Source organism: Microplitis demolitor, chromosome 1, assembly GCF_026212275.2.
Source record: "Microplitis demolitor isolate Queensland-Clemson2020A chromosome 1, iyMicDemo2.1a, whole genome shotgun sequence".
In the NCBI taxonomy this organism is placed as follows: Eukaryota; Metazoa; Arthropoda; class Insecta; order Hymenoptera; family Braconidae; genus Microplitis; species Microplitis demolitor.
The window spans coordinates 14,721,119-14,782,066 of record NC_068545.1 but is presented as its reverse complement, the minus strand read 5'-3'; the positions used below and the strand labels follow the sequence as shown (position 1 = coordinate 14,782,066).

At 32.3% G+C, this 60,948-nt stretch overlaps 2 protein-coding genes across 3 annotated transcripts; both read right to left on the bottom strand.

Moving 5' to 3' along the window:
* Positions 1–1,585: 1,585 nt before the first annotated feature.
* LOC103577712 (uncharacterized) lies at positions 1,586–55,601 on the bottom strand. 2 transcript variants are annotated; one of them, XM_053739749.1, is made up of 2 exons: positions 54,439–55,601; positions 1,586–1,637 (listed from the first exon to the last, which is right to left on the bottom strand). In XM_053739749.1, the coding sequence occupies exon 1, from the start codon at positions 55,577–55,579 to the stop codon at positions 54,485–54,487; it is 1,095 nt and encodes a 364-aa protein (XP_053595724.1). In that variant the 5' UTR covers positions 55,580–55,601; the 3' UTR covers positions 1,586–1,637; positions 54,439–54,484. The 2 variants fall into 2 exon arrangements, with proteins under 2 accessions (XP_053595724.1, XP_008556708.3); XM_008558486.3 differs by lacking the exon at positions 1,586–1,637 and having other exon boundaries at positions 54,391–54,811; positions 54,882–55,601.
* On the bottom strand, positions 17,216–17,596 carry LOC106694117 (uncharacterized). Its single transcript, XM_014444324.1, has one exon. The coding sequence runs from the start codon at positions 17,594–17,596 to the stop codon at positions 17,216–17,218; it is 381 nt and encodes a 126-aa protein (XP_014299810.1).
* Positions 55,602–60,948: the final 5,347 nt, after the last annotated feature.

Here is a 60,948-nt window from a genome sequence, read left to right as displayed (position 1 = left end):
TTGAATGAGATCGTAATAATTAACACTGAAGTGAATGTATTTATTGAACACTTGGTAGCATGATTGCAGAGGCTACTGAGCGAGAATTAACTTTCAGTTTCATAAAAATATTGAGCATATTGATAATTAATTAATTATAATATTGAGTCTTTTATTTTTGTGAGCACTTGTTATAATTATTTATTGAATAAAAAGGCACCTGTAATGTCTCCCGTTTGAACTGTAATCTTTAAGTTTATGTATGCCAAAATATAGAAACATTTCCAACACACGGAAATATTATAAAAGAACGTATTGTATTCAAAATTCTGTAGTCCTCTCTAGTATTTGAAATCCTATAGCAAACCCAGGTCCTCATTCAAATTTAAAGTGCTATAAACTAACAATATAATCATTCGATGATATTACAGTGCAATATTCGTAACGTTAACACTCCTGTCTAGGACCAATTCGTAATATTAATAAATTCTGTCGTCCCTACCATACCAGTACTCGTAACTTATGTGCTCAGGTGTGCGCGATAAAATGCGTAATGTATGAAAAAAAAAAAAAAAATGAAACACATTTTTAAGTTAGAATTTAATCTATATAATGATATTGGTGTACATGGGAAGATTTAAATTGCCCGTCACTAAGCTTTTTTTAATTAGTTGCGCGAAAAAACGTAGTGAGAGGTAGGATTGTTAACATTACGGAGAAAATCTCGTTTAATTTAGAAAGAGAGAGTCACACTACGAAGAGTCACATTATAGAGATTATACTGCACTACTACAGACTTACTTAAGGTATCCTACGAAAGTACCATAAGTTACTTACCTCGGTTGTGGCCAAGACTGATGATGCAGGCTTGGTAAAGACTGAAGATACAGATTCACGTAAAACTTATTTATGAATTCTACTAGGGTAGCTAACGACTTACTAGAAATTTTAGGTCATCAGTAATTTGACTATTAAATTTGAAAGCTAACTCATTTCATAAGTCTTCCACTAGTGATAAAACAATCGATATATCTGAATTTTTTATTAAGATTTTTTTTTTACATACAAACAAGATCTGTCTGGACCTCCAAAACTTTTAATTTTTTAATTTCTAAGCAATAAAATTTTTTAGTATAATTGATTTTAGAAATTTAATTCAAATAAAAATTGTAACTGATTCTCAATAAATATTCAGGTTTGAGGTTGTTTAAATAAGTATATAATGCGACCATTTGTTTTTTGCGTCGGCCGAAAATTATGGTAATCTTTGTGATTAAAATTTAAACATCTGAATGTTTTCATCTAAAAATGCATGAAAAATAAATTACATTAAGTAATTATAATTCATGTTATGATTATGTTAGAAAACATCTCTATGCCATACTAATGATTGAAAAATAATTTTTTAAAACTAAAGTTACTAAATATACCTGATAAGCAGTAATATCCAAAACAGTGACTGGAAATATCCAGGTGACAGTTTCACTACAAGGTGGAGTAGTAAGGGAACCATAATAACTAGCATATTTGGGCGCAGAAGTAATTCCATCAAAAGTTGAAAGAGCAAATGGTTCCAAATTCACATGACTATTTGGACGTAAAAGACTGGACGCATTTTTGAGAACATTGGCTATGCCCTCTGAGCCCTCTTCTTGTATCTATCAAAAAATCAAAATAGTTTTAACTTCTTGCTGTAAAAATCGAAAATAGATTTCAATCTGATGGTGAAAAAAGGTTTATAACAAGTGTCTACATTCAAAAATAGAAAAAATCTTTCTAGTCACTTTACAGTCAAGGTCAGTCAATATATAAATATAGATTTGATCCTACAATATTATTAATAAAGAAAATATATTATTGAGCTCTAGAAACTCCGAAATTTTAACTTAACAGTCTCTACAAAAATATCGAACTCGTAGACGACAACGAATTATCGGACTAGTCCATAGACTTTGTTGATAGTGGTAATATTATGACATATAGTAATATCAATCTGAAAATTTTTATACATCAAAAAATACTGCTACAACTGAAATTCCATCGGTGTGATTCAATGCATCTTTGAAAGAGTCATAATCTTTTTTATAATGGACTAAATGCATTTCCAGTGGAAAACTGTAATTAATTCAAATTTTTATATCCTGCTAAATTATAAATTTTAAGAATGTAATAATAAATCTGAAGAAGACTTATGACTAACCTTTTACCATTAATTGTGTGCTCACTTCCTACATTATTATTAACACCCCAATGAAAGTGTAATTGTTTAAATACATAATCACTTTGAAGTGGCCCTCCAGATATATAAGGATGTTTATTATATGACCAATGACCTTCTAATTCCACTACAATTATGAATTATAGCTGACATCAGCAAATATTTTAAATAAAGTACACGGATAAAAATTTATGGTAACAATTGCAATAGATTATGGTAATTATTCCCCCAATTCATGGGAAAAATAATATAATTTTATGGTAACAATTACTATAATAGTACGGCAACAATTATCATAACATTTAGAATTCCCTGATATTATGGGAATTATTACTATATTACTATGGTAATATAATCTGGTTACTATAACCTTATGGTTACTATAATCTTATGGTAACAATTATTATGATAGTATGGTAACCATTTTCACAATATTATGTAATGATTCCCATCATATAAAGAATTTCTAAATGTTATGGTAATATTTACCATAGTCATATAAGAACAAAAAATCGTTTATAAAGCACTCTCAAGGCTTTCGCGCCTGAGGTATGAAATTAACATAAAATTATGGGAACATTTTATATATATTATGAGATTGGCTACCGTGATATATGGGGTTTATTCCTATACGCACCTAGGAACCGTTCCAAGATGAATATAGGATTTATTATTACGTGACCCTGGTAGAAAGTGCCCGGCAACCACCCGACTGCCGACCAGCACCCGATCGGGGAGTAAAAGTAAGGCTCGATGACATGTACCCGAGAAGGTGCCAGACCAGGGACGATTTCGTTGCTCGAACTATCGAAAACCCGGTTAGGTAACTAGTCAGGGAGAATTTTATTAGCCTCATTTCTTTTACCTTGTCGGGAGCCTGTTAAGTTTTAAAATATATATCCCGAAAACCATTAACCCGATCGGGCAACTAATCGGGCAAAGCGTTATATAACTCTTATATGTAAGTCTAATAAATAGAATTTTTTAATTTTTATTTTTTATATATTATAAATATGGTATCTACTTGAATTATAAAAAACAAGTGAATAACTATATTAACAGAACAAAAAAACTTTTCCTCAAATTACCTATAGATTATGTAGTACAGCTAAGCTCGGTTCTTATTGTCGGTTGCGTAGTCAAGTCGTTAAAGCGTCGGTCTTTCGTACGTAGGGTCCCGGTTTCGAATCCCACTAACGTGTGTCCGGTCGTTCATAAGTTTAATGTTTTTTCTCCGAATTAAAATTCCCCCATTCGATTAGAAATTATCCGCAAACCTGATAGTACCCGCATCGCAAAAACGATTGGACGAAAAAAAAAAAAAAAAAAAAAAAAAGTTTTTTTTTTTAATTTAGTTAGAATTTCTATACATCCTTTCAAAGCGCACTGCATTTTAACCAGGTAAATAATCGGGACAATTAAAAGAAACCCAATCAGGTTTCTGAATTCTTTCCTGATCATGCAGCAGAACGTATGCCCAATCGGTTGATTAACTGTCTACCCGATTATTAACTCGATCGGGCTTTTTTACCGGGGCCATCTTAAAACGCATTACATTCTAACCGGGCTATTAACTGGGACGATTTCTCGAGCCCTTATTTGAAATCGGGCAAATTATATGGAGCCTGGTCAGGTACCCGGAAACATTTCTACCAGAGGACTGCGAAAATTATTTCTATAAAAATATCATAATTATAACCATACGTTATAGGATCTATTAACATAATTATAGGAATCATTGCAATAGTTATGGAAACTTTTTCCAGAAATTATGGGCGTATATTCCATTTCTCCAAGTAATTGTTACCATAACGATATGAATCGATATTTCATAAATGTTTTAAGAACGGTTGCCATAATTTTCTCTCTATGCATAAATATACTTCAAGTATTAAGTTTGTCTTTACATGTGTGTCCATTGTTCACTATGGAAATTTTTTTTGGTATATTGTTGTAGCCATGAAATTCAAGTTTTCGAGGATCAACAACTTCTCGAAATTTTCCAAAGTCCAAGTTAATGGGTGATTGATTATTCCCACCACATGATGGATACTCATCTTTCCACGCATCACAGTTTTGGTAATCAAACCCTCCTGCTTGACGCTTTGAGTCCAGTCCTCCAATGGTACCAACAATGACGAAGTACAAACCAATAAGATTGATAGTGTTATAATTACAAAAAAATGGGTACAGAAATATAGGAATTATAAATTTAAAAATGTACCTTTTGCACTTATAAGTGATTGAGTGAGTATTAACGCATAAATGTTTATTAAAAGAAACATTATCACTTGAATTGATAATAAATAAAATTACTTTCTAATCATTATTTAAGAATAATAATTAACGCATTTCAATATTTTCAAACTTCTCAGTCTATTTACAGCTTTAGTCGACTTATCACCTCGTATTATTTTGCTACAACTGCAATCAACAAAAATCATAAAGATATAAATCTAATATCAATTTACAATTAAAGCGGTAGTAAATTGACCTGTCAGTCGTAAAAAAATTTTTATTTCTCACAAGCATATTTTTTTAACTCGTTATGCTGTAAATACTCTTTTAAATTAATTGATTTTGTTTTTATTTGAAACTTATCTTTCTTATAACAATTATATTTAAGCTGTGTTACTGAGTCGATATAAAAAAAAAAAGGGGGAAAATAAATTATTGAAAAACCTCCGACTGTCGTGAATATTTAAAAAGTAAAAAATAATTAATGTTCAACAATAATTTAAAATGAACACGTAAAATATATCCAAGTCAGGAGATGTGGTAAAATAAAGTTTTGACGTTTCTAAAATTGTGTAATTAATATATCAATCATGTCTCTCAACTTGAATAAATTTAATGTAGTGATCTTAAACTATCGATGAAAAACATTGTTTTCTTTATACCTCGGCCGAAAATACGTATACGGAAAGAAGATTCCATTAAAATTTACGATACCAACATCGTAATTGTGGACTATACTTTCAGTAGCGTCAATTTTCAAATTTCTTATTTTAAAATTTACTATGTAGGTTACATTTTTTACTATTTAACATCGTAATTTTAACAAATACTTATAGGATTAAAAATTATTTAAAAAATGACAATGTCAACATCGCAAAAAGAATGAAATAATAATCACTATTCAAAAACTATATTACTACAAGGAGAAAAAAATATAGTGAAAATTACAATATAGTAGTAAAATTTACTAACAGATAAGAATAAATACATTCTTTATTTTAATTATTACAAAACATTTAGTAAAATTTACTGGTTCGCAATTATTACGTAAAAAGATATTAACAATTATTACGTGTAATGTAATTTTTCCTAACACGATAACATTTTTTACTATCTGTATAGTCAACTCCACTATGGATAGATAAAATTAAAAGTGAGTGGGGATAGCGTATACAAATATGTATTACAAGTTCAAGAACCTTTGCTCAAAGGAGACATCAGGCCGTCAGATATAGGAAAGGACTCGCGTGCGGGAGATCAGAGTTCGAATCTCAGTTAAAACAAGTGATTTTTTTAAAATAAAAATTGACACCAGCACCAATACAGATGACATAAATAACAATAATAATCGAAATAATAGCAATACCCGATGAAAAAAGATTTTATATACCTGTATACAGTTATATATAAATTATATACAATTGGATAGAGGTGATGCATAATTATATAAAATTCCTATATAATTATATGCAATCGTATATAATCCTATATAAAAATGCAAAAAAGAATAGTAAAAATATATACAAATGTATATATTTGCATACAAATTATATAGAATTGTATATAATTATACACTGAGAAAAAAATTTTCTTCTGACAACTAAATTTTAGTTATGACAACAAAATAATTTGATTGTCTATTACCAATCATATATTTGGTTGTTTTAACTAAATATTTTATAATCCATCAGCAAAACAAATTATTAGAATCTACAAAATATTTAGTAAAGATAATTACGCGTTAAGTAGCAAGCATAAAATAAAATTGGTTACCTGTAGATCTTATAAAGTAGTCATAATGAAATATATTAATGGGCTTTAGAGAATGAGTTATTAAAAATAATTAAATATTGTTTTAAAATGACAAAATATTTATTTGACGATCGAATAAATGCTTATTTAAAATAATAATTTATTTCTTTGACACGTACTTTTGTTTTTGTGCTATGACAATAATTGTTCAAGGAAACATTAATGTCATAATGTAATGCAGGACACCCCTGTATTACTATCAAAAAAGGGTTATCATTACTCTGCTAATTTACAGCGGGTAACCCGTACCATACATGCTTCAAGTTGGAAATGTAATAATCCTGAAATAAGTGTGTTACCAGGGACACCTCAAGTGGTGGGCACGATCTAGTGGGGAGCACTGAACTATTCCCGCTGCTGCTGCCTAGCACCATAACTTTTTAAATCAACAATGATTAGGTTTAAATATATATTTATTAATCTCGAACAAATATACACATTTATTCTAAATGAATATATTTTTTCGTGTCTAAGTAATATTTATTAGAGTTAATATAATAATATTTTGCTTTGATATTTGGATTTGTTGGCACTGTAAAATAGTTTAGTTGTCCATTAAATAAATATTTTCTCAACTTTACCAAATGATTTTATTATCTTAAAGAGAGAAATATTAATGTCAACCAAATCGAGTCTATTAAGTCATTTGTTAAAAATAAGAAAATAGGTTATGTTGACGTAATAAAATTTAATTGTCCCAAATAAATTTGAGTTTAACAGAATTTAACGAAACTAATTTAATTGTCCGAAAAGAAATTTTTTTATTCAGTGTATATAATCTATACGAATACGGTATGTGATTATATACAATTAGCCGTAAAAAAAATTTTCTGATATGGCCTGATATGGAAATTGGCCATATCAGATAATATATGTACAGATAAGATTTGATATGTTCTGATATGAACATATCAGATTACATATAGTGAGATTAACATTGTTATCTCGGGAACTAAATTTATAGATTTTTTTAATAAAATTGTATATAACTTTGTAAAGTTGTATATGCAATAATTGTCATGAAAAAAAATAAAATCCAGCCGGGTCATGGGCTCGAACCCGAGTACTTCTGATTCAAAGTCAGATCTATTAACCACTCTGCCAAATCACAAACTTAAAATGTAAGGTTGATTATATTTATTTGGATAAAATTGAAGCTAAGAAAATTAAAGACATCAGATAAATGATTGATTTGGTTATTTGTATTATATTCAATTATGTTATTGTTTATAGAGTAACGGGACTATTAACGGTATATCCACCAGTAATGGGGTAAGAAATATTTCTTTTGGTAAAAACAAAAAAAAAGAAGTTAAAGATTTTTAAACTTAATTAAACTTTTTTCAATTTATAATCTCAGTTTTTTAACTTTCCGCTAAGAAAATTGCAAATTTTCAAAAATTCGGGAAGTTATTGGTTTCAGTCCGATTTTCAAAAATCAAATTTCTAAGAGATCTTGACGTTTTAAGATTCTAGGAAGCTATCCTGACTAATTTCACGATGATATACGAGTGTATGTATGTATGTATGTATGTAAATATCTATTTCACGATGATATCGGAGTGTATGTATGTATGTATGTAAATATCTACAACTTTTGAGCGGATGAACCGATTTTGATCGTCAAGATGTCATTCGACGCGGCTTGTCAATATCTAAAAGCTGTAAAAAAATTGAGCTTAATCGGTAAGCCTCGTTTAGAGACATTCCAAAAATAAACTTTTTTCAAAAAATTTTTTTTTTGGATTACTTGTAATGTGCTTGATGGATTAATTCCAAAATCAACTGGGCTCTGAAGCTTCATAAGCCGCGTCGAATGCCACCTCAACCATCAAAATCGGTTAATTCGTTCAAGAGAAACTGTCCTCGAAAGAACTAAAAAAAAAATTTTTTTAGTATTTTCGAAATTTCTCAAAAACGACTCGATAAATCAATTTTAAAATCTGACCAGTTGTAGAACTCGATAAAACTCGTTGATTGCCACCTTAACTGTCTCAATCGGTTTATTCGTTCAAGAGATATCGTTTGAGAAAAAATTGTAAAAAACATTTTTTTTTCGAAAACAAAGGCATACAAAAGTATTTTTGAGCTCGAGGAGCTTGAAAATGTATCCTAACAATTTTTTGAGATGACGGAGCTTGAAAACGACGGGAAGTTTTGGGGTTAGCCCGTAGGGTCTACTGACAGATCAATTTTTTTTTTTAATTTTTATACTCTTTTATGTTATTTATTAATATATACTTTTTTATTTATTATTTTAATTTTTAGATATTCTGGATACATTAATAATATTGAACGGATACTTATTGATGTTATATCATAATTCAGTAAAGTTTTCATTTATGATGATATTCCTCAATACTTGAAGAAAAAAAAAAAAAAACCCGCGTGATTATTTGTTCTGCGCGGCCTTTTTTTTATGCCAATATGATAAGATATGAAAAAAAAAAAAAATAGTCGTATTACGTTTCATCGCTGGATTTTTGACTAATCAATTTTTCAATCGACTATATTTTTAAGATTATAATTTTATCAATAAAAAATTTGCAGACTATAACCATCAGCACTGGGTTTTGATTATTTTTAAAAATCAACCAACTTTTTAGGAAAAATAGAGTACAAGAAAAATGAAGTATAGCCATAAAAGTTACCAAGGCTCTATACTTGCATCAAAAACTCCGATTGAATCTAATCAAAACATTCTAATCGGATTCAATCGAGAATTTCTGATTGACATCCAATCAGATTTCATTGGATTCAATCGGAAAACAATCGAAAAAATAAATTTTTTTTTGCCAATTGAAATCCAACCACTTAATCAGACTGCTCTCAAGTGCATTCCGATTATGTGATTAAATCCAATAAAAATTTCATTGATTTTCAATCGGTTTTTAATCAGGGAAAACCACTGCATACATTCCTTAATTTTCTTTACATGTAGTCACGGGTAACAAAACCAAAATGTTCATGATCAACTTTTCAATCAAGATATTATTTTTGAAGAATGATAAACGAGAAATATTAGTCACTGATAATTATAATACTATGCTAATTCAGTGTCGGCGTGTTATGAAGCATATGATAAAGTTAAAGAAATCATTATTTCATTGAGTCGCAGGTTATAGCCATTATGGAAGAATTTTGCAGACGAGGTCGGTGCCACGATAAAACCCTTGCCGATGTCTTATTACAGTAAACTTACAGTGGTTATTAACCTTGACACCACAGCCAAGTAAATATAAAAAGCTATCGTGGCGGATGTTATTAATAAGCGGTTAGACAGACTACCTTAATGATTATCCCTTGAGTCGCGACGTTTATCTCATCTCCACGCTATTTCCATTACTTGTATTCCTCGTAACGATGAATTGTCATATGTTAGATTAAGTTACGTCAAGTTATATGATATTTTCTCTGATGAAACTGCCAATTTGCCTGGTTATTTAATTAAAAAAATTTAACCAATTAATATAATTTTTGTTGTAAGTATAATATATAAGAATACAAATATAAAATAAATATTTTTTTTTTTTTTTTTCAGGAATACAATCGTTGAATCGATTATTTACGTATTTCGAATTATTACTCCGTCAAAATCTAAAATGTTATCAAGTAAGTAAGCAAACGATAAAAATAAATAAATAAATAAATGAATATAGTAACAACTTCAGAATCAAAACTTTATTAATTTCAACTATTTGAACATAGTTGAATTAAGTTAAATATAAATATACTACAGAACTAAAAACATCCAACTTACAATACTTCGCTAAATCAAATTATACAAATATTCGTAACTAAACCAATTTGTGAACAATTTTGACGTACATTTTTTATTTCATTTTTCTAATTCTTCTAATTATTTAATGGTTTTCCGGAACATATGGTTCTAAGACGCCAATTGAAAGAATAAATGATTTCAAATATTCATAATTATTTAATCATTTATTTATTAAAGTAATTGGTTTTATTTTTATCCGCGTTGACTTGATTACAACTTAAAAATTGTCATTTATTGTCAAACATTTACTGCTACCATTATAGAATAAATAAACAGTAGAGACTTATAAAAATCTGATAAATTGATAGCGTAATTTATCACAGTTCATATCCAAGACAACAACGTACTAATTAAACTGTCTACGATGAACTATCATATTTTAAAGTTTTATTATACTGACACACCCATGCAAAATTCACTAATCTTTCTTCGATCTTTTCAGTATGATTTATTGATCTGCTTGAAACATACTTATAAATACACTTCTGACGCTATCTAAAATTAACTTGTTTGAAAATATTTACCGTAAATTATAATATTAAAAGAGATAATAACTATCTCAATTTAAAATGAAAGAATGGCAAACATAAGCATATATATTAGGATGGTCCAAAAAAACCGACTATTTTTTGTTTTCGAGTCTTATGAAAATATGTTGGCTTATGATGTTTTAAGAAGCCTCTCCAAAAATCAGCTTGATAAAAAATATTTAAGAGACCGCTCATGAATTTTGAAAATATAACAAGTGATTGAAATTTCGATTTTTTACTTCTAAATTTTTTCTTTCTCGTCGCAGCAATAGCTTATATTTGTAAAATCATGTTTATGCTGAAAATTTTAGCACAAAATTTAAATATACAAACGGCGCACAAGAATTTCCAATATTAACTGATAATATGAAACTAATACTTTGAATTAGTTTTTGTATTTTTTTATAACTCAATTACTGTCATTTCACTAAAATATAAATTTTTCATAACAAAAAATACACAGGACAGTCTTAAACAATAAAATTTGGTAAGTTTTGAATAAGCGAAAAAACTTAAAAATTGAATTAAAAAATAAAAAAGTATGTAAATAACTTATTATTTCGATTTCTCGGGTTATATTTTTATTCGTTTCGATGCAATTTGATGGTGAAAAAATGGAGAAGCTTTATTATTAATATTCAAGGGTTGCTCGAAAACGTTCAAAAGACAGCACTCGGAAACATTCAAAATTCTTAAGCGCCGTTTAAATATTTAAATTTTGGGCTGAAATTTTCAGCATAGTCATGATTTTACAAATATAAACTATTGCTGCCACGAGAAAAAAAAAAATAGTCGGTTTTTTTGGGCCACCCTAATATATATGTACATTAAACTGCGCTAAAAAAATCGACTCTTTTTTTTTTTGAAAATTGTACGGAAAATATGATTTGAGATGACAAAAAAAAAAAAAAATTCTCTTAAAGTTTGGGCTCTTAATATATGAACATTAACCACCACCTCATCACAATTTTTAATTTCTCATTTAAATAAGATGGGAAATTTTTTTTTTAATTTAAAATTTCTTAACCCATTAGCGAATCAGTGCGTCGGAACAATGAATAGATATTTTTGTTGGAAATGGAACACTCTAAAAAAAATCGGTCTTAATTATTCAAAAATTATTCAAGGTCAAAGTTGAATTTATAGTATGTAATTTTTAAAAACGAATTAGTGAAAATCACTATTCGGCAGTGAATAGTCACTTTCCTTGTAGGAAAAAAAATATTAACAACGGGGCCGGTCTTGGCACAATACTGGGCTACTAAGGCTCGGTCTCCAAAGGTTGGCCCGACATCTGACCATCGCTTAAGTGACAAGCCCTGGTTTGCCAAGCTTGAGACAAGATTCAGCCAATAGTCAAGTGACTAGCCCTGGTTTGCTAGCCTTGGGACAAGGCTCAGCCAATACTCAAGTGACAAGCCTTGGCTTGCCAGTCTTCGGACAAGGTTTAGCCAATACTCAACTAACAAGCGTTGGCTTGCAAGTCTTGGGACAAGGTTCAGCCAATACTCAACTGACAAGCCTTAGTTTACTAGTCTAAATAACAAATGGTACCAAAAAAGCCCTGGCTTCTATGTATAGCGTAACAGGCTAGTGGATAAGACCGTTGCCTAACAGCCATTAAGGACCAGGCTTGAGAACCAGTCAATGCAAAAAAAAATTAGTTTCGCGGATCTACCCGATTTCTCCATTGTACAAATTTAAGTCAATATGTTACCATTGCCCATACAGAAGCTGCCAGAGTTGAACAAAGGGGCCCTCCTTGACTCAGCACTGAGTAACCTAGCCTTGGCCGACCCAATGATTACCCGAGTTTAAGCCAAGACTATGTTCCTCAGCTTTGATCATTCAATGGCAACCCAGACTCGGGCCAAGGTAGGATTATCCAAGTTCGGGTATACCTATAGTTTCCCATCCTTGGGCCAGAATTTGCTAATCTAGGTTTTTCTATTAATTATCCATTCATCTTATGATTATGGTTTTTTAAATTAATAATTATTTTTTTTTGAAATAAAATAAATTTTAATGAATAAATATTTTTACATTCTGATTAAAATTATTTACAATTAATAATTAATACATTTTTTAGTTCGTTGTTATTTGCAATCAACAACCGTAATTTTATAATTTTACTTATAAAAATTCATTTAATTAAGAAATAACTCATGAATTTTTATAATAAATGTTATTTTTAATAATGGTGGTAGCTTAATCGAAAATATTAATTAAATTACTCTTTATATTTTAAGTAAAAAATGCCGTAAAATTTCAGTGTATTTAACAATTAAAATTGAACGTAGATATTCTATTTGAATAAGGAATTTATGAAAACATAAATTACTTGAGTTCGTATCTATACAAAAAAAATGTTCAAAGATAACATGATGGTAATTGTACATTAAATAAGTTTAATTCAGTTATACTCCAACATACGCACGAATTTTCGAGTGTATTTGGCGCGAGAAATAATAAGATTTTATGTTACACAAGGATCAAGAAAAAACTAAAAAAAGTAGTTATCGTTATTTTATCACGAGAAGATTCTCCCATTAGAATGCTTGCAGTGCATAATTTCCAAAAAATATTAATTTTTTTTTTTTTTTTATAAAAAGACCACATACTAAAAACAAAATGGTTTCAATCATTAGTTGTTTTTATTTAATACACACTGCCGTCAGGAAGTTTGGAAAAGCATCTCTCCAAATCAAAGATTAGTTATATTGATGACAATAAATTATACAGTCAAAGTCCATTTAGACGGATTCCATTAACTTGGAACTTCCCCTCAATTTTGAACCCTACTACGAGCTGCGCTATCTTTCACCCGATCGTATGCATTTATATGTATCTATTTATTTTTATATGTATCATGCATGGAGATTATAACGTAAACCGTTTTTCTTTTCACGACGGAGACGTGAAATAAACCCGGAGTCGTATGTGGTCACCCAAGTGTATTAAAAAAAATTATAAATAACAATAATAATTATTACTAAAAATAATAAATAATTATAAACAAACTAAAGATGTGCCTGGACCAGCTCCTCAGGCTGGGTTAGTGCACAAGGGCGCCAATCCGTTTTTACAAAACGGACAAAACTAATAACGATCAGGGGAGAGATCACGGGACAAAATCTTGAGCGAGAATGTATACACCAAGCGGAATGACAACCAAACAAATATATAATGAATAAAAAATAATAATAAGGAATAATTATTACTAAATATATCCAGGAAACAAACAAATAAATATGGGCTATCACTGGGTTCCTTTTACTAAATTATTCAATTCAAAATATATTTAAATAGACTCAATAAATGGTTACAATAATAATCAATTCAATTCAAATAATATTATTAAATTATCCGCTGGAGAAACCAAATTACAAATTACAAACTTTTACCCAATATAATTAGTATGCTTAATTCTTTATAATAAAATTGTATTAAATAATAATACTAATCTTTTCTTATTACCATTAAATTAGAAAATAAATTTTAACCAGAGACATAATATTAAATACTCAACTATACTTTTAAAATAACATGTGAACTACTAGGGTAAGACAAGGAGACACGCTTGCTATCCTTGTCTAATCCTTCAAGGAATTCGCTCGACGCGTCTACGTACATGGAACGTGCGCCGAACGAATTCAACTTATTATAACAATATAACTCAGTGTCAATTTTCTATGAAATAAATACCGCGATCAACTCTACTGAAGGACCAGCGATAGCCGATGCAACAAATGATAACACAATTGACTTACCGGCGTTGACAAAAACTACTTCTGGATCCATTCAACCATACGATATTCAAACTATACTTTTGACTCAATATAATAAAAAAACTAATTATTCAAATTAAACAAACTTTAACTATGTAATTATTTTATTAAGGCAACTGGGCCAGAACAATCTACTCAGAAATAATCACGGACAACAACACGTCCTATCTTCACAAAATTCCGGTCCTCTCTGACTATATCTTTCCTTGATTTTTCCGAGGGAGGGTAATCACTCACGTGTTATCCCCTCTCATGACCTCGGACCCGAAATTATCAATTAAAATAAAATATATAAAATTGTCACACTACCTGAGTTATATCATAATAATAAATCGAATAATATTTCCTATCAATAAACATAAACATAATCATTACTATCTCTTTCAAATAATAAAAGAATAATTAATTTAGTGCACCACATGGCTGGATAAAATATTGATTTTTATCCCCACTATATCGACTTACTCTCCCTTCGGTCGATATTTTTATCTACAACATACGCGCACGTGTGCTACTAACTGAAATGAAAATATCGATTAATTACATAAATTCAGAATAATTATCAAAACATATATAAACATAATAAACAATAATATCAATAAATCCATAATTAAATCATACTAAAATAATCTATTAAAATAATATAAATATTTGAACAATAATGAATTTTAATAAATAAATGCGCCTGATTTGAGCTAGGAGGTGTTGTCAAATTCACGGCGAGATAGAAAAGTGCGCGCAGCGATTCACGTTTGAATCGCTACGTGACAAGATGTAAGAACACATGCGTGTAGTTTACTCTTTTAAAGAGAAGGAGCATTCAATTAATCGAAAATTCCAGGAAATTTTCACTCCTTCGTAGATTAGCTGTCCGAGGTAATAAAATTCGACTGTGAATGGATAATTTGTTTTAATAAATGATAATTTCGTTTACTATTAGTAATTTACATATTATCTTTTTGGGTGCAACCTGCGACTTCCACTCTGGTTATCTCATTGACTGTATAGTATTTGATGTTTTCTTACTTTTTGCTTAAAATTATTCCCTAACATTCAACAAGTATTGAACTTTTTAATTAAGTATGAAACTCCTAAAACGAATGAAATTAAACACTATCATTCTATGAAATCTGATTACCACACTGCAAATCCAAGTGTTTAATTTAAAACGTTTTGAACGTTTAAATGCTTGTAGTCACCAACTAAACACTAATATAGTGTTTAATGTGAAGTAAATGTTTTAAACGTTTGGGTTTAAAACACATAGAGTGTTTCAAATATCAATTCAATATTAAAATGCCATCTGACAGCCAGAATGGAAGGTAGATTTTTCGAAAATTTTCAGCAAACCCCCGACTTTTCGGTAGCTCAAGCTTAGTTTAAAACGAAGGCGGCCCTTGTACCTTTTACTAAGGTTAAATCCAATTTTTGGCGTCAATTTTTCAATACGAAATTTTTAATCTGCGCTTCAATTATTGTGAGAGCTCTTATGTATTTATATATAAATTTACGAGCAATACTAATTTGATCGCGTACACTCTAAAACCAAGTGTGTAGTCAAAATTAACACACTTCTCAAATAACATTGAAACGCCATTGAAACTTGTTTTAAATGACTACAAATAACTATAGTTTCGCTGATGGCCGTAAACATAGAACACATTTAATATGTGTTAAAATAACACACTTATAACACACTTGGTTTTAGAGTGTATTACTAAAATCTCACATTGACAAACTAGTTTTGAGTAAACAGTGTTAGAAACGAAAATATACATGTCACAAAATATGTGATAAAAACTTACATAATTCACCAGAAATTCAAGATTTATAAGTTCGTTAAAATTATTAAAAACAGCACTAACCAATATTTAGATATTCAGGAATTAAAATTTAAATATTAAGCTGAAAGATTTTTCAAGGATTTGGAGATTCTATTCATGATAGATTAACAAACAAATAGGTAAATACCAGTTATAATTGATACTTATCTCTTATTAATAAGATTAAATGCGAGAGAGGTTAAAAAGGTATATGACACTGATATATCTATATACACTACCGTCCAAAAGTTTGGAAGCAGCAAGGTAAAATCGAATAAAACCAAACTAAGTCATTTAAATTTAAATGTATTGATAAAAAAATAAAGATCAAACAGAAACTAACTCAAACAAAATAAAAAAATAACATACAATGGTAAATTAGATTAAATTTTAGCTTCATCAAAGTGTCCACCTTTCTCCTTTATAATCTTCTCACATATTCTGGGCATTCTATTAATCAATTTTTTTAAATAATCTTTATCTAATTTGTTCCATTCGTTCTCTAATAGCTGCCACAAATGTTCTGAGCTCGTAGGACAACGACTTTTCACCCTCCTGTCAAGTTCATCCCAAACAAGTTCAATGGGAGAAAGATCAGGGGATTGAGATGGCCATTGCATGATGTTTAAAATGTTTTCAGCTTTTTTCTTGTTTAAAAAGTTCTGGCACAATTTAGACGAATGCTTAGGATCATTATCCTGTTGAAAAATGAATCCAGAACCAATGAGACTTAGTCCACTGGGTATGGCAGAATCTTGGAGAATTTTTAAATAGCTTTCCTTGTTTAATTTTCCGGTTATCCTCACAAGATTGCCGGGTTTACTGTTGCCAAAACACCCCCAAACCATGACATTACCACCACCATGTTTGATGGTAGGCACTGTACATGCCTCTGAAGCCCTCTCTTCTTTTGACCGGCGTACAAAGACACGTCTATTGGATCCGAAAATCTGAAATTTTGATTCGTCACTCCAAAGGACATTTTCCCATTGTTCTATAGTCCAGTTTTTATGCGCTTTTGCCCATTCTAGTCTATTTTTCTTATGTCAATTTGTTAGTTTGGGTTTTTTAGCAGCAACACATCCTCTTAATCCCGCAGACAGTAAGCGTCTTTTAACAGTAGTTGTTGAAATGGGTGTTTCTCGCGTATCATTCAGAGCTGCAGTGATCTGTGGTGCAGTTAAGCGTCGATTCCGTTTAGAAAGAACTCTAATGAAGTTGTCCTCTTGATTTGTTGTAGATTTGGGCCTACCAGATCTCTTTCTATCTTCATTTTTCCCCGTTTCTTGTTTTCTAGCAAGGGTATAGTGGACACCTTTACAAGAAATTCCGAGCCTTTCTGCGATTTGACGTTCACTGTATCCTTCCTCGCGTAGAGTGCAAATAGCGCTTCGCTGTTCAAGCGTGATTTGCTTGCGTTTTGCCATTTTCAGAAGAAAAATACGGTCAAAGTAGTAGCCGATATCTTTCGAATACAGACAATGTTAATATCACAACTTTCACGTGCCAATGCTCAAGTGCGACTGAATAAGGTCTAAAAAAGTTAAAACCAGCAAACATTGTCAATAAAACTACACCATTGCATAGGATAAAGTAGCCGACGGATTAAGTCATAAAACACGTGTTTCGTCAATATTAAGGAATTCCTTAAAACTTGATGAATGTAGGATAATAATCCTTTTGTGTTTGTGTAGACAGTCGTAAAAGGTTGTAAAACTTAAGATTATTGCTAATTTTTACCGCTATTAGTCGGCATTTATTTGTTTTGTTTGAAAACAGGTGTGCTTCCAAACTTTTGGACGGTAGTGTATGTATATATATAGTGTTACATTCTGGCTTATCTATTAATTAGACAGAATAATTTTAAATTGACCAGGTTGACGTCGTTAGGGTGTCAATAGACCCCAGGTGCGTCAGCTGTTGACCTTCCTTTATTTTATGCGAAAATGTTTTGATGACTTATCATGGTGGAGATTATGGGCCCCATAAGTTGGCCCAAATAATCCCTTTCTTACGTAGTTTCTTCTCCTCCGCCGGTGCGTACTCGTCCTTGCCGGTGGCCTTGAAATAGGCCTCAGAATAATACCCGTAACGAGGGTCGTGGAAAGGGATACTCCCACTAGGCGGACGGACGGATGGAACGTCCACTGGAATCAACTGCCAACCCTCACTGATACCAGTCCAGAAGACTGTGTTCTCCCTTGATGCTTCCTCTGGACAAGACGAGCCTGGAGGGCCCGGTTCCTCCTTAAGAGCGAGTGACACCAGCTGCTGAATAATACCACCAGAACCCGACGGGTCACGAACTTCACTCGACGCGATACCAGAACTTGGTAACTTATTAACCGGGTTTGGAATGACCAACGTTACCGGATCGAGGAGGAGTTCCTCGGCAACGATCTCTAGGCGGGAACGTTGGTGAACTGAACGACCGAGATCCTCGTGGATCGTTCGAATGATCCGGCGGAACTGGGCCTTTTTGCCTGACCTTCGGCTTCTCGGCATGAATTTTTGGGATGCGAAAGGGAAGTGCTTAGGCTGCCGGTATCAGCGCCCAAAACAGATGAGAGTATTAGGCTGCCGGTAGCAGCGCCCAATATGAGGTATGAGATTATTAGGCTGCCGGTGACAGCGCCCAAAGTTTAAAATAAGGAGTGCGTATTTGGTAAAGTACGGATATATATTTTTGCCTTAAAGTCCGAGTGACAGGATCAAGCCAGCAGTTTTATTTAGAGTTCTTAGCTCTTCTAGATCTTGTGATCGACTGCCTTGATTCTGTCTCTCCTTGGTATTATACATTATCAAAAGTGCTAACGTTGCATCTCAGGTTTCCTATGAGAGAATCGTCGTGGCCCGGGTCTCATGCGTCGTCATCTGTTTAGACTATCCGCGAGCCACGGCGACTTTCTTATCGCAAGAGATTTCCGTTACATTGTTGGTGATGAATAAAATAATATCGTCAACAAAGTAACGATTTATTAATTTATTATTTAATTATAATTCTAAGAAGTGTCGAACCGTTTATTCGCCCACCGTGGCGAATAAATAATTCGAGACTTCAAAAAAAAAATTTCCAAAAAAAATTTTATTTAAATTTAATTAGAGCCAGAACGTAACACCTTCCGACTTAAGTAAGTCGCGGCGCTTTAATAAAATCGGTGCGACTTCTATTATAAATAAAGTGGCTCGATATAAATTTAAATTGATCATGTGACTGACTCTATATAAACCAAAAGTTAAAATCAATTTTGAATACTGTAAAGAAGAGTTCTTGGCTGTAGAATTTAAACCTATACCTGAGACACAACGTTTATAAAGTTACTTAAACTTAGTAGTATGAAACTAAACGTTAGTATCTAGGAATTTAATTGCCTCCCGACTCGATCGTTTGGTATTATTGAAATGATTAATCTAAATTCGTATTGATATACGTCCGCCTTGCGGTAATTTCTAAGTTACTCAAGAAGTAACTGCTTAAGTCGTAATTCATACTGAATAATGAGGTAGCTACCTCCCGACTTAAGTCAGTTAGCAACTCCTATATTTATCTGTACTTATAATAAACAAAGTAATTAAACCTAAATTCATGTTTGTAAACATTTTTAGTTATCTGGTACTAATATACTGCGTATAGTTATTGACAAATATAAAATTTTCCTGATAATAACAGGTAATTAATACAGGTCCTTAAAAATTAATTTATTGCATTCAAGACAGTTCCCTTAAATTTCTAAAATGTTTATATGAAATTGGCACAATCTGGCTCTCGCGTTCACTTGCGATTTTCACTCACAATGTTCACTCGCGGTTTTCCGCACGGTTTCTCAAACGAGCTAACATCTCACTGTTTGTACACTCATGGATATTGGACCTCAGTGGTTGATCTTCGAGTTGTCGATTCAGCTCTGCATATGATATTTCTTGAGTTGGCGCAGACTTATGAGGTTCAGGTTCTTCATCGATAATTGATATACTTGACCTCGGGTGAGGTATGGGAGCCTTGCTTCTTTGACTCTCTACATCCAAGTCGTACCTTCTGCGGTGATGGTGGTGCAGTATGAGATTCGCCAATGTGTCCCATATTGCTGTTACTAAGACTAAGCTGCAGCCCCATATGCCATACAATGCGTATGCATGAAATATCGTGTCCAAAATGAACTTCAGAAGTCGCAATACCAACATAATTGGCAATATGCCAGCGGTAACGGATCCGAAGTCAATTAAACTTCGCCAGATTCTCTGCCCTGTGGTGAGCGCTAATTTTTCTAGCGCTTCTTCGTCGAATAATCCCAGCACGTTGATGCTTCCTGCAGGTATGTCTCTTCCAGCTGCTCCCATGGCTATGGAATTGAGCAGTGCTGGTCTCTCAGCCGGAAACATTATCCGGTTTCGTAACTTCTCCAAATATTTTGGAGAGTAGATTCCTGATGTTGCCAGATGCTCTGGGTTTTCATAGTTCCAAGTCGGGACCGTCAGTGGTTGTAGTTGTTGTGGTGTCGGTGCCCGAATACCTTGAGGCGTCAAATGGTACCACGCTCCATCAATGAAGTACTCTGTGGGTAAAATAGCGTTGCACTCGATGATAGTCCCTCTTTTCAGGAGTATCCTTGACTTTGGAGCTAGGAAATAACTTTGATCATTGTACGTTACCGGAAGTTCTTGATAACAATGTTCGTCCTGACGTACGTGCACGGGCACAGGTAGGCACTTTGTAATGTGCACTAGTTCACCCGCAACGGTGGTGTAGTACCCTGGGCTTTTCATAAGTGCATAACCGAACTCGTCTGGGGCCAGTGATGACAAGGCCAATGCATTCATCAATATCGAACGCTCTAACTCACAACGTCTAACGAGGACGTCATGGTAGAGGTTTTGTATTTGCTGCCTTATAAATTTCTCGACGTATATAAACTTGCTATTTACATACGCGAAAATATCCGTATCCTCGGTCTTAATCGCTTCTATTTGCATGGTGTAGTCCGTGGTTTTAAGGACCACTATGAAAAGCTTCGGGTGCTCCGTTTTGATAACGTTATGCCCGCACACTTCTACCTCACCTCGCTGAGCCAGCGCGAAGGTGATATCTTCTGTGGTGAGTGAGTAGACATCTGGATGTCCCTCTTCCCCGATGATTCTTGTAGCCGATCCGTGGTAGAGCAACGCGTATTTCATAAGGCACGAGTCTTTTGGAGTTTCGCTCCAGAACGCTGTCATACCTTCACTGGTAACGCAAGAAAGTTTCTGCGCGTCACATCGCGTTCCCGATCTTAAAATCACTTGATTAGTTTTAGTGTTCAGCGTTGTTTCATAATCGGAAAGAGATATTTCAAATAACCCATCGGCTACGACTTTTTCCCAAGTACCCCACGAATCACTAAAGACACCTTCCGCACACGTACCGTCCATATGATGATCGCCGGCTAATATCGCCTGTCTAAAGTTTGTAGTGTTCATTTTCAAGTCGATCATGTAGACTCGATCGTAAAGCCAGATTGCACCTGTTTCGTGCATTTTCTTACATCTAGTATAATCCATATCTAAATAGTATTCCCTACGTCCGTTTAACACGGAGGATGTATGGGAGTGCATTCCGCAACGCTGCACTACTCTATTTATCAATATCTTACACTCGATCACGTGAACGTGAATTATTTCAGCCGGTTGTAATAGGCTTACGATTACCTTTTCAGTTTCAGCTTTCCTTGCGGGGAAATTGCACTCCCCTACATCTAACAGTGATAGCGTAGTCATATTCATTGACGACCCGCTGCAGTCATATCCAACCAGGCCCAAGGAAAAGGGAAGGAGTCCCAGCAGTATTACCAATCCGGTCATCTGAAAATTATATTCGAGATATTCTTAGATTGTTGAGGTGAACCATTTTCACCACCCCATCTATATCTACTTTGGCCGTCTCGTTTCGACTGATCGCGATTACATCATGAGGACCGGTGTACTGCGGGTCTCCTTTACTTTTCCTTGGTTCCCGTAGTATGAATACCCTAGTTCCAGGTTTAAACTGGTGTGGGTTTATCTTCCTATCATAATAAAATTTTGATCTAGCTTTAGCCTGATGTACGTTCTCATTGGCAATCACTTCAGCTTGTCTTATCCGTCTAAACAATTGCTCTAAATAACCTGCATATGTCTCATTAGGTTCTTCAATAGTTTGTATGCGAGAAGGAAGACGGGGTAATTTCCCGAATACCAGTTGATATGGAGTGAATCCCGTACCCTCATGTTCACTTACATTATATGAAAATGAGGCTATGTCTAGGCATTCATCCCAGTCTCCATTCTCGCCTATATAATTTTTCAAGTATTCTTGTAATACGTGGTGAGATCGTTCCACCGACCCATTACTCTGAGGTCTATATGCAGATGTATGATACTGTTTGATTTTATATTTTTTTACAATATTTTTAAGTAGACTCGAAAGGAAGTTTGTTCCTTGATCAGTAAGTATGGCCTTAGGAGGCCCAAAGTAGCAAAACCAACGATTTACTAAGGCTTGTGCTACGTCTACGGCTGTTGCTTGCTCTAAAGCGATTGCCATCGATAACTTAGTCAGGAGATCCTGTATAGTTAATATGTACTTATTTCCAGACGCAGAAGTATGCGTTGGGTACATAATGTCTAAGCCGATTTTGTCGAACCCAGCATCAGGGGTATCCGTGAGGACCATTGGCTGCTTTGTCTTAACTCTAATTAACTTTTTCAGTTGACAATCCAAGCATTTTTGAATATAATTGATAACATCTTGTTTAATTTTAGGCCAGAAAAAATTTTGTCGTATTCTTATACGTTTTGGTCATTCCCTTGTGACCTCCCACGGCTGAACCGTGGTATTCCTCCAAAATTTCTAATTTTTCATCCTAATTTGGGATACGCACGAGGTTAAGACAAATAGTTATTTTAACCTCGGTGTCCGTGAATGCATCAATTAATTCCTCTTGGATTGTCAGCCAATTTATATCATCTATTTTACTAGTTTTTGCCACACTAAATGACTCTAGATCTAGTTCCATTACTATATTATATACAGAAGCCAATGTCTCTCGGATATCCTCGACCGATACGATGTCAGTATCTCTGTATTTAGGTGCTGCTACTATACAGCGTTTATTTCCCCTGTAGGGTATTACAGTAGCTCGACAGAAAGTTAGTTGTGCGGGAATTTCTAAGACGTCAGCAAGGTCTTTGCTTCCTTCGTCACGAGGTTTCCCTTTTACATTAGTGAATATTAGTACATTATCTGATTGCATTGACAACCGATCACGCGTTTCGCGAACGTTCGGAGCTATTTCTCGCGTCATGGGAGTAGTATGCTTTCGCCTGGCTCGTGGACGAAGCGGGGCATACTCTCCTTCATCGCTGTCTTCTTGATCCACGTCTTTGCGACCTTGGATGTTATCGTCTTCCGATTCCGACGTTTCTCCATCGGTTTGGAGACGCTCCTCTCCGATATCATCTTCGTTACCGTTAGCTTCGTCGTCCGCGTCCACGTCTTCCATCATTGGTTCGTCGTCCGACTCGGGAATAATCTGGTGACGACTTCGATCTTCGTTATCCGAAACCACCACCTCATCATCGTCGCTAGAATCGTTCGCAGATTGATGATCATTTGCGGGCGATTGATTTGGTTCTGGCACAGGTGGAGCTGAGGGCCATTCGCGGGGTCTAAATACGAATCGGACTGGAGGGGTTACCTGCTCAGGCTCGGTATCATTGTTTTCCGGATCGTTAAGAACGCGTACTTTGCGTCTAAGATCGTACTGCTTCCTCGTCCGTTTTACCCCGGGGGTAGAGTCATCTTCGCTCGTTTCGTCCGGCGTCATTGCCGTTTTATCTGGATCAAATTTCCGTATCGGGCCGACCCGTGCCTCAGGAGTAAACTCCTCTGGTTCGTCAACCGGATTTCGAGAGAGAGAATCCACGTTTGAATTTACGCGACCCGGCTTGTAAACTACCTTATACATGTAGTCTTCCATGCTTAATCACCACCTCACTATTCGAGAGTTTGGTGATGATACCGAGTTAACCCATGTGAGGGGTCTATGGTCAGTAACTAACGTGAATTGACTTCCATAGATGGACGGCCGGAATTTATTCACCGCGTAGACTATCGCGAGCATTTCTTTTTCGATGGTCGAATAGTTGCGTTCGGCTGAATTTAACAAGCGAGACGCGTAAGACACAGGTTTATCTTTATTTATTTCTCCTTGGCTTAAACACGCCCCGATTCCGTAATCGCAAGCATCAGTTGTGATGATAAACTCTCGTGAGAAATCCGGAAATTGTAAAATCGGCGACTCTACAAGTTTCTTTTTCAGCGTCTCAAACGCTTCCGATTAACCCTGACCCCATTTGAATATTACGTCTTTTTGTAGCAGGGAGGTTAGTGGCTTGCTTATTTTCGCGTAGTTGTCAATGAATCTTCTATAATACCCGGTCAGACCCAAAAATTCCCAAACCTTTTTAACATTCGTAGGTATCGCGAATTTTTCGACCGCGTCGGTTTTCTTAGGGTCCGGTTTAACGCCATTTCCTGATATTATATGTCCCAAATAATTAATTTCTTTTAAAAATAAATTACATTTATCGGGTTGCAATTGCAAACCCGCTTTACGTAGACACATAAACAACTCTTTAATTTTTGCGACGTGGTCCTCAAATGTTTTTGAGTAGACGACTATGTCATCCATATACACAAAGACACCCCTGCCAAGCAGTCCTACCAAAACCTTATTCATTAATCTTTGAAATGTCGGAGGGGCATTTTTCAGCCCAAACGGCATTCTAACAAATTTATAATGCTGATTTAGCGTAGAGAAAGCTGTCTTATGTATATCGTCTGGGTGAATTTTGATTTGGTGGAAACCACTCGCTAGATCAAAGGTTGAAAAGTACTCTGCATTGCCTATTTGGTCGATTATTTCAACAATATTTGGCGTAGGGTAAACGACTGTAAAAGTTTTTTCGTTTAAATCACGAAAGTCGATTACCATACGCCATTTCTTATTACCGAAAGAATCTTCCTTTTTAGGAACGATCCAAATCGGGGAACAATAACCTGATTCTGAGGGTCTAATAATACCCTTTTCTTCTAATTCCCTGACCTGCTTCGAGATCTCCTCCCTATGTATGGGAGGAAAGCGATATTGTTTCTTAAATACTGGATGGTCATCCGTAGTTATTATACGATGTAAAATCTCGTTTCTAGATCCGAGATTTTCTCCAGATAAATAAAATAAGTCTTGATTCTCAAATATCAAATTTTTTATTTCCATGCGCTGCCGATCCGATAAATATTCGGTAACGTGCACGGAGTTGGTCACTTCTTGTGCCCGCTCCGGCGTTTTACTATCTTCAGAGATCATGAATACCCTTGATTCTACGACCCCTGAATCTCTTAGTTCCTCCCCGACTTCCGACCCAATGTCTTTGGACAATCGCGAGTTACGAATAGCCCTGATAGGCTCTACATTATCTGCATCAGTAGCAGTTGATTGAGGCTCGCATGGAAAATCATGAATTAAATTTACTAGTTTTAATTTAGTGGAAATATCGCTTTTATCCCGCCATAAAGGAGATTGTAAATCGACCACAGGCCTAGGAATAGAAATTTCAGTATCAGAATTATTGTAAGCCCGTAAGAGCGTACTACCGTTATTGTTGGTTTCAAATGTGCCTCTGATTCCAAGTTCGGATGCACAGTATATTCGAGGTACATATCCATAGTCAGATGAATCGGGAGTGGTTTTAATGTTAATCACGGTAACAGATCTTGGAGGCAATCTTCGATTTCCGTTTCAAAGAACGGAACTTCGACATCGTAAAACGTAAATAATTTGCGATCGAAGAAGAATCTAGAGCCATACTCGTTAAAGAATTTCGCACCCAAAATAGCGGGATGAACTGTGGGGAAGTCGTCTTCAACCACATTGAATTCAATACCGTAACCGAATAATTCTACGTGGATTTTACCAACCGTATATACTGGGTCTTTATTTATGCCCAATAGCGCCAATTTATGTTCTTCGTCGATACCTTGCGGTTTATTTAACGCCCCAATTTTTATAATGTTTACCTCCGAACCCGAATCAAGCATGATCGTTAAATAAGTTTTGGTATCATCGCTTTTGACCAAAATAGCTGGTACCTCGGTTTTCCTTAAATTAATTACGATGGTCGCGACGTTGACTGGTGCGCGACCTCGAAAGGATTTTTCGGCGGGCTTTGAACTTGTTTCGGACTCTCGTGGGACCCGTCGTCGTTCTTCCCCGGGAGTTTGGAGTTTCCCGACGTCCCATAACGAGTTTGTACAAGCGTTGCAAATTTAAAACAGTTTGCCGAACTGTGATTTACCTTACCGCAACACGGGCACCCCTCCCGATTTTTCTCGGGTTTTCTATCGTTACCACAAGGTTTGTTTCTATTACCGGATCCCTCGTTCTGGTTTCTCCGGTCCCCATTATTGTATTTATTATCGTTATCAAATCTACTATTATTATTGTTATTCGATCTCTTCTTCTGCAAGCAATTCCTTTCGAAATGACCGCGTTTGTTACAGAAATTACAGCGGAGCTCTTTATTTTTTTCCACCTGGTGCTCTTGCCTAGGTGGCTTAGACCTGTCAGGTTGATTACTCTGGATATGAGCTACTGGAACCAAAACCGGAGTTTGGAAGAGCTTTGCGTTGTATTCCTGATTTTTAAACGCGGCTATCGACGACGCGTATGTTTGTTCCAACGTATCGTGTGGTTTCAATAAACATTGAACCTGCAGTAGAGGTGGAATACCATTGAGGAAAGCCGAAATCGCATCTTTTTCAATTTTTAATTTTTCCGATTCTAGAAGCGTACCTCTTTCGATTGTTTCCGCGTGCACAATGTCGCGATAAATCGTACGAGCACGGTTTACGTAAGAAACCATATTTTCTTTGGGTCGCATGATAATATTTTCTAGCTCGGCCTTGCATTGGTTCGCAGAGCGGTGACGGTTGAAAACAGTGCGAAGAAGATTTTCGAACTCCTTCATATTGCTGTATTCCATGTTTTCCACGGCGATCCGAGCGTCGCCTTTAAATTTTTGCCGTACAAGTGTTGAAAACATGAATTCGGCGCTCGGCGCGAGCATGGAACAGGCTCGACTACACGATCTTATGAAATCCGAAACCGCGGCGCTAGTACCATCAAAGGTAGGTACGTAAGACAACGCGTCCTTGATTGTAATGTTTGCGTTGCATGTGAGTTCGTTTGGCCCGCCGTTTCTTAGTTGCGACATTTCCTCCTTGAGTTCCTGGATGACACTTGGTGCCTTAGTCACGACGGCCGTTTTCATTTGCTTGAGCTCCGAAGCCCAGCTTTGCAATAATTTGGAGTCATTCCGCAACTCTTTTTCTTGAGCAGCGACCGCGTTTTCTCGCTCAACCAAATCGCGTTCTCGTTTGTCCAGTTTTTCCTGAATATTCGTCAGCTCGCGCTCCCGATTGGCTAATGTAGCCTCGCGTTTATTCAGACGCTCTGTCTGCATGCTTTTAGCCTGCTCAAGAAGCTGACCGAATTCTGCTTCACGCTTTTTTAATTCTTGTAACCGACGTTCAAACTCGGCCTTGAGCTCATTTGGTTCACCCCGATTTATTAACTCGCGTGACTTTAAGTCAAGCTCGCGTTCTCCTAAAGAAATTTCCATTTTCCGCAGTTCCGCTTCAAGGTCGCGCAGTTTTGACTCTTTTTCAATGTTAACTTGGTCCCGCTCCGAAAGGTCACTTAATCGGTCATTAAGTAGCCGTTCCCGGGCCTCCAGATCTGTTTCCCGATCATCGTGCATTCTACACTGTTCGTTGAGTTTTTCTGATAGCTCGAGGAGTTCCTCCTCCGTCATAGGTTCTCTTCGTTTATCCATTTTGCAAAATAATTATTTCCTAACGCCTTCTCAATTATTTCAGTATTTATTAATGCAATTAGTAAAATAATTAAACAGAAAAGTTACCAAGGGAATTGTTATTATCACTACACAGTTATTAATAATTTTAATATAAATATTTTTCGAAAACTGATTCACTGCTTGAAATAAAAAAAAATCGTTAAGTCCATTTAAATTAGACCTAATTGCTTTGATAAATTCTGATTATTATTTTTTCCTTTGTGCAATTGAGAATGCCGAAGGAAATCATTTTCAAACTAGACCGCATTAATAAATGATGAATAGTAATAATGTAAGCATTGATGAAAGATAACCTGCATTAGATCAAACAAGATAAAATCTCATTTGAGATCTAAGACAGTTATCATTATATTGTTCACATTAATTCAAGTTAAATCTAAATACCTAGGTAACGTTTTATAACAGTTTCCGTACTGTAAGAGTGGTCGCGAGTATTTATAATAATAATTTTTGTGAAAAAACATTAAACACTTTTTAATACGAAAGGGAAACACTCGCGGTCACTTTTCATTGAATTTCTGTTGCAACACTTTGTTAAATTAAAATCAAATAATAAAATAAAAGAAACTCAACAGCACGCTGGTCACAGCACTAATGTTACATTCTGGCTTATCCATTAATCAGACAGAATAATTTTAAATCGACCAGGTTGACGTCGTTAGGGTGTCAATAGACCCCAGGTGCGTCAGCTGTTGACCTTCTTTTATTTTATTCAAAAAAACTTAACGACTTACCATGGTGGAGATTATGGGCCCCATAAGTCGGCCCAAATAACCCCTCTCTTGCGTAGTTTCTTCTCCTCCGCAGGTGCGTACACGTCCCTGCCGGTGGCCTGGAAATAGGCCTCGGAATGGAACGTCCACGGAAACTAACTGCCAATGGTCGCTGATGCCGGTCCAGAAGGCCGGGTTTTCCCCTGGGGTCTCGCCTGAGGTTGAACGGACTGAGCTCTGGAGATTCGACTCCTCCGTGAGGACAAATGATTGTAATTGGTTGATCAGATCACATGAGCTCGACGGCTCAACAACACATGAGCTCGACGGCTCGACAACACATGAGCTCGACGGCTCAACGACACATGAGCTCGACGGCTCGACAACACATGAGCTCGACGGCTCGACAACACATGAGCTCAACGGCTCAACAACACCGGATTTTGATATCTCAATCGAATCGTTGGCAACCACTCGCGGTATTATTAACGTTACCGGCTTAATAAGGACTTCCTCAGATCTTATTCTCGGTCGACCTTGTGTAAGGTCCGCGATAATGCCTTGAAGTACGCGACCGAGCTGTACAGCACGTCCTGATCTCCTGCTACGTCGGCCTCGAAGCATAAAGGTTGTTATGATAGGCGGTGAAGGAGCCCGAACTGCTGGTAAGCGCTCTGAGCAAAGGAAGGGTGAAACAGCTAGTAAGCGCTCGCCCCTTATAAGGTTCTCAGACAAAATTTTATGTAAAGGTTTGTTAGGTTTTATTCTTTTAAACCAATGGAGACAGGCGGATAAGTCAGTTAATTGTACAGAGTTTCGTGCTCTTTGAGATCTCGCGATTAACTGCCTGATCCTGCTGCTCTTCGACTAAATACATTCGTCAAAGTGTTAACGTTGCATCTCAGGTTTCCTATGAGAGAATCGTCGTGGCCCGGGTCTCATGCGTCGTCATCTGTTTAGACTATTCGCGAGCCACGGCGATTCTCTTATCGCAAGAGATTTCCGTTACATTGTTGGCGATGAATAAAATAATATTGCCAACAAAGCAACGATTTATCAATTTATTATCTATTTATGATTTTAAGAAGTGTCGAACTGTTTATTCGCCTACCGTGGCGAATAAATAATTCGAGACTTCCAAAAAAAAAAAATTTCTAAAATTTTTATTTAAATTTAATTAGAGCCAGAACGTAACAATAGATTTCGAGCATTTAAAAAATTTATAATATAAATCAATAAATTCTCTAAAAGATCTTCAAAAATGTCAAAGACCGTTTCATCAATAGTTTGGAAGTTATAACAATTTATAAATTAATAAAATAGTTGACCGCTTCAATTTTGATGGGGTAAAGTATTTTAAAATTTAATAAAAAATAGAGAAACATTCTTTCTACAACTTTTATGTACATGGCTGTATCTGTAATTTTTTAAAGCATCGGAACAAAATATAATTGAAATTGAAATTTGTTTATAACAAATCGTTTATAACATAAACAATGAAATTCAAATAAAAAAAAATTTCTCCCCAAATTATGTTGAGAATTGTAAATGATGATTTTTAGAAAAAAAAATTATTTTTTAATAAATAATTTAAATGGTGGATAAATGAAAAAAACAATGATAAACATTAAAAATGTTTTTTTAAGAAAAATTTTTTTTCCTTAAAGTTATTATTTTATTAAGACTGTGAAATGACCCAGGTAGGAATCGCCCAGGATGACTATAGGCCGAGCCTTAGCCCTTTCGTCACTTGCCAAGCTTCGGCAGCTGACCATTGGCCTAAGCCTCGGCCAGGGCTCAGCCCGATGGTTTGATTACGTTTAGCCAAGCCTTGGCAGCTAACCATTGGCCCAAGTTTAGGCCAAGGCTTGGTCCATTGGTTTCATTAAATTAAGCCGAGCCTTGGGTAGTGGCCATTGACCCGATCCTCGGCCAGGGCCAGGCCCGATAGTTTAATTTTTGTTAAATCGAGCCTTGGCTGCTGACCATTGGCCCAAGGATCGGCCGAGGCTGGGCCCGATAGTTTAATTTTTGTCAAGCCGAGCCTTGGCAACTGACCATTGGCCTATGCCTCAGCCTGGGTTAAATTTTTATTTAATATTCAAATTATCAACTTTAAATGTGTATATATGTAGATATATATATATATATATATATATATATATGTATACATGTATATATGTATATATGTATATAGAGAAGACCAGTGCATAATCGTATACTCGGTCTACCGAATATACGATTAATATCAATAATTTCCATTTGATTAGTTACTGCTATGTACAAAACTTTAGTAAACATGAAATTTTTATTTTTGGCGGGCAAAATGGGGTACCCTTTAAAAAAAGTTGAAAAAAAAAGTTCTACATGAAGAAAAATAACATTTCACATCATTGGCTTAATAAATCGTTTCCCTTCGATTAGCTTAATTACTAATCGTTATTCAATAAAAAAGAAAAAAGCAATTCTATATTTTTTATTTGCCATTATTTCGAACCCAAAAAACGTATTTTTTTATTTTTTAGATTACAGATTATTTAGCATTATTTCAAAAAGTTTATCAATTAATAAATAAAATATTATCCTCGAATAATTTTAGTGGCTGGATTTGCCCCAGGTATAGAGAATCAGCCGAAAAGTGGATTAATATATTAAATTTTTTTTAATTTGATGATTAAATATGAATCATTTTTTTAGAATTTTCGGATGGTCCATTTCGCCGCAGGTATCATGTGGAGGGCTAAAAATGCGCAAATATATTGGATTTATAGCAATTAGACGAAAAAGAAAAATTTTTTTTTTTTTTTTAAGTATTTTGGGAGTACTTCGTTTGGCCTACTCTACCCCTTTTGCCCCCCCCCTTTCCTAATAGTGCTACTTGATCTTACTCTTAATTTATTCATTTATATCAAATCATGAAATTACAAATTAATAAATATTTTCCATTACTCAACAGACAATTTTAAGTTCATTAAAGAAAACTACATGTCACCTCATCTTTACGATCTAATATATTTGAATTGAATTGTATTTAAATAATTTAACAAACAAAAAAATCATGATTATCTGGACATCAGATTTAGCACAGTGAATACCGTCCTGGCCTAGTAAACAGAAGGATCTCAGTTCAAACCCCGGTAGTGCCCAAATAATTTTGTTCGATATTTCCTATTAATTCAGAAATTAGTTAATTACACTCCGATGTAATGCCGATAAAAATGTGATCAAACTTTTTTTTAATTATATTAATTAATTTAAATAATAATATTTTAGATCGAGCATTGGGCGAGCTTCAGATTTTTTGTTTCCCAAGCCTTGGCCAAGGCTCGATTTTTCGTTTCCTAAGGCTTGGTCCAAGCCTGGTTTTTTTGTTTGCCAAGGCTTGGCGACATAGTTATCATCCTAGGCCTGGGCTAATCCTTGGTCCGATGTTTAGCCAAGCCTCGTGCCAAGGTTCGGAACTCTGGCATGACGACTGGCCAATGCCTGGTCCGAGCCTTATTCAGTGGTCCCTTCCTACTAGGGATGACAAAAAAAATTTTTTTTAATTTTCAATTTGTCTATTTGTTTAGAACAAATTTGCAAACAATTAGTGTTACAAATTTTTTAGCTAAGTTACTAAACGCAATAAATTAATACAAAAACAACCGAAACTCACGATTTAGGAAAAAAAAAATTTTTTATAACATTAGCCAGATATTTGAATTTTTGATAACTTTAAAAAATCATTATAAACAAATGGAAAAACTTTTATAAACTTTTACAAAGAAATCTTGTTCATTATTTATATTACAAGAGCTCCCAAAAGAAAAAAATGTATACTCATGCAAGAGCTGCCAGAGTTGAACAAAGGGGTCATCCTTGGCTCAGCACTGGGGAACCTAGCTTTGGCACGTTTATATTGGCTCATGCTTGGGTCAAAATAGGTTACTCAATCCTGGCCATTCCAATCATTACCTGAGTCTGCGTGTTAGTCATTTGAAGCAATGTTATATTTTTTTGTTTAAAGACAATAAATTTTCTCGGATTAAGTGCTATTTTTTTAAGGAAAAAATTTTTGTATGCTCTAACCAAGATAAAAAAGCTTAAACTAAGAGAAAAATAACTTGGGAGTAAAGTTATATATGTATATTTGTAGGAGAGGGAAGTCACCGATGCTATAAGCAGCAGCGGAAGTAGTTCGGTGCTCGCCACGAGATCGCGCCCACCAGTTGTAGTGTCCCTGGTAAGAAACTTATTTCAGAAGTGTTATATTCAAATATTGGAAGCAATTTTGGCACGAGTACGCCTCTGTTATTTGACAGAGTGATAAGTTACTTTTTTTGTGGTTATATATTATATTCTACATTACATAATGACAAAAATATTTATTATGAATGCTACCATGAATAATTTTTCTTAGAACTAACACTTGGACTCACAAAAAACAAATATTTTAATGAAAAGTATAGAGTTTCTACTATATGAACAAAAATTTTACAATTTATTTCATACATTGTATGGAAATTTAATTATGTATAGTTCTATATAATTAATAATTATATATAATTTTTGTACCCCGGAACTTGATTAAAATGGATGGTCTACCCGGGGAGAATGATTAAGATCTGACCAGATATAATTATATCTCGGCAGATCTATTTCTATCTGATCAGATCTAATGCATAGACATGCTCAAATCTCATTGTTAGATTTGATTAGATCTGGGCTAGATACAATGTTAGACAAGATTATATCTAGTCAGATCTGCGTATATCTCGTAAAATCTGATCAGATATAATTAGGTCTGAACTAAATACAACATTTGACATAATCAGATCTCGTTATATCTACTCAGATGTAACCATGTGTTAGTTTATTTAACTGAATTTACTTAAACAAAAACTAATCTTTTATATATATTATTTTAGGTGACCGGCCAAAATCACTCACACACAAACAACTCCGATCATAATAACTCACAAACTCAGGTGATAAACGTGGCTTGTGATATATTTTATATATTCACGTGACTCTTTAGTATGTTAGTTAGTCAAAATAACTCGCCAACAATAGCTCGAACAAAAAAAATTATTGTTCGACTCATTATTTTCCGAGTTATTGTTGTTCGAGTTATTATTGCCGGGTTATTTTGACCTAGCATCATTATTTTATATCTTTCTTATTTATATTTTAACTATTTATATAAACTTATAATAAAATTTAAACCTAAGTTTAAGAGTATGTTTAAAAGAAAAACAGATCAAATAAATACTAAGAATGACGAATGCATGGGTGATATTCTTTATTCTTTAGGTATATGTAAGTGGACCTATGCGGCCAAATAAATGGTGTTAGTCACTAAGATGTTGGTTGAAGTTAGTGAGTCTGAAAGCATACGTCTTATACTCTTATGAGTTAGATATTCTTTCCGATTGCGATTCAATAAAGTTAAAGTAATTATTGAGAAAACTGAGTGAATAAATTATTTCCATGGCCTTATTTCCAATACCATGTATATGTCTTATTTTTATAGAAAATCGTTTATATCTGGTCAGATTAGCGTATATCTCGTAAGATCTGATCAGATATAACTACATCTGAACTAAGTACAACATTTGACACAATCAGATCTTGCTCCGTCGCGAAAGTAGATTTTAATTATAAAATTTATTCTGTATAATTATTTTATTAAACTATTTTATTATTTTAAAATATTTTTTCTCCAAGTTATTTTAAAGACGAAATACTATACTTTTAAACTTTCCTTTTTAACTTCCCGCTAAGAAAATCGACAATTTTCAGAAATTTCGGGAAGTTGATGTTTTCACCCCGATTTTCGAAAATCGAGTTTTCATCAGATGTCGACGTTTTGAGGTCCTAGGAAGCTATTCTGACTATTTTCAGAATGATGTCCGAGTGTGTGTATGTATATGTGTGTGTGTGTGTGTATGTATGTAAACTCTTTGTAACTTTTGAACTAATGAATCGATTTGGATGGTTGAGGTAGCAATCGAAAAAGCTTGTTGGCCTTCAACTTTCCTGAAAATTTCAGATTATTTGATCGAATAGACTCGAAAATATTGGCGAATTACGAAAAAAAAGAAATTTTTTTTTTAGTTTTTTATTGATTTCTCAAAAACGACCTATACGATCGACTTCAAAATCTAATCAGCTCTAGTACTCAATAAAACGCGTCGATTGCCACCTCAAACATCAAAATCGGATAATTCGTTCGAGAGTTATCGCGGGAGAAAGAAATGGTGAAAAACGGGTTTTTCTAAATATTTTCGAAACGACTGACGCGATCGATTTCAAATTTTAATCAGCTCTAGAATTCAATAGAACGCGCCGATTGCCACGTCAACTATCAAAATCGATTGATTAGTTCAAAAGATATCGGCGTTGAAATGTTAAAAAAATAAGATTTTATGTTATTTTTTCCGGATAAATCATAATATAACGTACTAAAATGTGCCTGATATCATACCAACTCATCTTTTTTATGGTTTCTTTTGATCATATAATGTCATCGAACTTGGTTTTTAGTTTAAATCATAGTATCAACAAAAAAATCGATAAAACGTAGTTTTTAATATTTTTATCGGATATTTCATATTTTATTGTTTCTTACATGAGTCAAAATTTATTTAAATCTTGATTTTGATCCCCGACATTGATTTCTGCCTCAATACACTTATTATACTGAACAAAATTGGGAACTAAATTGTAAAAACCGCTTCATTGATGATTTTCGATTCTTAAATTTTCAAACTTCAGCATAACAGGTAACTTGTTAGAGCTTGAAAAGATCGTAAAAAAACAATTGCATGTGATAGCATTTTCGAGCTCGAAGAGCTCGAAAATATATCTGCACTAATGTTTTCGAGCTCTTTGAGGTCGAAAACAGCGGGAAGTTTTGGGGCTGGCCCGCAGGGTCAACCGACAGACCGATTTTTTTTTATGTATTGTACTAAAAGACATCTTTTCAGGCTTAAGTTATAAATTTTATTTTTATTCTGTATGTCCTAATATTTACTGTTTTAATGCAGTACTCGGAGTAGCTTCATTGTCTAGAGATTAAGTTAAAATTTTTAAATTTGTAAAATTTCCCAATCTCCTGATTGTAAGCTACTCTTTCCTGAATACCGAGACTTTTGTTCGGCGGGCATCTTGAGGCCTGTAGCCTCTGACGTCAGGAGTTACCCCCAGCCCGTGACAAGTTTCACCCCCCACTAGAGAAGGGCGAGTTGGACCTCGAGGCGCACGAAGACGAGGCATTCCAACGGGTCCCTCCGAGAGGACCCAACGTGACGTCATCTAACTGTTCTCATCCTTACCCTTATTATATTACTTATAATCAATTGTCCGCATTATACGATTAGTTGTCGGATTTAATAATGTTTAATTGTTAAATAAATATTTAGTTCTATCCACTAGCAAGTAAAATATATTGAAGTGTCCTTCTTACATTATTTACAACCACTCTATTTTATATTTTGATCATTTTTTAATCCCTGCAATAAAATCAGTTTAGACACATGGTCCCACGTCCTTGTCCTTCTTGACCGGTTTCATCGTGTCCCTTCCTCTTACCACGTTCCCACGCTGGGTCAGCCCTTTTTCCACTTTTCCGGATACACCCTATGTCCGTAGCCTCCAATCACAACTCCCGCTTTCTCATTTTTCTTACTCCCACTCACTTGGGCCTTGAGCATTTTGTAAATTTTTAACTCTAAGCAATTTTTGTAAGTTTTACAATTATTAGTTTGTAACTAGAATCTTTACCGAGCAGCAGCTTGGTTTTCGGATAAAATAAATCAATTTGCAATCAGCAAATTTTTATACTTAAACATTTTTGTTCATTTTTTATTTTTAAATTAGTTACAACTTATTCCCGGCAAACTAGTCGCGGAATCATTTAGATCTTAATATATTTGCTCAAATAAAATTATGTATAAGTCTTATTTTTATAGAAAATTGTTTATATCTGGTCAGATATGCGCATATCTCGTAAGATCCCATCAGATATAACTACATCTGCCCTAAATACAACATTTAACATAATCAGATCTTATTACAACTGCTCAGATATAATCATGTATATATTGTATTATTATTGAAAATTGTTCATATCTAGTTATTTACACCTACGCGATCACATACATATATAATCATTTATAATTCCTCTCAGTAAAGTTTCTAATGGATCAGATTACATTTCGGATTGAATTGAAATTATCTTATTTTTTTTTTTCGCAATTTAATTTTTTTTTAATACAGATTCCCGGGAAACAAGGTTTAGATCTGATCACATATAATTATATCTGATCAGATCTGGCCATATCTCGTCAGATAGAGACAATTTAAAAATCTGGCCAGATCCACTTTATCAGATCTGATCAGATATAATTATATGTGGTCAGATCTAAACCTTTTTCCCTGGGTAGTAAATTTACAATACAGCATATTGTAATTACAACTCATTTTCAATATAAATTGCTGACTAAAATTATAACATTTGCATTGTAATATTATTAAACGAATTTTTGATAGATGTTTATTAAAAATACAATGAATATGCTGTAATTTTCGTAAATTTGGCTAAAATAGTTCGTCTAGTAAATTTACAATGCAGCATACTGAAATTACAAATCATTTTCAATACGAATTGTTTGTTACGTCCAAATTATTTTTCACGTTCATTTGTTTTATATTTTTTTTTTCTATTTAATTTTATTCTATCTTTATTTTAGTAAATGAAAATTTGTCTAGGCACGCAAATCATGTCCAAATATTTTACCAAATGAGAAAGATTTTTAATCCTCACCAAGGTCAGAGTGGCAGCTAATACAATTTCTTATCACCACTGCACTCTAAATAAGTTAAAGCAAATAGTTTTACTGTAATGAGTATTTAATATATTTCCAAATTGAAAAATACTTAAACGTAAATTATGGTGTCAAGACAAAGGAATTTTTAAATAAATAAAAGCAAAAGACTTTATTTTCTTTATTATTATTATTATTATTATTATTATTATTATTATTATTATTATTATTGTTATTGTTATTGTTATTGTCATTGTTATTGTTATTGTTATTATTGTTATTATTATTATTATTATTATTATTATTATTATTATTATTATTATTATTATTATTATCATTATTATTATTAATCATTACATTTATCATCAAATAAACAGCGCGGGGTTGCAAAGAACGGAAGAGTAAGAGACGGGAAATCAACGTGGAAGGGATAGTGCGGCCCCGAACTGGCGGATTTCCATAAGGAAGTAGAAAACTTCGGGTGGAAGTGGAAGAACGTGGGAAAAAAATTTCCCCCAAATACCAAAACTTGAGTATCCACTCATTTTTTCGAAGTCCTAACAAACGGCCCCAAAAATAGCCAGTTGTGTCGTGAGTCCCGGACTACCCATTATTTTCGAATACCCAAATTATCCACTTTCATTAAAACATAGGCTGGTAGCCATTCGTTTAACATTTTATAAGTTTAACCGCTTATTCTTTTAACAGTTTCTTTTAATAGTTATAATTTTAACCGCTTAACAGTTTATAATTCTAACAGTTTATTCATTTAGTAGTTATAATTTCCAAATAGCTTATAATACAGAATAGGCTAGTAGCCATTATTAAACCGTATAATTTTCAAGCAAGTAATCACACAGAGTGGGCTGGTAGCCACCTGAATAAGGACCTCGATCAACTCACTCCGCACGAAACAATAGAAAAATAAGAACGACGTATAATAATAACTACTGAGTAAGTCAATAAAACCTTAATGTCTAAAATAATCGTTTTAAAAGAAATACTAGCGCTACGTAATCAAAATTCAGTTGTTAAGAATTAGTTAGAATTAGATTCCAAATCCGAATAATTTTGTAATGCAACGCCCTGATTAAAAACTCCGATTGAAACTGATTGAAAACGTCCTATCAGATTTAATCGGAAATTTCTGATTGACATTCAATCAGATTTAATCAGATATTTCCGGAAGGTATCGATTGTAAATTAATCAAAAATTACCGATTCCCGGGAAAAAATAATTTTATATATTACTAAATGGTAAAAAATTAGAAAATCAAATATATTAAAATCTACGTTGAATCTATATTTACAATTAGATTTTAAGTTATGAAGTAATATAGGATATACTATATTACCACCAAAAATGGCACTTGTCACTCTGTCAAAGAACAGAGGAGTGCTCGTGTCAGAATTGCTTTCAAGTCTGGAATATAATATGTCTGAACTACGTTTCTTACCAGGGACACTTCACAAGTGGTAGGCGCTATCTAGTGGTGAGCACCGAACTACTCCTACTACTATTTCCTAGGACTGGTGAATTTCCTCTCCTCTACATATATTTTCTCCTAAGAAATTTTTCTCTTGGTTCAAGCAACTTTTTTTTTCTATTAGTTAGAGCATACGAAAATCCTTGCGTTAAACACTCCCATGAAAAAGATTTATTTAAAAAATATAAGTTAAAATACAAAAAATATATTTTAGAATTTATAAAAAATCAATCAGAAAACTATTTTTTTAAGAGCTTGACATTGAAATGAAAATAACTAGAAAAAAAAGCGAAATTTTGAAAAATTTCAATCATAATAATTTTTGAGAAATGAAATTACCTACAAAAAAGTTTCTATGAGATTTTCTGATAAAACTGATCGTTTCGCCGGAAAAGTAAGAAGATCTCAAAATTTTCTATAAATTTGACTTTAAGCTCAAATAACTTTTGAACAGTTAGATTTATCAAAAAATGATGAGACTTTTGTTGTAGAGCATTCAATATCCTTCAAAAATATCAATCGTGCATAATAATTCGTTGATTGGCTTGTAAGTAAGAAAATTCTAAAAAATAAAAAGTTTTTTTTCCGTGTTATTTAAATAGAAACTAGAAAAATTGATTGACGCAAACGATAGTATTATTATCAAGAGCTTTGATCGGTACCGAAATTTTTATTTTTAGGTAGACTTCCAATTTTTGGATACCAAAAAAAAAGAAATTTTTTTTTTTTTTAATCAACTTAATATATATATAATTTTTTATTGATGTTTCCTTTTATTTTCATGACAGTTTTAAACTCAATCAATACAGTTTTTTAAAAAAAGTTTTTACATAATCCTGAAAAATGCTTGTTTTAACTTTATATAAGATTGATTAAATTAGAAAGACGGATAAAACTCTATACTCGGATATTTTAAAAATTGCTGAATTAATGATAAATGAAATTCATATCTGTCCAAATTTTAATAATCATCAATACTATCTGAATTGTTATCTTCCGATTGAATCTGATTGAAACTGATTGAAAATTGTCTGTCGAATTTAATTAGAAAATATTCGTTAAATGAATTATTATTTTCTGATTAAATCCGATTGAAATTGATTGAAAATTTTCTGTCGGATTTAATCGGATTCAATCGGAAAATAATCGATAAATGAATCATTATTTTCTAATTGAATCCGCTTCGTTTGAAACGAAATTTTTTTTTCTAGCCGACACAAGAAAATTTTGTTGTTTATATTGGGAAAAAAATTCCCTGAAAATTTCAGCTCTTAAATTTAATTTAAAGTACTTTCTCTCGAGTATCAAATTTTTCGATTTAAAAAGTATGTTAATTGAATAACATTTTTTTTTAACTGCTGTAACTTAGCCAAATTTTAAGCTATCGTTTTGAAACCAGTTTTAATTTGCAGAGAATTTGTTGAATTTGGAAGTCTATAAAACAAATTGCTCTAACTCGATCTATGTCGATTCTATCTGCTCCGAAAGTTTATTTTTTACTTGTTTCATATAATTTTGTTAATAGTGAAAAAAAAGGCTCATCGTACGAAAAAGATGCATAGCACCCATCTTTTAGAAAATTTCGTCCTCTACGGAATTGTTTATTATTATACTTCCCTGCTTAAAAAATCCGAGAGATTCTTATAGCTGTATCTATAAGGCCCTATTCTTAACCATATAGCACTTTTCATAGAACTCATTCATTCTCATAAAATCTCTATGGGAATGTATAAGAATCTATGAGATTCTCTAAACAGGGTGATATTGTTAAAGTGCACTGTTTATACGATACAATCAGTAGAACATTCTACAGTAGAAAGGATTTATACTATATTAAGCTTACAATTTTTATACTGTCTAATGTTAAACTACTCGTATCTCATAAATAATACGCACACCCCTATTAAAAATAAACGAGGGCCGCCTCGTTCGTCATCTACCGTTAGCATTGATTCTAGCGACGCTAGCGAGACGCTAGCCAGTGCCTCGTTTCATTTTTACTAAGGACTTTAGCTATATATCTAGCTCGTCAGGAAGATAGTTTAAAATCAATTAGAACATTCTACACGGAGAAATAAAAAGTTGATCAATCGGGATAAAATCTAGCAATAAATTATTATTTTCCGATTGAATCTGATTGAAAATGATTAAGATATTTCAATCGGATTTAATCAGATTCAATCGGAAAATAATCGAAAATTAAAATAATTATTTTCTGATTTAATCTGATCGTAATATTTCAATCAGATTCAATCAGAAAATAAAAAATATTTTCTTCTGATTGAATCTGATTGAAATTCAATCGGAGGCCTCAAACGCTCCCGAACACTTCTGATTGAAAATTCGTTTCCGATTGAAACTGATAGAATTCTGATTGAGTTTTAATCAGATTCAATCGGAGTTTTTAATCAGGGACCTTGACTTCAATATTTTCATTTTCCATTATATATCTAATTGAAATTTTTGTAACGATATACTATCAGCGCCATGTATTCATACCGTACCTGGTTACAAGCGAATTTTTTACTTTTCTACTTTTAGTACTCTACCAACATACAACTCTCTTAAATAGACTTCTATGCGAAAATATCAATATTAAATATATTTATGTTGCGAAATAATTCTGTGTAAAATTATCTCTATATAAACTTATTTTAGTAAATATAAATATATGCGAAAATAATTCATATCTAAAATATCTTCGTATCATATATCTCTATGAAAACTAAGTCTCTACAAAATTTACTATAATGTGATAGAATTAGATGTTAACATATTTATATTAGGGCATTTCTCCATAACTATACAACTCTCCTTAATATTTCTCTACTCTGCATTTAATTATGATATATATATTGTTACGTCCAACTAGTAGCTTGTACTGTGATGTTGGACAAGTTATTATAATTTTTATTTTCGGCCCTAGTCTTTCGACCAATAGACCGGGATCACACTGAGTAATTATCTGGAAGGTTTGGTTTTAAATGAAAGATGTTGAATGTACGAATTTAACTATTATATATTATACAATCGAAACTTTTGATGAGGTGAATACAATAAACTTGATATCAAAAGTATTAGGTGGCTAGTCCGCCGACTCTAATTTACAATAAAATGGTTACGATTAAATTAATTTCAAATACTAGAGAGGACTACAGAATCTTGAATACCTTACGTTCTTTTATACATAAACTTAAAGATTACAGTACCTGAAGTTTTGGAGATCGGAGTATTTTTCTGGCGTACACTGAATTTACTATACTATACCATTCGCGGTTACAATTTTGTTGTGATGTGAACTTAATAATTTTAATTTAATTATACACTAGCTGAAACAAAATTTACTAAACGCTAGCGATATAATTAATAAAATAAAGTGTGAGAACACTTGTACGATTAAATAAGACAATAAAGTGTGAGAACACTTGTAGAAAACTAGTACGGAACTAGTGTGAAGTGTGAGAACACTTGTAAAAAAATAAACTAGTACGGAACTAGTGTATAAGTGTGAGAGCACTTGTACTTAAATTTTCTCATCCTTACTGACCCAGGACTGAGAACTGAGAGTGAAAACTCTGACTGCCCAGATTGATGGGTGTCTATACTTTTTATATTTTCCAATCGGGTCCTATTTGGGGGATCGTTTGGGGGAAAACTGTGTCCAATCCGAACACAGTTCCCTTGGGTCCTTTCCCTTTCCCTAGGATTTTCCGTAAGGGAGGTGGTAAAAGCATACCCTGATGCGGGCCTATGTGTGTGCGCATCCACACATACGCCCACATACACAATATTCTATAATATTGTAACTTATTTATAATAATAGAATTTATATCTATTTTATAAATTTTTCTTATGACTATTTACTTTTATTTATTTATCTAAATTTTTATTTATATTGTTTTAATTATTTACTTATATATAATTTTTAACTTCCCGCTAAGAAAATCGACGATTTCCAAAAATTTCGGGAAGTTATTGTTTTCACTCCGATTTTTGAAAATCGAGTTTTCATCAGATGTCGACGTTTTGAGGTCCTAGGAAGCTATTCTGACTATTTTCAGAATGATGTCCGAGTGTGTGTGCGTATGTGTGTGTGTGTGTGTGTGTGTGTGTGTGTAAACTCTTTGTAACTTTTGAACTAATGAATCGATTTGGATGGTTGAGGTGGCAATTGAAAGAGCTTGTTGGCCATCAACTTTTCTGAAAATTTCAGATCATTTAATCGAATAGACTCGAAAATATTTGCGAATTACGAAAGAAAAAAAATTTTTTTTTAGTTTTTTAGTGATTTCTCAGAAACGACATGAACGATCGACTCCAAAATCTGATCAGTTCCAGAATTTGATAAAACGCGTTGATTGCAACCTTAGCCATCTCAATAGGTTGGTTTCTTCGAGAGATATCGCGGGAAAAAGAAATGGTAAAAAACAGTTATTTGCAAATATCGTTGAAATAACTCAACCAAACAATTCCAAAATCGGATCAGTTCTAGAACTCAATAAAATACGTCGATTACCGCCTCAACCATCAAATTCCATTCATCCGTTCGCGAGATATCGTTAAACAAAGAAATGGTGAAAAACGGTTATTGCTCAATTTGTTCGAAACGACTGACGCGATCGATTTCAAATTTTTATCAGCTCAAGAATTCAATAAAACGCGCTGATTGCCACCTCAAACGTCAAAATCGATTAATTAGTTCGAAAGATATCGGCGTGGAAACGTTAAAATGTTATTTTTTCCGGATAAATCATAATATAACCTACAAAAATGTGTCTGAAATTATACCAACTTATCCTTCTTATGGTTTCTTTCGATCATATAGTGTCATCGAACTTGGTTATTAGTTTAAATCATATTATCAACAATAAAGTCGATAAAACGTAGTTCTTAATATTTTTCTCGGATATTTCATATTTTGTTGTTTCTTACATGAGTCAAAACTCATTTAAATCTTGATTTTGATCCCTGACATTGATTTCTGTCTCAATACACTTATTTTATTGAACATAATCAAGAATTGAATTTTAAAAACCGCTTCATTAATGATTTTCGATTCTTAAATTTTCAAACTTCAGCATAACAGGTAACTTGTTAGAGATTGAAAAGATCGTAAAAAAACAATGACATGTGATAGTATTTTCGAGCTCGAAAATATATCTAATGTTTTCGAGCTCTTTGAGTTTGAAAACAGCGGGAAGTTTTGGGGCTGGCCCGCAGGGTCAACCGACGCCCAGATTTTTTTATTTTATTTTACTTAAATTTATCCATTGAAAAAAAATACGTGGCGACCAGATTTTATTTTTTTTAATAACCCTAGAGTGATAAGAAATAATGTAGTAGTAAAAATGTTTGGAATTAGTAAATTTGTTCGCTCTGACGCACGTAGAAATGCTAGAGCAAACAATCGAACGCATTTTTTTGATGACCCCTGTGAAATCACAGTGAATTCACTTTCACTGTAATTTGACGGTGTATTTACGGTGATTTCATAGTGAATTCACAGTGATTTTGTGCCATTTTGTCATTGTGATTTAGTAGTGATTTTACTGTGATTTTACTGCGAGTTTACAGTAAATTTATGGTGATTTCATCATGATTTCACAGTAAATTAATGCTGATTTCACAATGTTTTTCCAGTAAAGTAATGGTGATTTCGCCATGATTTCGCAGTAAATTGATGGTGATTTCCCCATGATTCTACAGTAAATTAATGGTGATTTCACCATGATTCCACAGAAAATTTGTGATGATTTGCCTATAGTTTTATGGTGATTTTAGAATAGCAAAAGAAAAGTTGTTCAAACATTCTTCAACCGTTTTATGTACTTTTTTTAAATAAACTGAATATTTGTGTCATGATGGCCATTTTTAATTTTTGTTTGTATTCTTTTTTTTTTTATTTCAAAGTTCTCTGAAAACTTAAAAATTTTCAAGATGTGTTTTGAGAAATAAGTTTAATGGAAAAAATTACAAAGAGCTTCAAAGTTTGATGTTATAGAATGACAAAAAAAATAAAAAATGGTAGTCATTGAAAATTTTTGTTTTTTTTTTTTTATTTGAAAAAAAAATGACGGTAGGTTTTAATAATTTTTTTGTATTTTATTTCCACAGTGAATTTCCAGTAAACTTATAGTAAATCCACAGTGAATTCACTGTAAGTTCATTGGAAATTCACTGTGAATTCACTAATATTCACTGTAAATTTACTGTATATTCACTGCGAATTTACTGGAAATTCACAGCGGATTCACTGTAAATTGGCTGTGGTATCACACTAAAATCACTGCAATACCACTGTGAGGTAACTATGCATCGACTGTGATAATATAATAAGATCACTGTGAAACCACTATCGAATCACTGTGAGATAACCATAAAACTACAGTGACCGAATGGCACAAAATCACGGTGATTTCACTGTAATTTCATCATGGTCTCACAATGTTTTCACTATAATCTCACTGTGATTTCACTGTGATTTTACAGTGATTCCAGGTCCGCGAGGGTCAACTAACCACAAAACAAGTTGTAAGTTCTCCTCTTGAGCACGTAACAAATAAGAATAAACAACGTTATTCTTAGATTATAGTTGTCGTGCAATTAAACTAGTTTAAATTAATCATTTTTGTCGAGTTTATGTTAGCGAAGAAGTTAGTATTTACATCTCTTAAAACGAGATGAATCGGGACATTTATTGCCATACAGGATATCTCATTCATCGAGTATTACCACGACCTCGTTATTTGACGTTATCGATTATTAGGAGCTGGCGCTTGGCATGATAACTGTAAACTGATGGATTTCATAACGTAAATAACACTTCTATGTACGTGCAATTGCTTCAGGGATTATATCGACAGGATGATTCCATACAACTATGAGTGTATTTATTTTTATTTCATTTAGGTTTTTTTTTAATTTTTCTATTATTTCTAGGAAGACTTTTCTTTGCGATCCCGATAAGAAATGTTTAGATCCAAGCATATGTGATTAGATCCAAACAGTCAGATATGCTTGGATCCAAATTTTGGCGCGATCCAAGCGGATCCGAACAGATCTGACAATATCCAAACAGATCTTAAAATATCCAAAGAGATCTAAACAAATCTCACTATATCCACGAATATATGTGTATCCAAGCAGATCTGCGTAAATATCGATCTTTAAATAAATCTACATAGATTTAAGCACATATATCTAAAGAAGTTTCACTACATTCTAATGAATGCATGTATAAATATATTATACTTTTGACCATTCTAAAAACAATATCTACTCACATCATAGATCTTATTGCTATAACCTCTTAATGCTTTTGATGAACCAATGTATAACATATATCAAAAGTCGATTGATATTTAAGTCAAAAAAAAAAGATGAATACTTCAGAAACATTGATCAAACTGATTTATTTTATTTATTTATTACAATATCAAGTATATGATTTAAATAACGTATACATCAAAATCAGTAAGAAAAAAAAAATTTTTAATTTTCGTATATAACTCAGATATTCGTGTATAATTAGACAAAAAAAAGAAATTGCGTGTAACATTCACACGCGATTGAAGTAAAACTTCTTTGATATTGTACGAGATAGCGATTAAGTTAAAAATAAATACATCATATAAGAATTTAAAAAACCATTTATTGACGATGTAACACTAATAGTAATATATACATTTATATTAACGTCGATCACTTTTCATTTAAAAATAATAATTAAATTACTATCATACTTCAAATATGATATGATTGGTTTATGATAACTGAAATGAGAAACATAAATTCTACTCTGCAAATTTTCTAAATTTCTTGAGAAAACTGCATCAATAGTCGTACCATATTTTGTTGTTGATTGAACTGGAGAATTATTCATCATTAAATTTAGTTTATCACCTAAGAAATTCATCAATAGTCGAGATTCTGATATTGCAGTTGTTCGCTGTATAAACAAACACGATCGAACATTGATTATAGTTGTTCTTTACATTTCTCCACATAAAACTGTATCGAATATCATAAAATTTATTCATCAGCAATTACTTCAGTCCACTAATAAATGTTCAAGTCTTTTATATACTAATTACCATGAGATACCATTAATCCTTGCTAGAGATTTCAATGTTAATTTTCGTTCAGAAGAATCTCGACCATTGATTGATTTCTTAGGTGATAAACTAAATTTAACGATGAATAATTCTCCAGATCAAAATCAAAAACAGGATATGACACGGCTATTGATGCAGTTTCCTCAAGAAATTTAGAAAATTTTCAGAGTAGAATTTATGTTTCTCATTTCAGTTATAATAAACCAATCATATCATATTTGAAGTATGATACACGAAAAGAAATTTTCTTCAAAAATTACCGTTAAATTCACTCTCATCGTGGGACATAATGCAGTGCTTTTATTTATTACCATTTTTGAACTAAAAATTAGAAAAAAATTCATTTATTTTGTGATAAACTTCATAAAATTTACCGGAAACCAAAAAAATTTACAGTAGACTACGGTAAAGTTGTTGAAAAAAAGTTAAAAATTATCTGACTTACCGACAAATGATCAGGTCGTGCCATTCGTCCCACGATTACAGTGAATTTAACGGTAATTTTTAAAGGAAATTTCTTTGTGTGCAGTAATTAAAATATTGTTTAAAAATATATAGTGGTCGATGTTAACATAAATATATATATATTACCAGTGTTACCTCGTCAATAAATGGTTTTTTAAATTCTCATATGATGTATTTATTTTTAACTTAATCTCCATCTCGTACGATATCAAATAAGTTTTACTTCAATCGCGTGTGAATGTTACACGCACTCTCTTTTTTTTTATTATTATTTAATTTAATATTTTAAATTTAATTTTTTTTATTAATAATTTTTTTTTTCAAAAGCATTTGATTGATTTGTTTATAAACTATTTATTGACATAATCAAAAATATTTGAAAACCGGATGGTATAGAAACGTGACGCCATATTGCCGTAACGGACTTCCGTTTCATTGTCATCCAGTTACCTCCTAGTCGCGCCTGAAAAAGTTTTACTTCAAAAAACTCTATATTTAATGTCTTATTCACAGTAGAACCCCGACAGTTCGACGATTCAGGAGCTTTATCTGTAATTAAATATTATTAGATCTGACCAAATATGACTACATATAGACACACATATCTGGATATAGTCATAAATTCTTAGATATACGTATATCTGCTTGGATATGAATTATTTTTGCATCTATATATTCACGTACATACAGTTGGGTCTGAACAGATATAACTCTATATACTTATACATGCTTGGATATAAGTATATCTGTTTGGATATAAATCTTTATATCTGCTTATATATAGTTGCATCTGAGAAAATATAACTATATATGCTTGTATATGCTTTCATATAAGCATATCTGCATGGATATCAATTTTTATATCTGCTTATATATAGTTAGATCTAAGCAGATATACTTATATATGCTTGGATATACGTATATCTACTTGGATATCAATCTTAATACATCTCTATATCTGCTAATATATGATTAGATTTGAGCAGATATAATTATATATGCTTATATCTAGCAAGATCAAATATTTGGATGTATTTGGATATAAACAGATATAACGAGATCCAGACATATCTGGTTGGATCCAAACGTTTTTTATCGGGATGAATGACATCAGAAATATAAAAGTTTATATTTTATTGACCAGCGTTGCCATTTATAACTTACAGAAACTACAAAGTTGGTCAGACTGGCATAATCAAATTTTCTGTATTTTCTATTGTTGTTTCATTTACTTTTGAGTTTCAATCTTCTATGTGTGTAGGTATATGCTTTGTTGAGCTTCCCATGCTAAAAAATAATTTGATTTTTACTAACACTGTTGTAAGATACAGATGACAAAAAGCTCAAATACAATGGATGTTATATTATACAAGCAGAGAAAGTGTAGCATACAGTCTGAAATTCTTGACTTGCAAAAGAGCACCGTTCAAAACATCTTTTTAGATGAATTTATTAAGCTGTCTTGCAGTCAGCACACGTGACAGATGAAAATTATTTACGTTCCACAATCAAATTCATCATTCAAAGTGCCTTACTAAACTTCTTTTACTAGCTACTAAGAGCAGTATGATAATCGTAATTCTTTTGTTACAGGACATTTATTTGATAGTCACAGGAAATCATAGTTTAAACACTTATGAATTAATATTTATATCAAATGAAATAGATATTGAAGAATATAAATCGGAGAATTTTATTTAATGTTTTTATTTATAATTCAAGTTAATAAAAATCTAACCCGTCGGAAATAGTTGCGATATGCCCACAATGACAATCGGATTTATTATTCTACTATTCTTACTCTAAGACAAATTTATATAAGTAGAATCTATTTTATAGAATTTCATCAAATGCGAATAATGTGCAGGTTGACCCTCCTACGCTTAACTCTGCGTAAGTCAATAATGTAAAAAAAAATATGTAGGAAGAATAAGATAAGACAAAAAAAAAATTTTAAGTAAGATATGCAACACGATTTGCAATATACACTGGTTGGTTGGAGAAAGTTTCGTAAATCTTTACTGCTTTGTCCTCATCCTTCGAAAGTGCAGGCGAGGTCTTATATCATCGATCACCTCTTGTTCACTAGGCAAAAGAATTCTAAGAAAAAAAAAACGGCCGAATGAACATGAGAGCTTCCTACTTTGCTTTCCATATTCTCTTTCGACAATGAATAATATCCTAAAGGCCAACGCATATATTTTCTCTGATTTATTTAACATTAAATTACATCATGTCATACATGGAGAGAAAATTATGGGAACGATTCGAGTTCAATGATACAAAAAATCATCCCTTTACGATCTTTGGATTTCTATTTTTAACTTCCCGCTAAGAAAATCGACGATTTTCAAAAATTTCGGGAAGTTATTGTTTTCACCCCGATTTTCGAAAATCGAGTTTTCATCAGATGTCAACGTTTTGAGGTCCTAGGAAGCTATTCTGACTATTTTCAGAATGATGTCCGAGTGGGTGTATGTGTGTGTGTGTGTGTGTGTGTGTGTGTATGTAAACTCTTTGTAACTTTTGAACTAATGAATCGATTTAGATGGTTGAGGTGGCAATCGAAAGAGCTTGTTGGCCTTCAACTTTCCTGGAAATTTCAGATTATTTGATTGAATAGACTCGAAAATATTGGCGAATTACGAAAAAAAAAAAATTTTTTTTTTAGTTTTTTATTGATTTCTCAAAAACGACCTATACGATCGACTTCAAAATCTAATCAGCTTTAGTACTCAATAAAACGCGTCGATTGCCACCTCAAACATCAAAATCGGATAATTCGTTCGAGAGTTATCGCGGGAGAAAGAAATGGTGAAAAACGGGTTTTTCTAAATATTTTCGAAACGACTGACGCGATCGATTTCACATTTTAATCAGCTCTAGAATTCAATAAAGCGCGCCGATTGCCACGTCAACTATCAAAATCGATTGATTAGTTCAAAAGATATCGGCGTTGAAAAGTTAAAAAAATAACATTTTATGTTATTTTTTCCGGATAAATCATAATATAATGTACTAAAATGTGCCTGATATCATACCAACTCATCTTTTTTATGGTTTCTTTTGATCATATAATGTCATCGAACTTGGTTTTCAGTTTAAATCATATTATCAACAAAAAAATCGATAAAACGTAGTTTTTAATATTTTTTTTGGATATTTCATATTTTATTGTTTCTTACATGAGTCAAAACTTATTTGAATCTTGATTTTGATCCCTGACATTGATTTCTGCCTCAATACACTTATTTTACTGAACATAATCAGGAACTAAATTTTAAAAACCGCTTCATTGATGATTTTCGATTCTTAAATTTTCAAACTTCAGCATAACAGGTAACTTGTTAGAGCTTGAAAAGATCGTAAAAAACCAATTGCATGTGATAGCATTTTCGAGCTAGAAGAGCTCGAAAATATATCTACACTAATGTTTTCGAGCTCTTTGAGGTCGAAAACAGCGGGAAGTTTTGGGGCTGGCCCGCAGGGTCAACCGACGCCCAGATTTTTTTTTTGGGATATTCGAGATTCATTCTATTTTGAATGAATCTCTAATGTGTAAATGATCACAGTGAGGGTTTCAGATTATGATTTCAATTCATTTATTTTATTCAACACATGCCTGATTTTCACGCCTTAACATATCTGCAAAGCAAACTCTAAATGGCCGTTTACTGATCGGTGGTCACTAATTTGCTAAAAAGCAAATGGCGTTTTATATACCTTACTAGCGTGTGATTACGGCGGTTATAAACCAACGTATTTGAATCAATAATCACTTTCCTCTAAGGTCATTACCAATCGTTCTCAAAAATAAATTCTGCTATTATCACAAGAGCAAATAATCTCGTGACACTAAATATATTTGGAACGAGTACTACAATCAGTCTAACAACTTTGATGTCGGTGTCTATATATAAATACGTTGATTATTTTTTATTCATTAAAATAAAATAAACAATAAATAAAAAACCAGTGGTGAGAGCAGTTAAGAACTAGTATCATATATGGGTGATTCCGTTCTAACTGTGATTTTTTTAATTAAAACTTTTAAGATTTCAAAGTTAAACTTTTTCAATTTTTTTATGCACATTATTCATCTATTTTACTGTAAAAATAAAAATCTGAGAGGATTTTACTACAACTTGAAAGCGTCAAGAACGAGAAACAAATTTCAAATTTTGCATTCCATTGTACATATAAAATAAATTCGGTAGAAATTATTTGAGAAAATTATTAAATTCATTTATAAATTCTGTTGTAACACTTTTAAACTCTTTTTTTAAAAATTATTTAATACATTAATGATGATTAATAACGATTAACTTTATAATTTATAGCAACTATAATTTAATTTATAGAATTTACTAAAAAATAATTTAATTAATTAAATTAATAAACATTGAATAAATTAATTGTCACTTGTATCAGGTAGCTTTCTAGCACAAAGTATTGGTCCCATCTGCATTAAAAAAATTTAATTAATGATTAAAATAATTTTACAACTAATTATTATAACTATATATTATTTTTATCATTATTTTACATGGTACTGACAGACACGGTACTGACAGTTTCATTTTAAATAACAACTGTATTTATTTGGTTATGTATTCGATAATATCCATTGACTGTAAAGTTTAGGCTGGTATTAAGTACAAGAATTTAATATTTTGTTAAAAAAAAAATTAATAGTTAATAGAGTTTATCAATACCACGGTATCGATAAGACAATTTACGACATACCTTTGAAAAATTAAGTTCTAACATGACACGAAATCTTGGCACTTTTTCATCAACTCAGTGTTTGAAAATATTACTCAGGTGACGTAATTTCAAGATAGTTCACTAGACGTTTCATAAATCTCAAGAAACATGGCGTTCGAGTCACACACATTCAAATTCAAAAATTCGTTAAAATTTAAAGACAAAAGTTATTCCGAAATTCAATGTTAACTTAATACATTGAACAGAGAGTGTGCTAATTTTTTCCAGTTGGATCATAAACATTAGAATTTATGAGGTGATTAGCGTAAATCATTTATTGTGACAAAAGAAATTAAAAACTTATAGGTAAATTCTAGAAATGGACATGTCATGGTACTGACATTCAAGTGATATATTGTAAGTTTTCTTTGAGTGGCAAGTTATATAATAGAAATATAATGTTGAAATATGTTCATCACTATCCAATTGACACAAAAATTTTATTAATTGATTATTAATTAATGACCTGCGAGAAAAAACAATACAGGACATTGAATATCACAGTTAGAACGGAATCACTCATATAACCCCAACTGATTAAGGGTTTATTTTGCTGATATAATAATTTGAAAAAATCAGACATTTGTTGAATAAAGCATAGTGCATAACTGGTGGACTGAATTATTATCCGTTGAAAATTGTGCTAAATGGTAGTAACAGTTATAACGATTTCTGATACTTTATTATTTAAAACCATGGATTTTGAGACAACGTTACATACTCGATGACACATAAGTTTTTAGCAATCCCCTCAAAATAATAGTCGAAAACTTCGCTTATTAATAACTTTTACAAAACAAAAACCAATGAACATTGTAGACAATTAATTAGTGTTGAAGAAGATTTTAATAGGGTTCTTAAGTAATCCGATCAGTGTGTGTCATAACATAAGTTATAACAATTTTGAAAGCGATTAATAGTGTCAATCAGGTTTCAATAATGTTCAATAGTAGCAGGTGGATTTTTAATGTTACTATTCATTTTGCGTTTCGAAACTCAATACACACACACACACACACACACACACACACACACACACACACACACACACACACACACACACACACGCGCGCGCCATTTTGCAAGTAATTAAAATACCCTAGTACCATTATCTTAAGCAAGTTGCTCGATAAATGTTCTTTAGAAAATTTATTACAGAAAATTCAAACATGACTTAAAGAAAATGTATTTCATAAGTATTCTTGCCAAAGATATCATCAAGTTTTGCTTAAATTCTTCTTAGACTTACAGAAATCGATAGTAACATTCTGCAGCAATTCTTAAGCAGTGTACGTTCTAAGTAGCAATGTTAGGTCAAAATTGTTGAAGTGAGCACCACTGAATTGACTCTACAAAGACTGAATAGTAGCCCAGTCATTTTAGGGGTTTCACCTCGGAATGAAAGATAATAAGCTATAAATTGGTATAAACCTTTGTTTTGTCGTGCTAAATGTTGTCTCAAAAGTCACAAATGATACCGTGTCTGCGTCTTAAGATATTGAAGGTCAAAGGTCATAAAAATTGGTTTTTTGTGAATATCTCGCTTTCTATTGCTTAAATGATATTTTTACCTATAATAAAAGTTGTAGAGTATAAAATTCTCTACAATTTTCGTTCTATGTTATTTTTAATACGATCAACCGTTTTTGAGGTAGAACGCGAAGAGTGCGCAGCGCACAGTCATATATGGTCCAATGCAAGGTCAAGCGTGAGTTACGGTTATCAGTACGTTATATAAAGTCTATTATTTATTAAATTATTGTAATTATTAAACAATGGCCATTATTTATGTACTTATTATTAATTGTTGATATTTTATTAAAATCAGTAACTTAATTATTTATATTTAACTATTCAACTATAGTATATTATTAATTCTGGAATATATATTTTCAGTTAAAAAGACAATAACGGGATATATTTTATGCATATCTTTATTTATCATTAAATATGCCAAATTATACCTTTGTTGAAATGTCATTTTAAATATTATAAGAATTTTTATTGGTTTTAATTATAATGCTGTGATGAAAATGATCGTTCTCGTATCGAAGCCATTATTGCGTGACTGATAGATGTGCATTTCGTTTTTAAATGATCTACTTGTCCTTTTCTATTCTTTAATATAATTTCTTCTAAAAAATGTAATAATGTTTTTTGTATTTCTTCATTAATACCATCTAGCATTTTATTTGGAGGTGGATACGTCTTAGTTTCAACTACAGATGATCTAAAATCTTCCCTAATAATTACCGCAGCAGCTTCTACAATACGTAAACGTTCTTCTGCAGGGGTGCTTTTTTTATTTTCATACCAAGCTTTTGATAGTACATTAACCTGTGTATCACAGAAAGATATAATTGTAAATGCTCCTATTTTTTTTGTAATTATTATGTCAGTTAAATACTTTTGTTGTAGTTTTGTAATAATCGTCTTATCGTCGGGTATGTACTCCGTAAGGACATCTTTAAGTTCTTTCAACGTAAATTGAGAATCTTCATTATTTTCTATATAACAAAAAATCTCCTTCATTGCTTGAGTGACTTGATCATCTTGGCGCGGCTTCTTATCAGCAGATGGTACTCGAGTTAAAAAGTTGGTATAGCAAATAGTATGATACTTTGCTTCAGCAGCGATCAAATCATACTCGTAAAGTATACGTTCCTTTACTAATTTTCCTAAGGAATCGTTGCGTTCTTCTGCTTTTTTAATTACGTTCTCTTTAAACGCTAGAGTGCTTACATTACTTATTGTCCGTCTATACTTCTCCTTTTTTTTCCTTTTCGCTACTTTATTAGCTTCTTGGCCACAAAATAAGCACAATTTTTTAAAATCAAACACTTCGTTTCTTTTTTTACGAGGTGCACTTGGCGTTGAAGGTTCACCCTCTTCTGTGCGTCGTTTCCATGCAACAATAGCATTTTTACTAGTGTACACTTTTCGACACTCGGAATGTATATTCACAGAACTTAAAGTATTTAAATAGTCTATATGTCCATCATTTTTTTCAATACTTGCAGTTTTTAAAGTTTGTAAACCACGTACAACATTCACAGAAACACCTTCTGAAAGTGACTTATCACGTATAAAACACAAATCAGCCATAGCTCTTAAAACCGTACGTCCGTCGTTGCGAAAATACAATTTCAAACTAACGAATAATCTTGACGAATACAAAGTGGTCCCTTAAAAGAGAAAGTGGCCTTGAATACAATAGAACATCTGTCCCGGCTATAAATAGAAAAGATCTAGAATAGGGTAGGGACAAGTATATCCAGGTATATAAGTATTAAAAAATTTACACGTTTTGAAGAAAACGTATGTAATGACGTTTTAACTAAAAATATATATTCCAGAATTAATAATATACTATAGTTGAATAGTTAAATATAAATAATTAAGTTACTGATTTTAATAAAATATCAACAATTAATAATAAGTACATAAATAATGGCCATTGTTTAATAATTATAATAATTTAATAAATAATAGACTTTATATAACGTACTGATAACCGTAACTCACGCTTGACCTTGCATTGGACCATATATGACTGTGCGCTGCGCACTCTTCGCGCTCTACCTCAAAAACGGTTGATCGTATTAAAAAAAACATGAAACAAAAATTGTAGAGAATTTTATACTCTACAACTTTTATTATAGGTAAAAATATCATTTAAGCAATAGAAAGCGAGATATTCACGAAAAACCAATTTTTATGACTTTTGACCTTCAATATCTTAAGACGCGGACACGGTATCATTTGTGACTTTTGAGACAACATTTAGCACGACAAAACAAAGGTTTATACCAATTTATAGCTTATTATCTCTCATTCCGAGGTTGACCCCTTTTTTTACCTAATATGACTGAGCTATAGATGGCTCACGAAGTAACGAAGAAGATACCAATATCCAGGTATCTTAAGCAATTCTGCAGCAAGTCTGAGCTAATGCATCTTGAGCAAGTATCTTGTATTTAACAAGGATTACTACAGATTTACTTAACGTATATTGTATCGTAGTATTGTGCTTCAGACTTGTCTGAGACTGATGATGTAGATTTACTGAAGACTAAAGATGCAGACTTACTGAAGACTAAAGATATAGATTTACGTAAAACATTCTTAAGAATGCTACTAGGGTAGCTCCCTAAAACCTTAAAACGTTGTCATTCAATAAAAATATAGATTATTGAATATTGGACTGAAATCAATAAAATTTAATACGACCACTGTAAAATTTACTGATTTTATTAAAAACCGTAAGATGGACGGTGGAGTAAAAGGTCCTTCATGATATAATGTAATTTAAATAGTTATTATACTAAAAATTACATTTATCATTAGAAAATTGTTATTATTAGTAAAATAATAATAATAATAATAATAATAATAATAGTAATAATAATAATAATAATAATAATAAATTTTTTTTTTTAATTTTTAAAAATGAACAAAAATTTGCTTATATGTAGATACTATTGGATGATTGATCAATGTAACGATGCTAATTGGAGATCAGTTACTTCTAATGTTACCCGTTTTTGCAGGGGCCATTTCTTCACCTCACCAAGTATACATCCGTTGCGTACATCTTTATCTTTCCCGCTAGTTGAAACCTTTAGCCAAAAAATCTAACTATTTTCAAAGATAAATTTGTGTGTAAAATTTATGCTCCAGCTTCATGCAAAGTTTTGTTTTTATTCTTAAAATAACGTGAAAAACGAAAGAAAAATTATACTCAAATATATTAAATTTTTTTCATGGGTTACGAGAAATTAAAATATAGAATACAATATAGTGATCACATCACGAGAATTTATTACAGCATTGGATCGTCTTGTTCGCATTTACACGCTAGTATTTCTCATGTTAGATACCCATCTTTCCCATCCAGCTTTTGCTGTTGAATGTGAAGCTATTCTTTATAATATTTTTGCAATAACTTCATGAGATTATTGTTATGTAACAGAAGATAACATTACATTACATTTACACATTTAAGATTATATGATGACACTCTTACTCATAAAATATAATTAAAAAAAAAGTGTGTGTGTCAGCTCCGACGCACAATTGGAGTTTACTCCGTCAAATCGACTGTCTAAATAGGCACAAGAAAGGCTTACTTGTCTAAGAAAAAGATTAATACCATATCAAATGGTAAATAAACGAATCAATGAAGATACCTAAATAATGTATTTTTATTCTATTTTAGTCTAATCGAGAAGTTGATTTCCGGCGAAAAATAGTTACAGGTCTCCTAAAAATATGGTTGATGACTTAAACGACCCGGAACGGCGTCTAGAAAAAGACGTTTCTTGGATTTTTTCAGGAAAAAAAAAAAAAAAAAATTACAATAGGTATTAACAAAAAACCGTTAGAAACATTAGCCGTCCAGCTTTTTGGCAAAATCTCAAAAAGTATAAGTAATAGCTCAAATATTAAAAAAGTTTCTGAACGAGCAGAAAATTTTAGTATAAAAGTTCTTGACTCCCCGAATTGTAGCTCCAATATTTATAATTTTGGCAAAAAAAAAAAAATTTTTTTTGTCAACCATTTATTCATTTATTTGTTTAATAACTGGTTATAAACAATTTTTTTTTTAATTTAATTTTTTTCTAGAACATAGAAAATTACACAAACAGCAACCTGCAACAATATGGCAAAAAAAATTTTTTTCAATTTTTTAAAAAACATCTGGATTTTGGAGTACGATAAAGTCCCAGCACTGACTCAATTTGTCAACAAACAAATTGCTGTAACTTTGCAACTATTGCAGATACAGATTTCGACCTTCGAGTCGTTTTTATACAGTATGAGTTAAGCGTTCTTATAAATTTCGAACCTAACGTTTATCTGTTATATCTCTCTAACAACGCGCATTTATTTATAAAAATTATAAATGCGTTTTTAAGAAAAAAAAAATTTTTTTAAATTATTATTTCCTTACACTAACAATATAGTGAAAAAAAATTTTTCAAAAATATTTAAATAATCCATTTGTTCATAAACAGATTATAAAGTTTATAAAATGGCATAAAAAAATTTGAAAAGTAATCATATAATGCCTAACAAGAATATGAAATCAGTAATAGCTTAAAATTAAAAAAAACACTTGAGAATACAAAATAATAATGCTCACTGTACGTATCATTAGAGTACGACTTATATATATATATATATATATATATATATATATATATATATATATATATATATATATATATATATATATATATATATTTATCATTTGAAGACACCATAGAGTATATATTATATACCTGTATATATATTAGGGTATTTTAAAAAAAAATAACAAATTTTTTTTCTTATGGTGTCCAAAAATTGAAAGTATAGCTAGAAATAAAAATTTTGGTACCAATCCGGGCTCTTGATAATGATATTAAAGTTTGCCTCAATTCATTTCTCTATTTTCCATTTAAATAACAAAAGAAAAAAACTTTTTTTTTTTAGAATTTTCTAGCTCCCAAACCAATCTACGGATTTTTATGACCAGTAAATATTTTTGTAGAAAATTGAACGCTCTACAAAAAAAGTTTCCAATCATTTTTTGATAAATCCCACGGTTCAAAAGTTATTTAAGCTTCAAGTCAAACTTGTAGAAAATTTTGGGACTTTTTTACTTTTCCGGCCAATGTATCAGTCTTATCAAAAAACGTCGTAGGAACTATTTTGTTCCTACTGTAGATAATTTGTAGATAATTTAATTCCTTACAAATTATTACGAACAAAGTTTTTCGAAATTCCACATTGTTCACAAATTATTTGTATTTAAATGTCAAGCTCTTAAAAAAATAGATTTTTGATTAATTTTAAGAGCTTGACTTTGAAATACAAATAACTTGTGAACGATGTAGAATTTTGAAAATCTTTGTTCGTAATAATTTGTAAAGAATAAAATTGTCTACAAAAACGTTTTTATGACATTTTTTGATAAGACTGATACATTCGCCGGAAAAGTAAAAAAATCTCAAAATTTTCTATAAATTTGACTTGAAGCTTAAATAACTTTTGTACAGTGGGATTTATCAAAAAATGATAGAAGGCTTGTTTTGTAGAGCGTTCAATTTTCCGCAAGAATATTCACTGGCCATAAAAATCCGTCAATTGGTTTGGGAGCTAGAAAATTCTAAAAAAAAAAAAATTTTTTTTTCATTGTTATTTAAATGAAAAATAGAAAAATGGATTGAGGTATACCTTAATATTACTATTAAGAGCCCGGATTGGTACCAAAATTTTTATTTTTAGTTATACTGTAAATTTTTGGATATCATAAAAAAAAAACATAGTATATATATATATATATATATATATATATATATATATATATATATATATATAGGTATGTTGTATACATACAATGCATTCGTACGCTGCCCCGAATAATACCCTATACGCTCACGCCTGAAAAGTGAAAGGTGTACAGAATAAGCTGCGCATAAAAACGTAACGAGGTCATTCGTTGAGTAGATTTTACACCTCATATATTTTCTTTACCGGACTCCTTATATGAAAATCGATTCTTAAGGAGTAAACTCGAAAAAATAATTTTTTTATCAAAATTTATCATGTGCTAATAAATTTGTTGAATATAAAAAGAATTTTATATCGTTGAATTTTGGAAAGAACGGCCTGAGGTGTTTATTAAAAACTATGTAGGGGAGAGTGGGGTCAATTGAACCAAAAATACTTTGACATTTTTTTTTTATATGAATAAAAGCAAAAAGATATTTTTTTTTTGACGAAATTAAAATTCATTATATAGACTATCATTTCTCGTAAGCACATAACTTGACAAATGATAAAAATTTTCAATAAATACGAAATTGTACAACTGCATCAAATGGGTCAATCGTCCACTTTGCGGGGGCAATTTAACCACTAGTCAGGGACAATTGAACCAAGAGTATTAGAACCACAAACGAATGACTTTAATGAATAATTTACTATTCATTACAGCTTAAAACTAAAATTACAACACTTCTAATAATATTTATTATTTTATATAACATTATATGTTGAAACAATCACTTTAAAAACTTCTGTCAATATAATTATTTTTTTTCTTGGTTAGTTTAGCTTGTTTTCACATTCTGTCAAGATGCGCGCGCATGTCTGATGCTCACAGTGTGATTCGTGTGGTTCAACCGTCCCCGAGAGTACTGGTTCAATTGACCCCATATGATTTTATTAAAATAATAAGTTTAAAAAAAAATATTCAAGAACTATTTTACCAGAAGTAAAGTTTGAAATTTATGACTAATATATGTAAGAAGCTATATTAAAAAAATTTTTAAGATTACATTTGAAAATTAAAAAATTATTAAACAATTTGTCAAGAGCTGAAAAACAAAGTTCAGATGCCTAAAAACACAAAAACTTGAATTTTTTAAAAGTAAATCATCATATTAATTCAAAATTTTGGTCAGACTGAGGTTTAGTGTATTGAA

Excerpts from the sequence above, each read along its gene's own strand:
- LOC103577712 (XM_053739749.1), bottom strand. The coding sequence starts at position 55,579 with ATGGCTGATTTGTGTTTTATACGTGATAAGTCACTTTCAGAAGGTGTT.
- LOC106694117 (XM_014444324.1), bottom strand. The coding sequence starts at position 17,596 with ATGGCAAAACGCAAGCAAATCACGCTTGAACAGCGAAGCGCTATTTGC.